The 65,412-nt window shown below is 39.3% G+C and overlaps 2 protein-coding genes across 2 annotated transcripts; one reads left to right on the forward strand and one right to left on the reverse strand.

Annotated features, from left to right (window-relative positions):
* Positions 1 to 3,040: 3,040 nt before the first annotated feature.
* Positions 3,041 to 41,213, forward strand: TK2 (thymidine kinase 2). Its single transcript, XM_074286548.1, has 10 exons — positions 3,041 to 3,536; positions 7,914 to 7,951; positions 10,541 to 10,615; positions 19,558 to 19,611; positions 24,679 to 24,768; positions 26,503 to 26,576; positions 33,236 to 33,324; positions 34,043 to 34,122; positions 37,837 to 37,917; positions 40,282 to 41,213. Exons 1-10 carry the CDS (start codon positions 3,314 to 3,316, stop codon positions 40,378 to 40,380), a joined length of 903 nt encoding a protein of 300 aa, XP_074142649.1. The 5' UTR covers positions 3,041 to 3,313; the 3' UTR covers positions 40,381 to 41,213.
* A 3,250-nt stretch (positions 41,214 to 44,463) lies between these two features.
* Positions 44,464 to 51,747, reverse strand: LOC141554550 (uncharacterized). Its single transcript, XM_074286547.1, has 2 exons — positions 51,331 to 51,747; positions 44,464 to 49,076 (listed from the first exon to the last, which is right to left on the reverse strand). The coding sequence occupies exons 1-2, from the start codon at positions 51,664 to 51,666 to the stop codon at positions 47,787 to 47,789; spliced, it is 1,626 nt and encodes a 541-aa protein (XP_074142648.1). The 5' UTR covers positions 51,667 to 51,747; the 3' UTR covers positions 44,464 to 47,786.
* Between the last annotated feature and the right edge of the window lie 13,665 nt (positions 51,748 to 65,412).

Below are 65,412 nucleotides of genomic sequence, written 5' to 3' on the forward strand. Positions count from 1 at the left end.
ATCCCATGTTTTTTGTATGCTTTGGCTAGCTTTCCTATTCCTCATATCCTGCTCTCTCAAAATGGAGGGGGAAAATAACAACACCCCACAAATCTCTTAACAAATAATAATATTCAAGCAAAATAGACTCAAATATTTGTCATGTCCAAAAATGTATGTCTTATTCTGCACCTTTGGATCACCACCCCTCTGTCAGTAGGTAGTATACTTTATCATCAAAACTTTAATGGTTGTTTATTGCATTGATTAGAGTTCTTATATTTCACGGATAATTTTCTTTTTCTCTTTTAAAGTTTATTTATATTCTAAACTTAACCAACATGCATAGTGGAAGAAAAGAAGAGGATTGGGGGGTGGGAGTCAAGATGGCAGAGAGGCAGCATTAGAGTCTGCATTTTCTTGACAAAGATCTAGAAGACTCATCAGACCTAATTCTGCTTTGAAAGATTATACAAGAAGATTGTATAAGTATGATAAGAATTTTTTTTTTGTTTCCTTTTATTTGTTTTTATTATTAATATTTATGATGGCGCTAAAGCTACTTCTCCTTTGACTTTTGGTTAATTGAAAACTTGTTTTTTTTAAATTTCACCTAACCAAAATCCCACACATGGAATAATAGTATTAGGTAAAGACTGTTATTCCTCAGATAGAAGCCAAAGGGAAGTTTGACTTTCTCACAATATATTCTTTGAAAAAGAATCTCAACTCTCCCCAATTTCTTAGTTATCTTGTTGACATGACAATTTGTTCTTCCCCCTTAATCATCCCATTGTGATCCCTCTAAATGTAGTTTAATTTCTATCCTGACTTTATTTATTTCTATAACCGACTATAGAGTCTATTTAACTATGTTTGTTTCCTTTAGGGATATATGAGATCACAACTCTGCTTAACTAAGTTTGTTCAACTTTTATATTAAAGTTTATATTAAAGGAGTATAGCATTATAAATCTATTTTTAAATACTTTTATTGCCAAAGAGAATGTATGCAATGGCAATATGTAAAAGGATACTTTCTTGCCATTCTGATGTACTATTTTCTCAAAAGCATTTTTAGAATTCTAATCTTTGTTTTCTGAATCTTGAACCTATGCTTAAGCATAATAAAACCTAATTTTTTTTTAATCTCCATAATTTCTGCATTGTGATAGATTTACTTTGGTAGCTGTAACCTACCATGTGAAATGTCATAATATATAAAACTCTCTATTATATATAACTTGCTTTTCTTTTTAAGGGCAGGGTGTGTGTGTGTGTGTGTGTGTGTGTGTGTGTGTGTGTGTGTGTATGTGTGTAAGGTGTACCTGTAGGTTGTGTACTTGTATAGTTTTGTTTAGATCTAGTTTGAATATATGAATAGATTTATTTCTGGAATCTATTTCTACATGGCAGATTGATTCCAAGTCTCTAGTGGAGTAATTTGGGGAATAAGGAAATGAGAAAAGTATTAGGTCATCTACATGTTAGATTCTTCCCAGTCTTTCTTTGTCTTTAAAGACCTTTCTGAGGAAAATATGGGCATCTTGAAACAGGAATCCAAAATCAAAAAGATCTCTATTCTCCTTAGCTTTAGACAATGTTGGCCTTAACACAGAGACAGAGCATTGAATAATCTCCACCAATGAAGAAAATTTATTAAATTCTTTAAAAATATATATAATATATTCTTTATATATATGTATAATATATAATAAATTCTTTATTAAATAATTCTTTAAAAATATAATAAATACAATAAAAAGAATACTCAAATAATTTTTCTCTCTTCCCCATCAAAAGAATAAAGCCTTTGTAACATATAAGCATCACAAAGCAAAATAGATGTCCATATTTTGCCATGTCCAAAAATATTATGTCTCATTTTGCAACTTGGGTCCATCACCTCAATGTCAGCAGGTAACTTACTTCATTATCAAATCTCTGTCCAGTCATCACATTGTTGAAATCCCTCAAGTATTTCAAAGTTGTTTTTCTTTATAATGTTGCTATTATTGAATACCTTATTCTCTAATTCTGTTGATTTCACTTTGCATCATTTCATATTTCCTAGAGTTCTACAAAACTGTCAATTTCCTCATTTCTTATAGTACAACAATATTCCATTTACATTCACATCTCACAAGTTGATCAGCTGCTTCTTAGTTGACAGGTAGGTACCTCTAGTTCTTTGCTACAAAAAGAGTTGCTATAAAATTGGGACTGTGTTCTAACTAAACTTTGGGATTCCAAATGTCTAGCACAGGACTTTGCATACAAGTGCATGCTTATTACGTGACTGTGCCAACTTGTGAAAAGTTCCTATTCGGAAATGTTTCAGGAGTGACGAATTGTATCAGATTGGTTTATTCTGAGTCAAAAGGCTGGGCTTCTGTCTTTGGAAAGAGCCCTTATTCTCTTAGGATAAAAGAATCAAAGATCGTCTAGAACGTGAACTTGGGTTTTTTTTTTTTGTTGTGGTTGTTTTTTTTTTTTTTTTTGCTGAGGCAGTTGGGGTTAAGTGACTTGCCCAGGGTCACACAGCTGGGCAGTGTTAAGCGTGTCCTGACACCTAACTGCCCGGAGCTTGCGTGGTTAAAAAAATTGATAACTATATTTCATTATACCCTCTCCCACCCAAGCCTCACCTCGGCCCCCATTATGTGAGGCAGGGACCGTTTTTTGCCTTTCCTTGTATCCCCAGGACTTACTTAGCACGTGCCTGGTTTGTATGGAAAGAGCTTAATAAATGTTTGTTGACTTGATTCTCCTACGCAATGCTCTGCATTTTATTTTATGCATTTAAAAACAGTGCTCTTCATAATCAACAAGCATTTAGTAAGAGCTTGTAAAGGAATCAATATTCTTCACAGACTGCCGAAGGGATCCGTAACGTAATTACGTTTGAAAACGTCAGATCTAGTTCAGCCCAGAAAGACGGAGGTGAGGGGCGGGGCTGTAGCGGAATTAGGGTCCTAAATGTGTTCCTTTAATTCTCCGTCTTTGGGTTTTTCTCCTGAATTTACATAACCAGGTGTTTTGAAGCTAAGCATCTCGCGTGTCTTTTAGGTGGAAAAACAAAACAAAACCAACTATAGAGCTTTGGGCGGCAGGCAAGTCCGAGCTAGATTTTTCTCCAGCTGATGAGATTGGGAGGTGCGGCTTTAAGAGCCCGCCTCTCGGCCGGCGGGCCGCTGCCATTCGAGGGCTGGGTCCTTTGCAGCATCCGCCGCCAGCCCCTCGCAGGAAGCCAAGCCGGCGTCAGGAGACTGTTGCGGAAGCACCGAAGGCCGGCGGCTCGTCTACGCGGTGCTGGCCGCACTGCCAGGGCTCCATGGTGCCAGTGCGCGCGTGGGTCCGGTTGCTGCTGAGGCCCCCCTGCCCCGGGTTGGGGCTGCAGCCCCGCGGACCCGGCCTAGCACCTGCACCGGGCGGCGGAAGGCCCCGCCCCCTGGCCTCTCCGGTCCGGCATCTGCACCTCCGCCCCCCGGGGCTGACAATGGCTTCGGGCTCCGAGGGGCAGCTGCAGCCCGCTCCGTCCAGTGGTTGGCCCATGGGTAAACCCCCTGTTTGTTTTGCTCTTTGTAACCTTCCCCCCCCCCCCCTTCTGCGCTAAGGAAGACCCCAGGCTTTCTCTGCTTTGTGGATTTGAGCTGGAAAGGGCCCTTAGAACACATTGTCAGAACATAGAATGGTACAGAGCTGAAGGAACTTGGAAATGAGCGCGCAGTGAGCAGGATTAGAGTGTCACAGATATAAGAGACGTTAAAACATAGAATATTAGAGATGTAGGAACCTGGAAACGCCATTGTTATAAGCCGTTACACCGGGAGAGTATCAGGTATAAGAGACGTCAGAATATAGAACGTTAGCGCTGGGAGAAACTGTAGAACATGCCTTGTTGGAGCTGAGAGGGCCCTTAAAACTCGGGCAGAAGGCCTCTGAAAATACAATGTTAGAACTTGGAATGTTGGAGCTGTAAAAATACTGGAAGCGAGGCTTGTTAGAGCTGAAAGGGCCTTTGGTACATTGATGTAGTACACAGATAGATGTGAAAGGACATTGGAATACACACCGGCAGAAAATCGAATGTTCGTGTTATAAGAAACGCTGAGTGGGAGCATAGAGTACCAGAGCCCTAGAATGAAAGCCCGACACGTCTAGTTTCAGACAAGTCATTTAACCTGGGCTAGTTTGTAGAAACCTACTTCAGAGCGCTTTTATTTGGACGAGAAGAAGTAATATAGAAAGGGATGTGATCTGTGATGTGGGGTTTGGCACCAGATGATGGGAGGTACCTAAAGCTGGAGTACGGTCAGGTGAAGAATTCACAATGGCCATTGTCTTTGGCGAAAAGTGGATTTTATTGGGAATAGGTTATGGACAAAAGGAAGGGATACAACGGACACCGGGAATAATAAATAGGAAATAGAGTGGAAGAGCATATGAAAGACAAGCTCCTCGGTGGAAGGTACAATTACCCAGTAGAAAGGGAGCACCCCAGGAGGGGGGGTGTATCTTTAGCTGGCAGGCTAAATCCTGAAAGGGGCTTAGCACCCTAAAAGAGCTGTAAGGGGGAAAAGTTAGGGGAGATACCGCAAAGCGGAATGGAAAAACCACTGCTAAAGTAAGACTAATTGAAGTGGGCTAAGTTCCAAAAGGATTTAGCAAAGAACCAGGAGCAAGAAGAAAAATTTATAGAAGTTATAGAGACCAGAACTTTGTTATTTATTTACTAATTTTATGGCTTACAGGTGGGTTTGAAGGGTAATCTATTCATTATTATCTCAGGTACTTGGTTATCACGGACCACCGCCTTGTTTAGCTGACTGTCAGCAATGTTTGTAGGACTATACTATAGTTTTCCTAAAGCCAGGAGATTTTAGAATCATTGACAGACAGATTATAAGAACAATAGAACTCTAAGGTCAGGGGGCCTCAGGATTATTGCTATATTTAGCCTAGAAGCGGTACCCCATCAGAAAGTGCTTCACAAATCTTAAAGCACTATGAAAATAGTATCCATTAGTATTGTGTTGAATGTAGAATGTTAGTGTTGCAAGGAACCTTAGGGACTGTGCAGTCCTCTCTTCCTGTTTTTATTGATGGTGATAGGAGGCTGAGGTTTTATGATTTGTGTATAATTACATAGATAAGAAGAAAGAAATATGCATTTATATAGTGTTTATGTGCCAGGTGCTCTGATAAGTTTACAAATATTATTTCATTTGACTCTTAGAACAATTCTGGGAAGTAGATGCATTTATAATTCCTATATTACAGTTGAAGAAACTGAGGCAAGCAGAGGTCAAGTTATTTTCCCAGAATCACACAATTAATAAGTGTCTGATGCCCAACATAGAACCCATTTCCTGTTGTATCTAGGCCAAATTATTTAGATTATAGTTGTTCCATTGATCAGGATGCACCCTTTTGAGTGTATATAGCCATCTTTCCTTGTCTTTTTATCCTCCTCAATTCTTGTCCATGCCTTCTCTAAATATTTCAGAATTTATTAGATATACTTGATGCCTTCTCCTGTTTTTGTTATCTTCTAACTGTAAAGCTGACTGTACAGATGACAAAATGTGGTTGAGTTTTCCAAAGTTCCAAGTGGTAAAGTTGGGGGCTGGAAGCCCAATTACCTGATTTTTGTCCCAGTGCCCTTTTGAATATACTCAGTAGTCACAAAGATGACTTTCCTATGTTAAACAAATTTGACTTTGGTTTAAAATGAATACTGTGTGGTACAAATAACACTATATTTTAGAGTGTGACTGCTGAGCTTGAGTCCCAGCTCTTTTATATGCTATTTGTATTATTTTGGCTAAGTTATTTTTCCTTTCTGAGCCTCGCTTTCCCCATCTATAAAATGGGGATAATAATAATAATAATAATAACTTTTATCTACTTAGTCTTTTATGATCAAATGATGTGAAGTATGTAAAGCTTTTTGTAAAAATTAAAATCACCATATAAATATAAGAATAATTACTTTTTTTTTCTATTCTCCACTCAAAAGTTCACTTATTGAATTGGGTGAAGGTGTGCCAGGCACTGTAGTAAGTAAGCACTTTCCAGATACTATCTAATTTGAAGAGAAGAGTAATATAGCTTGAATATATATATATAGTTTTGTATTTCCAGTGCCTAGAATGGATCCTTGCACACAGTAGGTACTTATTAAATGTTTATTGAATGGTAAAACTCTCTTTAGTTTGTTTATATTTTTTAAAAGCTTTTTGGATGTCTTATATTTTTTGCAGCCTAGTTATTTCCTAATACAAAGCCTCCATTGAACTCTCCTTTGTACTTTAGAAAAATAGCTAAGCAAAATTAACCTAAAAAAAGAAAATTGATAATGACATTCTATATCCATGATTCTCAGCCTCTAAGTGGGGAGAGAAGAGGGGATTTTGGTCTCATATAGTCTAACACTTTCATTTTATTTGTGAAGAAAATGAGGTTGAGGGGGATCAAATGACTTGATCAACACACAGTAAGTTAGTAGATCCAAGATTTGAGATCTGGGACTCTAAATCACGGTTATTTCCATGAAGCTGTATTTCATGGTCCAGTATTCCTGGAGCAAGATGGATTGTAATTAATCACCATTTGGCAGTCTTTTAGGATTATTTCCACGCTTCTCTTTCTTTTGAAGCATTTTTTTGTTTTTTTGCTTCAGTCACTGGTCTGTTTAAATTCTGGCTTCAAAAGTTTTCTGTGGGTCAGGGAGTCTTCAGAAGTAACCTTTCCTCCTGAGCTGTAAAGCAGTGCAAAGTGCTTGGTGGTATAGTACTTAGAATGCCAGCCTCAGACATTTCTTAGCTGTGTGACCCAGGTCAAGTCACTTTACCCTGTTTGCCTCAGTTTCCTCATCTGTAAAATGAGCTGGAAAAGGAAATGGCAAATCACTGTTATCTCTGCCCAGAAAACCTCAAATGGGGTGACAGAGTCAAACAAAAACAAGAAGGCCATGCTGGAACATGGAAGGCTATGTATAGTTTTACATATTTTTTCCAAGATTTTGATACAGGAAGTGAATTTTATTATTATTACTTTCATAATTTGTTGTTGTCATGTCCAACTCTCTGCAACCCCAAGGACCATGGCATTGTAGGCCTTCTATCCTCCACTTTCAAAGTCTAATATTTCAATAATACATGATAATAATGGTTCATGCTGACTTATGAAGATCTTTGCAACTTGCAGAGCATTTTCCTGATGGCAAATATTATACTCATTTTTCAGATTAAGAAATTGAGATCCACAAGTGTTAAAGGGCTTGCTCACAGTCACATAGGCTGATTTAGTCCCTAATCTTTTGACTTCCAGCCCAAAATTCTTTAGGATAATTCCATTGCATTTTAAAGTTTATAAAACATTCTCCTTGGCTTTAGCAATTGTTGGTTTTTGTTTTGTTTTGTTTTGTTTTGTTTGTTTTTTTTTTTTGTGAGGGAGGGCACACATTTTTACAAATTTTACTATGAGGAAACAGTGACTCTGAGAGGTTCTAAGTGATTCAATTGCATTCATAGTCTTATGACTTAAAAATTCTCATGTTCTTTTTTGTGTTGTTCAGTTATTTCAGTCTCCATTTCAATTCAGTCATTTATTAACCCATTAGGGATTTTCTTGGCAAAAGTACTAGAATGGTTTGCTATTTCCTTCTCTAACTCATTTTATAGATAAGAAAATTGAGACAAACATGGGTTAAGTGGCTTGCCCAGGGTCACACAGCCTGTAAGTGTTTGAGGCTGAATTTGAACTCAGGTTCTCCTGAATCCAGTACCAGTGCTCTATCCACTGCATCACTTAGCTATCTCATTTCTGTAGACTTCATGAAATAATAGGATAAACCCCAATATAGTGATATTTAGTCTCCTTGAAATAACTATTTCAATAATGGCCTCTTTTTTTTTTTTCTTTTTTAGATAAGCATGAGAAAAATGAAAGGGACCGAAAGTCAGTGGTAAGTACTTATTTATATGCATACCTTCTATTGTGGGTCTGTGTTTTATCTTGAGATTTTTACGACTGTAATTCAGGGTAACATACATTTATTACTCGCCTACTGTGAAGAAGAGATGTAGAGATACAAACAAGAAAGGCTTTGCCATCTAGGACTTTGTAATTGTATTGAAGGAAATACAAAGTAAACACTGAGAAGTAAATCCTAGAGAATTTAAGGAGGGGGAGAACTTTAATGAAGGCAGAGGTTGGGTAGGAATTGGGGGGGGGTCAAACTTCCCTTAGGAAGCTCAGAGGTATTCTCAAAGGTGGTGGTGAACAGAGAATACATTCCAAACGGGAGACCATGCAAGGAGAAGTGGACTGTTTGAGTCAATTTGTCTGGAGCATAATAATGTGAAATAAGCTTAGAAATGTGGATAGAAACCAGATTGTCCAAGTTTAAATGTCATACTGATGAAAATGATTATAAAATATTTGATGAAACACGAGATTTACTTTTTAAGACTTTGTGGAATTGACATCTTGTATTAGAGGAAGTTGATTAGAACAGAGTTAGATTTGAATTTAGGAAGTCCAGAGGTCAGATCTTCTCTCTAAAACTTACTAGGGAGGGAGCTAGGTGATATAATAGATAGAGTGGGGAGGACCTGAATTCAAATTCAGCCTTTTATACTTTGTAGTTGTATGACACTTGGCAGATCACAACTCTGATTTCCTCAAAAAAAAAAAAAGAGAATGAATCTTATTAACTATGTGGTTCTGGTCAAGTTAATTTGACCTAAGCCTCAATTTCCCCATTTGCCAAATGGGCATCTGCCTTACAGAATTGTGAGAATAGTGAGGTATTTGTAAAACACTTTGCTAACCTTATAGTGATACATAAATCCTAGCCAGGATTATTATTACCACTACTAATACCCTCATATTCTCACTTTTATAGCAGAGCTGCTTGGATACTTAAGAGTTATTTTTCACCTTTGTCTTTCTCAAAAGGCAGAAAGCACATAAAGGTGGGGAAGCAGTGCACTCTGGCAGTAGGCCTGGATCTACTGATAACAAACTGACATTGAGGCTTATCCAGAAAAATGAGGGGGTTGGACCAGAACTCTTTTAGCTTGAAATCTGTGATCTTCTAGGACCCTTATTCCTTTTTGAGCCCCAATTTCTTCATTTTCAAAAATGGAAGTCATAATCCTTTCATACTGTCTGCCTATCAGAGTTGTTTGAAAAAAATGTCTGTTACCTTAAGTCTTCTAGGTTGAGTCACATCAACAAGCATTTATTAAGTTCCTACTGTGTGCCAAATAATGAGATTAGCACTGGGATTGCATAGCAAGGCAAAGACAATCCTGATTTTAAGAATCTATAATTTAATGGAGGAAACAACATTCATATAACTAGATACAAACAAGAGAGAAATAGGATAAATTGGAGATAATCACAGAAGGGTAAAGAATTGCCCTCCCCCCTCTTCCCCCAAATTTGGAGACAATTAGGATTAAGTAACTTAACTAGGGTCTAAGACTTAGTGTCTGAGGCCAGATTTAAACTCGGATCCGCCTGAGGCTGGTGCTCTAGTGATTTCTCCATTTAAAAAAAAAACAACTAATTTAAATTTGAAGCAATTGGGATGATTAAGGGAGTCTGGTAAAGGTTTTTTGGTACAAGTAAGATTTTAGGAAGGACTTGTAGGAAACCAGGAGGCAGAAAGAGGGGGGGGGGGGGAAAGCATTTCTGGCCTGGGAGACAGCCAGTGAAAATGCAGTCAGGAAATGGAGTGTCTTGTGTAAAAAATGAGAAAGAGGGCAGTGTCATTCTTACTGTTACTATGGTACATGGAGGAGAGTAAAGTGGGAGAAGAAGGGAATGTGATAAAGTATGATAAAGAATGGAAGGTGATAAAGGGCTTTAAAATCTCTGGGAGTTATTAACAGTTAACATCAGCATCAGCATTATCATCCTATTTCTCTCCTAACTCTTTCCCAGGGGCATTCTGAGAATTTAAACCCATGAATAAATCAATGTAAATACAAACATCAGTTTGCTTATTATTATTAAAGTAACAGCAACTACCTCCCAGGGTTTTTGTTTGCTTATGTTTGTGAAAACAAATGCATTATTTGCTAACTAATCATTGCAATGACAGTACATTCATTGCATGATAGCTATTATTACTCCATTAAAGCCCTCGTGTAAGCCCCCCTCCCATTCTGACCCTGGGTGCAAGAAGGCTTCTCTAGCACAGCACTAGCTTGGGGCCAGCCTGCCATGTAGGAAAAGCTCCTGGATGGACTAGGTATATCTTTGATCTGAGGACCAGACTGTCTAAGTATGGGAAGGCTCATCACTAAAGGGCTGGCCACAAGTGGATGATTTTTAACATCAGCTCATAGGAATCTCCTAAGCATGAAAGGATTTCTCTCTGCTTCCATGGAAGGAATAGGAACACTGAGGAAAACAGGAATTCTTAAACTATTGAAGTTATAGTTGTTATTTATAGTAAGAGTTGACCCCATGGCTCTATTTCCCATCCATCCCCATAATGGTTTCTGGGTCTAATATCTAATAACAATTTATCTCTCATCAGATCTGTATCGAAGGTAATATCGCGAGTGGGAAAACAACATGCCTGGACTACTTTTCTAAGATGACCGACATTGAGGTATTCATACAGAAATATTGTGTAAAGTTGTATGAGAAGTATGAGATATAGCTGAGAGAGTCTAATGGGACGAGGCAATTGTGAAAGCATCATGGTTTTCCAAGGTCTAGTTAGGATCTAACATTCAAGGTCTTTCATAGAACTTTTCCAAAATAACCCTTCAAGCCCCATAAATGTGAACTGTTGTTGTCAGCATTATAATTAGTCAGTAAGCATTTATTAAGTACCCACTACCTGACAGGCACTGTGCCAAGCCTTGGGAATACAAAAAGAGACAAAAAACAACCCCTGCTTTCAAAGAGCTTTCAATCTAATGGTGGAGACAACAAGAAAACTAATGTGTACAAACCATTTATACAGGATTAAGACAAAATAATTAACAAATTAAAGGTATTAGATTCAAGAGAACTTGGGAAAGGTTTCCTGTAGAAGAAGGGATTTTAGTTGGGGCTAAATCGTGTTATTTTATCATTATTATTTTGTTGTTATTTTCTCATTTTTATTATGTTCAAAGGTTCAGATAGAAATATGTCTTGGGATAAGTCTCTGATATTTTAAAAATATTTAATGTTCTATGGACTGTTCCATAGATGGATAAAATTTCTTTTTGTAATCAACCACAAGCATTAAAACAGGAATTCATCCTCTGTAGGTTTGCTGAAATAATCTTTAGTCCAACAGCAGACAAGGCAACAGGGATGAAAGCTGCTTTGTCCCGTTCCTAGATCTTTTCTGCTAGGTCTCTGTCTTGAAGGCTTTTATTATTATTATAATCATCATTGAAATCTTGAGACATTCTGCATTCTACTCAAACTATGTTGCTTCCTGTCCCCATTCTTATCTCACTCTCTCCTGCCTCTTGGTTTTTGTTTGTACCTTTTTCTCAAAGCCTGGATTAGGCTTTCCTCCATCTCCACCTGTTGGTTTCCCTCCTTTTCTTTGAGGCTCCACTTCAGTGGCACCTGTTCTGTGAAGCCTTCCTGGATCCTTTCCCCATTCTCCACAGGTGAATGTAACTTCTCCGTCCTCAGATTTCTAATAGCACTTTGTTTAAATCAGGAGTTCTTAATTTTGGGTCCATGGATCCCCAAAGTGTTTGTGTGTAGATTTCTGTCACCTTGGAAAGAAAAACATGACATAATAATAACCAGAATTTATGTAGCATTTTAAAGTTTTGCAAAGTGCTTATTAATATTAACCTCACCAGATCCTTACAACAATCCTAGGAGGTAGGTGGTGTCATTTTAATAACAATAATTATAATAACTAATGTTTCTCTATATTTTACTGTGTAAATATAGATTATTTATAAATCATGTGGTATGTATCACTACATGGCTTACATGTTTATATAAATTATATAGGAAATATTTACTTGTGTATAGAAACTATTATAAGTATATAGTATATATAACTATATAGTATGTATAACTACTATGGTTTATATAAGTTATTTAGGACATGTTTATAGAAACTATATAGAACCACATAGTAAACTATGTAGTACATGTAACTACATAGTTTATATAAATTATATAGGAAATATTTACATGTTTATAAATATTATATAGTAAACTATATTGTATATAAAACTATATAGTATGTATAACTACTATGGTTTATATAAATTATTTAGGATGTGTTTATAGAAACTATACAGAACTATATAGTAAACTTTGAGGTACATATAACTATATAGTTTACATGTTAATATAAACTATATAGGAAATATTTACATGTTTATAGATACTATATAGTTATATATACTACATAGTTTACTATATAGTATGTATAATCACTTAATTTATATAAATTATATAGGACATTTTACATGTTTATAGAAACTATATAATAAACTATGTAGTATGTATAACTACATAGTTTATATAAATTATTTAGGACATATTTACACATTTGTAGAAACTATATAGAACTATATAGTATATATGTTTATATAAATTATATAGGCAATATTTACATGTTTATAGAAACTATATAGTAAACTGTTGAGGTGTGAGAAATGAGGGTTGAGAGGTCTCCTGACAACAATGGGGTCCCCTAGCCAGTCCGCAGACTTTGCAAAAGAATTTGCAAACCCCAGTGAATGAAGGTGTGAGATTTGTGGCAAAAAGTGGGTTTATTACACTAAGAAAACAGCCTTCTTAGTAGGCAAAATCCTGTTTGGATTATTTGCAAAGGTTTGGGCATACAACATTTGATTTTATTTGGGTTTTTTTGTCCCAGAGCTGGGGACCTTTCAATAGAAGATGGTGATTATGCCCCTCAGGAGGAGGTTACTTATCTGGGAGTTTCTCCTATAAACAGGAGGGTGGAGCCCTTCCCCAAGGCCGGGAGGGGTTTTGATTCAGAGCCTTTACAACCCTTCACCTCAAAGATCAGGGGGGACAGTTTATATCAAAACTATACACACACACACACACACACACACACACACACACATATAAATTATATAGGATGTTTACATGTTTATTGAAATTATAGTAAACTATGTAATATATATAACTAGTTTATATGTTTTACTATATGTACTATGCTGAGTGTTTTACAATTATTATCTTATTTGATCTTCACAACATTCTTGGGAGACAGGTGCTATTTATCATCCCCATTTTTACAATTGGGGAAACTAAGGCAAATGGTAGTGAAGTGACTAGCATTCTTTAAAGACTTCAGTGGCTCTGTGATTTCTTCAAAATGGATGCTTTTCTTCCCCAGCATAAAATAAATTCCCTCCACACTCTCATCTAGTGGGATTATAGAACAGTAGAGCTGGAAGAATTTTAGATATCAATTCACTAGCCCCCACACCTTTACTTTGCAAATGAGGGAAACAGACCTAGAAGAAGAAAGTTATAGCCCAGAGTTACACAGATGGTATGTAGAAGAGTTTAGATCCTGAGCTCTATCCATCCTCCTCCCTCCCAACTGGACAACATTATACCTTGTAAAACCCTGATGATGGCCTCCATAAGCCTCAAAGAAGAGGATTCTCTGGCTCTGCTTTGTGAATATAACAGTAAATGTGATTTTTTTTCTGGGGCTGTGGGCTGAGAAGCTGAAGTGTGTAGGGAATAGAGAGCCAGCTTCAGCATCAGAAAACACTGAGTTCAAGTGAGGATAGACCCCTCTGACCCACAATGCAGTTAATCCTTTAAGGCTCCAGTCTACTAGTGAATTGCTCTTTTGTGTCAGAGGAATTCTCTCTATGGATGAAATTACTGCTCCATAACTTCATCCTCTCCAAAAAAAATCCCCAAACTATTGAAAAACAAGGATGCTTAATCTCTGCTCTCACTTAACTTCTTGCTTTGCTTGAGGAGTTTGTAGGATCGCAGACGTAGAACTGGCAGGGATCTCAAAAGCCAATGAGTCAAACCTCCTCATTTTACAGATAATAGCTAACATCTCTGTGTGCTTTAAGATTTGCAGAATACTTTATAAAATTTTTCTTTTTTTTATACTCATGGACATTTCTGGGAGGCAGGGTTATCTTTTCCACATCATGACATGACCATCTTGATTTTGATATATCGTGGGTTGGCATAAGAAATTAAATGGGAAGTTTTTCGGAGTTTTGTGGAAGCCACAGATGATACTTGAAGGCCTGCTGATGACATATAAAAAATTTAAAAACTCAGAAATGCATAAAATATATGCAGAGTTTTTTATAGTATCAACATATTTTATCTTTTAATACCATAAAAAGCAGTTTCTTTTTTAAAAGTTAAAATATGACCAAATACTTAATCTGAATTTTATAATAAGATATACTGTAAACAAAAGAAAAAGAAAAAAAATTCAGATTTCTTTTCTGGTACGAAGAGAGAGTCAAAACATTTGATGCAGATTTTTCACATCACAGAGGTGCAGTGTACCTAACCCCATATTATCTTCATTTTCCAAAGGCAGAAACAGACAAAACAGGGGCTTACTTTCTCAGGATCAGATAGCTTGTAAGTGTCTGAAGCCATATTTGAACTTGGGTTTTCCTGCCTCCAGGTTCAGCATACTATCCATTTTACCTCAGTAGTATTACTACAGATAAAGAAACTGAGACCCTTGAAAGCCAAGAGTAATATGTAATAGCCTCAGGGGCTGGTATTCAAACCCATGTTCCAGTACTCATCATCTTCCTGCTCTCCCTAGTTCTTCACTTTTAGTGTGAGGGACTCCACCAATCTTTCCAGTTATCCAGAGGAATTCAAACTCCCAGAGTTTGAATCCACACTCACCCTTCCTAGCTAATTTGTTAACTCATCTCATTTTGTCTTTTTTTTTTTTTTTTTTTTAAACTTTGAAAACATCCCTGGGTATATGTTTCCTGCTCCACTTACATGGCTGCTACCATAATTCAGCTTTTTATGTGCTACATGGATTATTCATGATGGGGCTCCCGCTTCCAGTCTCCCCCATCCTTCTATTCCAAGCATTTTCTCTGGTTGTCCCCCATGCCTAGAACGCTCCCCCTTCTCCCCTCTGAGTACTGACCTCTCTGACTTCCTTCAAGTCCTCCCTAAAATCCCATCTTCTACAAGCTTTGTAGCCCTTTCGATTCCAGTACCTTTCCTCTATTAATTATTTTCTATATAGCATATAGCTTGCTTTGATCATATTTGTCTGCATGCTGAGTCCCTTGTTAAATTGTAAACTCCTTGAGGGCAGGGGCCATTTACTTCTTTTTGTACACTCCCTGGCATATAGTAAGCCTTAATGAACAGATGCTTGTAGACTTTCTTTCCTTGCTACCTCCAGGACTTTCTACTCTATTCCAACCCTATTTGATAGACATTAGATAAATAAAAAGTGCTTTATTTATTCATTGTTCCCCAGGGGAAAGGAGCTAAGAAACCTGTTGCTAAAAATTGCTGCCAGCTACAGTTCAGCTAGTCAACTCTCCTTGTGCTAACAGGCCTACACTGAGACTAGAGCACAGTGAGAGGCAGAATTCTCTTGGGAGATATATTAATGGCAAAGCCTGAGGCCATTCCCAGAAATATTCCTGAGTATGACGAGAGTAACTGGTACTTTAAAAGGCACTGTACCCTAATGGGATAAATAGTCATTGACTCACAATATTTCTGATCTCAGTAGGTGTATGTCGTGCCCAGTAAAATACTAAAGGAGGAAAGGAAGAAAAACTTGAAGATGAATTCCATCCCCTTAGGGGAGGCATAATGGCAGCCTAATCATTCCCACTGCTATCTGTTGTGCTCTGGGCACAGCAAGTTTATAGTGGGAGGAGCTTGAATTATGACTTTACCACTTATTTTAGAACTTTGAACAAGTTAATGGGCTTCAATTTTCTAATTTGTAAAATTCATTAATGCATATATGTTCCAATGGTGGGTCAGGCACTGTGCTTGGCATTGGGCATACAAGAACAAAGGTACAGCTGTCCCAACTCTCAAGGAACTTACTGGAGGGGGGTGTGGAGTACAAATAAGTACACAAATAAGTCAATACAAAACATACAAAGTAAAGAAGAGCATGGAATAGTTTATTTGTTGGATCTATGGATAAGGGAAGAATTTAGGACCAAAGAAAATATAGAGGGCATTACAAAATATAAAATAGGTAATTTTCATTATGTAAAATAAAAAGATTTTGCAAAAAATGCCCAAATTAAAAGGAAAGCACAAAACTAGAGGGGAAATTTGCAATAAATATCTTGGATAAAGGCTTCATATCAAATCAATTCCCCAATTGATAAATGGTCAAAGGATATGAACAGGAAATTATTAAGGCAAAGCTATCCATAGTCATGAAAAATTGCTTCAGCAATCTCTTGATTTGATGGCATTTTCTCAGTTGTTATACATCTCAATTTACAGATTTCATTTGTTGATATTCCTTGCTTCCTGGATATTCTCTCCTCTCTGGGTTTCTCTGACACTGGTTTCTCCTAATTTTCCTACCTGTCGGTATTCCTTCTTTATCTTCTTTGTTGGATCACATCCATATCGTGCATCCTAACTATAGGTATGTCCTATGGTTCTGAGCTGGGCCTTCTTCTCTCAGTACATCTGTTTAATGGGTTTCATATAACTCAGAGATGTAGATATATCTATGCAATAGATATAGATGATAAATATAAATATACATTATATATATGTGAATATGTGTATGTGTATCTATATTTATATCTATAGGGAGATAGAGGTTTCTATCTCCATTACCCATCTTTCTACCATCTCCCTGTCATCTATATCTATTTGTCAGTGTATATATGTATGTATCTATAATTGCAGTCTCTCTTCTGAGCTTCAGTCTTGTCTCACCAATTGTCTATAGCACACTTCAAACTGGATTACCTGTTGGACATTTCAAATCAAAACCCATTGCCTATTAGACATTTCAAAATCTTAAACTCTGTGTATCTTAAACGGAACTCATCTTTTCCCCTAAGCCAAATTTCTTCCAAACTTCATTATTTCTACTGAAGGCGCCATTAACCTTTCAGCTTCCTTAGGTTTGTAGCTTCCCCTCTATATTTGACTCCACATTCCCCCTCACCATATATGTTCAGTTAATTGTCAAGTCTTTCTGTTTCTATTTCCATGACCTCCCTTGTATGTGAGTCCTTATGCCTACTCATACACATAGCTACCAGTTCAGTTCAGGACCTCGTTACCTCTCACCTCACCTGGATTACTAAATCAGCCTCTGGATTGGTCTCCCTGTCACAGCTATCTCACCACCATATCTCTTCTATACATTGTCAGATTTATTTTCTTTAAATATACATTTAATCCACCCCCCAGGTGGTTCCCTGTTGTCTCAAGGAAAAAATTTAAACTCCTCTATTTAGCCTTCATAATGTGATGAATAAAAACCCCAAGAGGCAGAGTTCCTGTGTAATTGATAATCAATTTATTAATTAGACTAGGTAATAATCAGTAAATTGATGATCAGTTTACTCTATAACCAAGGTTGTTAAGATTCTCCTTGAAATGCCTTAAATCAAATGTGTACCTTTTAAAAGGGAAATCCTCTGACAAGAGAAACTAAGTCAGCCCTAATTGGTGAAGATTTAATAAAGATGGGCTAAAAGTCTTCAGCTCTTCCTAGAGAGAATATGGCTTGATTATGAGACTCAGCAGCCTAAAGGCTTCTAAAGGGAAAACTATTTCCATCCAGACCTTTCTGGCTAATTTTTCCATGGATTGCAAGAAACTCTATGGGAGGGGATCAAGGAGAAGGGAGGGTTCTTCCCTCAAGCAAAGGCTTATCCAGAGTGGATTCTGTTTATGCTCTAATCTGAAATTAGATTTTCTGGTTAGGTAGGGAGCATGTGATGAGGAATAAAAGGATGTATCACAATTAATAATTAATTATTATTATAATAGTATAATATGAATTTTTCTCAATAACTGGCCCAAATTTATCTTTCTAGCTTAGTTGGATGGGCATTACTTCTCATAATGAGAAGACAGAACTGATTGGAAAAGACTCTGATATAGGGAAAGATTGAAGGCAAAAGGAGAAAGGGATGGCAGAGGATAAGATGGATAGATGGGATCATGGAAACATTTAACATGAACTTGAAGTCTATAGGATCATGATGAGACATTCCTGAATAACAAAAAAAACAAACCCAAAACAATATAGTGCCATAGGAATCTATTTCCATTTATTTGATGTAACTGATTCACATATTGGATAATTTATTGAATATGGAGAGTAAGGGAGTGTGAAGGATCAAAGATTACACTGAATTGTTGGATCTGAGACAGAAAAAAATTAGAAAGGGGGGGGAACTTTGGAGAGAGAAGATAATGAGTTCTGTTTTGTAAATGTTTTAGTTTAGATGTTTATACGGAGGCTAGTGGACAGTTATTGTTTGACATTCATTCTCAAAGAGAACCAGAGATGTGCAAAATGCTCCTCTTGTGTACTAAATTCAAGAGGGAAAGAGTAGGGCTTGGTCTCATGTCCTTTCTGATTCTTCCCAGCTGCAAATCTGTGTGTCTGTTATGTAGGATGGAATCTGAATTTAGTGATATATAATTGAAGGTAGAAATACTGTAGCAGGATATACAGGGTGTTCCAAAAATCTTCATGTGGTGTTTTTTTAAGCAAAGAAATCTATTTCTCCAAGTCACTAACAAAACTAGAATGAGAGAATGTGTCCATAGGACGACATAGACCAGACAATACAGGGTGAAAGAGCTGTCCCATCGAGAGTGAAGTTAGAGTCTCTCCCTGGAAATTCCCTGAAGTCTCTAGTGTGGTCAGCTGGGACATAGTGGAGATTGCCAATTCTGCCCATCGGGAGGAAGAATTATTGTCCTCCAGGACAATATAGGCTCCTTGAGGTCAGGCACTGTTTTGTTTATATCCCAGGATTTACGATGATAGTTCTTTGAATATCTAATGCATCGGCTGGCTGCTTGGTGAATGAAATGGTGTTAACTGACTTCATGGTTGTTGTCTATTTGTGTGGGGATCAGATGAACCCCTGCTAAGGTTTTAAACTCCTTGAGACCACTCTGTCTTGATTGGCTCCTAGCAAGAACAGGGCCCTCAGGGGATCCTTCCCAAGTGGATGTCTGCTCTTGTATGGCATAGATGGACAAACTGAAGATACAGAAGCCCAGAAAGACTGAATTTGGAAGAGCCTGGATTTGGCTACTCATTCTTTCTCTTCCCTTCTCTGGGTCTCAGTTCTTCCTCTTCCAAAATGAGGGGTTGAGTCCCTAAAGTCTCTACTGGCTCTAATATTCTTTGCTCTGGGTGTGAACATTTCTTGTACTAAAACCCATAGACTTTAATCAATGCACAAGCATATAATAAGTATATGCTTAATATATATTATTACATATATATAATATACTTAATATTCTGTCATGCCTTTTCCAGATCTGTGATTTTTTTTATTTTTATTTTTTGGTGATTCTTAATTTCTGTTTTTCATTTTCCAGGTTTTGACAGAACCCGTCCCTAAATGGAGAAATGTCCGTGGCCACAATCCTCTGGTGAGTGAACTGTGGGGAGCCTGCTAGCCTGGAGGCTGGAGCATCTCCGTCATAGTCATCTTTCATGGCTGTGCCTCAGGACACTATGAGATGTTTGAATGAAAATAACAGTGGAATCAGATAGAGGCTGCTGGGCACAATTCTACCCATGATTAATTTGGGAATGTCAGGGGTGAAGGGAAGGGCAGGAAGCAAAATAAGCTGCCCATTTTGAAAAACCACAGTTTCGTGTTTGCAGTTAGATGGCAGGTCAGTTTGAACACTGCACCTAGAATCTGACATCAGAGGTTAGATCTGGCTTCAGCTAGTTGTGTGATCCTGGGCAGGTCACGTAACCTTTCTCTGCTTCAATTGCCTTCTCTGTGAAATGGCAATAATAATAGTCAGTCTCCTTTGCAGGGTTGTTGTGAGGATAAAAGAGATCATATTTATTAAAAAAAACAAACAACTCCCCCAAACCCCAACAAAAGCCAATTACTTTGCAAAACTTTTGCAGCTGTTATTAGTTGCTTATTTAGAGATAATATGAATTAAAATCCATAACTGTTTTTTTGTTTTTTTTTTTTTTTTGTGGGGCATGGGGATGACGAAATTGGGATTAAGGGACTTGTTCAGGGTCATATAGCTAGTAAGTGTCAAATGTCTGAGGTTGAATTTGAACTCAGGTCCTCCTGTCTCCAGACTGATGCTTTACCTACTACGTCATCTAACTGCTCCCCAATCCATCTTTCTTTAATAGAGAATCATGGATTTTGTGGGGGATTTCTGGCCTGGAAAAGATGAAGTTCAAAACTCTAAGGCTTAGGTTTTTATTTTTTTTAAATGAAGAAGATTTTAACCTTTTTTTGTAAAACTTTGAGCAAGTTCAGTCATCTCTATGGACCTAGCCTTATCTGCACAGCAAGATGAAAAGATGGAACTAGTTAATCACTGTGATCTGGGCTGGCACTGACATGCTATGTTCTAACATCACTTTCAGCTTTGACAGTTTTTTCTTTAAATTTTTTTCAATGACCAAAAATCTTCCTTCTTTCCCTCCTTGCCTCCCCCCTCCCCATGGAGAACAAAAGAAAAACAAAAGAAGATTCCTGTTCTGATATTGCTCATGCCATTTTATTTTCTAAAAGCCCTTTGGGCTTGAACATTCTGTGTTCTGAAGTCCCTTATAGTTCAAATGTGCCTTGGAGCCCTTAAGGCCCTTCTAACTCCAATATTCTGTTTTTAAAAGTACCTTGTGGTTCTCAGGTTTTATATAGGATCCCATATAACTCTAGTATTCTTAAATCTCTTTTAGCTTTAAAATTCTCTGATCCTGTGGTTGGCTCTGACAGTTGGAGTTTCTGAGAGGGCATATGTAGAGGGAAAATTTTTCCAAGGAAGCCAGAACCAATCCTGCCTGTGTTGCCTTGGTGACAGGGAGCTAAAGAACTGGGGAATAGAGAGAGAGACAGAGACTTGCAGACTTTCTTCCTTTGGGCTTACTACCAGAAAACCATTGGATGGTTACTGGCTGGCAATTACAAAGGGAAGATTGTCTCCTAATTGAATTCACCAAGTCTTTCTCTGACCTCTGCCCTGTCTATTCCTTTCAGCCCAGATAGGTATTTCCTAGTCACTGAATAGTCTTGGTCCTGTGGGTTTGGGGAAAGGTTATTTTCATTTTCAGATCCTTCCCCACCTTGTTTTATATAATCAAGAATCATCATAGAAAATTTTACATGATGACTGTTGCTGTGCAATTAGAATTGTAGAATCAGAAGGGTCCTCAGGGATTGTCTAGTCTGACCCTCAACCCATTACAGAAATGTATTACTGCTTTCTAGCTGAGTGACCTGGGCTAGTCAATAAATTTGACTTTTGCCATCTGAAAATGGGAGTAACAAACATACTTTCTACTACTAGGTTCCTGAGTTGTCTTGGGAAAAATCTATTTTAAAACATAATAGAAATGTGGGCCTTTATTATTATTAAGTTAGGGCTTGAATAGTAATAGATACATGGATAGGTCTTGAGAGATCATTTGAAGTGAGATGTTCTTCACCTTGCTTGTATCCTAGACCCCTTTAGCAATATCTGAGAAAACCCACTGGCCCTTTCTCCATTTTAAAATGTATTAAAAGTATATTAAAGTATACTTGATAGAATGTACAAAGGAGACATTCAGATAACTTTTCCAGTTACCCCTTTTAGCTGGAGGGAATCAGGAAAGGCTTGATGAAGGAGGTGACTTGGTTTGAGCAAGAAGTTGAAGGAAAAGAAGGATTTCAATAGACAGAGATGAGAAAGGAGTATGTATCAGGCATGGAGGATAACAAGTGCAAATGCTTGAAGGTAGGACACAGTAAATTTATATAATAATAAATAGTCCAGTTTGGCAGGAATGGAGAGTGTGTGTGTATGTATGAATGTATGTTAGGGATAGATACATGAGGTAAAGTTGGAAAGATAGTTTAGAGTCATATTGTGCAAGGTTTTAAATTGTGTAGTTTGTATTTTATTCTAAAGGCAACAGAGAACTATAGATTTTTGAGCTAGGTTGTGTTATGGCTGAATGAACTCACATATTTGTCACACATTTGACTCCTTGAGCTTATAATTCCTGGAACCCTCTGTTTTTTTTTTTTTTTTTTTAATGTGAACCCACAGCTAGGTGGTATAGGGCTGGAGTTGGAATCCAAAAATCCTGAGTTCATATTCTGCCTCAGAGACTAGTTGTGTGAACCCGAGTAAATCAATTAACTCCTGTCATTTTCAGTTTCCTCATCCATAAAATGGAAATAATAGCACCCCCCTCACAAGACCATTATGAGGAGATCAAATAGGGTAAAACAGGTAACACACTTTGTAGAGTGTTTGCTATATAAATGTTGGCTATTATTGTCTATATAAGGCAACTTGCAAATCTTAAAGGATTATGTAAATATTAACTATTATTATTATTGTTGTTATTGTTAATAGCTATCCAACCCTAGCTCTCCCACCTTGTTTGTATGCAATTGGTTTAAAAAATTCTCTTTAATCAAAATGTATTCATTATATACAAGTACCTCAGGTAAAAGCAGTTCCCAAGATGATTAAACCTCCAGACAAAAAAAAATTAAAACAGTACTCCAGGAAGTTTCCATAGAAGTCAAGAGTTCACTGCTAGGGGCTTACAGTTGATTTTATACATCAGTCTTGTGCAGTTGATTTTAAAGGGGTATATGTAGGGAGAGAGGGAGTATACTTATGAACATCAGATCTAGGCGCACTGTACAGAATCTGGACCAAGAGTCAGGAAAATTCATTTTCCTCAATTCAAATCCAGCCTTAGACACTTCCTAGCTTTGTAACCCCGGGCTTATCACTTCCCCATTTGCCTCAGTTTCTTCATCTATAAAATGAGCTGGAGAAGGAAATGGTAAACCACTGTAGTATCTTTGCCAAGAAAACCCCAAATGGGGTTATGAAGTGACAGGACTGAACAATAACAGGAAGAGGATTCAAGTCTATTCCAGTATTTGGATCTGTTTGTTATAGATCTCCCCCAAAGAAGATCTTATCTTTTCTTTCACATGTGACAGTATGCCTATGTCTTCTGCTGCAGAATTCTCTGGATCTGGCTCTTCTCTTCCTATCACAGGAGTTCTCAAAGCATAGTCTACAGACCCCTGGAAATCCTTGGGATCCTTTTGGGGGCTTCTAGTTCAAAAATTATCATCATGCTATTACTAAGACATTAATTGTCTATTAAAATATTCCTTTGCCTGATTGCTTGTCTGTGTGAGGCTAGATTTTCTTTGCATGTTCCGACCAAAACAGCATATCACAACAGATTGAATGCAGAAGCAGTTTGAGGATCCAGCTGTCTTCCGTTAAAATAGATTGCAAGTAAATTTACAAAAATATGTAAAAAGAATATCAGTCTTCTCACCAAAGTTTTTGTTTTGGGAAGTATACTTGTTTTTCATTAAATAGCTAATTATATTAACATATATTGAGTTTATTATAATTTTTGATGAATACATTTTTATCAGTTTTAATTTCTTATATTAAGTATCAGTAGATTGTTGTTCAGTTACGTCCAACTCTTTATGATCCTAATGAGGGAAAGGAAAGGGGGAATCCTATTTCTCGGTGCATAGATAGTAAGATAATCCCATGAGGTGCAGTGTCCCCTGTAAATGAATTTACAGGCCCGAAAACCTAGATTGAAAAAGGTTTATTGTAGGAATTTGGAAGTAAAGCTCAGTTAGAAAGACACCAGGACCAGAGGTGGCTGCTGGGTGTGCAGGAACCCCTACATGGCTGGAAGGATACCATGTGTTGGCGGGGAGGGCTCCTGCAAAGAGAGCGCTCTGGCTCACCTCTTTTATACCTAGAAGATGATGGGTGGTACCCCCAAGTTCTTGGTGGGATTTTCAGTTAGCTCAGATCAGGTGAGGGCTGGGGAAGCTGAGCTGATAGTGGGGCTGGGCCTGGGTATTCAAAAGGGTGCTTTTGACCAGGATTTGTGAATCAAGGTCAGCCATGGGCAGTCAGAGAGGAATCTTAAAGGGACCTCAACCCCCATCAATCCTACTTGGAAAAGATACTAGAGTGGTTTGCTATTTTCTTCTCCAGTTTGTTTTATAGATGAGGAAATTGAGGCAAACAGTGTTAAGTGACTTGACCAGGATCACACAGCTAATAATTGTCTAAGGGTAGATTTGAACTCATGAACAAGAACTTCCTGATGCTCTCTCCGTATCACTTACACATACAACAGTTATTTAGGTGGATAGAAGGTAAAAGGGTAGGAGACCAAAAAGTTGGAGAACCACAGTTATTTTTGCCTCTCTCAGAAGAGGAAAGACTCATCTAAAGCCATGGGATGAGCTTTGGATTTGGAGTCAGGATATGGCTTTATTTTCCAGCTGTCTTCCTTGCTGGCTGTACGACTTTGGTGGACACATTTCTCCTATTTTAGTTTCCTTCTTTGTAAAATCTCAAGTGTGATTCTGTTCTGCCCTAAATTCTGGGGACTTGTCATTTTTTTTTTTTAAATCTGTAATATAATTGAAATCTTTGTCTCCCTTTCTATACTAGGGCTTGATGTATCAGGATGCCTCAAGATGGGGAATAACCTTTCAGACTTATGTGCAGCTTACTATGCTGGACCAGCACACCAAGCCTCAGGTGGGTTTCACATGCTTAATTTTCCCTCCGTCCCTCCTTTTTCTTTCTCTCCGTCCGTCCCTTCTCTTTCTTTGTTTCTTTTTTTTATTTTTTTCCCTGTAAATTTAAGTAGAACTCTTTAAGAATAAGCTATTTTAGGGAACTTTTATTTTCATTTTTTTTAAGCAGGAAGAAATTCTTACATATAGTTTATTGGGTTACACCAAAGTATAGTAGAAAATCTGCCCATTAGACTGGAAAGAAGATCTTAGTTCTAGTTCTGGCCCTATTAGCTATATGAAGCCAGGTCCTATCTTTTTTTGGGGGGGCCTCAGTTTCCTCATCTGAAAAATGAGAAAGTGGAGGAGGTGATTTCCTTTCCTACTTCTAGCTTTTCCCCTTATCTTAGAGTCCTTTCTATCTCTTCTACTGCTCAGCTCTGACATTTTCTGATCAAAGGAACTTTCCAGCTTTGACATTCTGTATTCTAAGATCCCCTTCAGCTCTGACTTTGTCTGTCTTTTGACCCTGTCCAAGAACATTATCCATGCTAAAGAATGAATGTGAATGATTCTTCCCATGGTTGGGTTAACTGCTCCTTTATAATAATTAATAGTTAGAGTAAGGTACAGGCTCATATATGTGTTCTTGGAAAATAAATCCTTTATTTGTTTTTGCAAATCTGAATTTAACTTTTCTCAAGTAATATTTTTAAAGTTCCAGGAAAGAGGAAGAGAAACTCAAGATAGTCCTTAGAGAAAGTAGAAGGAGGTGATTTCTCTGTCTTTCACATTCATTAATTAATATAGATAATGTTTTTGGAAGGGAAACGAGAAAGCTAGAAGTAGGAAAGGAAATCACCTCCTCCACTCTCTCTATGGAGTATGAATGGTGGTTTCCATTGAAGTCAATTCCTTCAACCATGAAAATGGAAATCCTTGGGAAATTCATTACCTCATTAACCACCATCTTGGGGAAATCTGACGATGAAGAGAAAATTACCACCTGGAGCCATGAGGGTGGAGACAGTCAGGGTCTTCCTCAGAGGTGTGAAAAGATCAAAGTTGATATTATCTCAAATTTCTACTATATTGTTTGTACAGTTTGTACACAGTAACAAACAATACTGTGACTGGTTTTATGATGTATTAATTTTATGATTGAATCTGCATCTGCATAAAGCTACTTTTCTATGTCTTTCAATTGAGTTCAGGAATTCAACTTTCCCTCTGAGTTAATTTAAAATTACAAGTTAACTTGTTACCATCCCCAAAAGATGTCTGTCCTTGCCTAACCTTGTGCAATTAGGGCAATTTTTATCTCTTCCAAGGAGACGAGTCTGGTAGTTCTGATTTCTTAGCACATATTACAAGAGGCAGGCAGATGTATCCCATAAAATAGTGAACATTTCTTAATTATTGGTGAGCCCTATGTGGGTGCTAGCCGGCTGATGCTGTCTACCCTATAGCCAATTTTATTGTCTTTCTCTTTCTATTCCTCCAAATAGTGTGAAGGCTAGTAAACACTTTGAGTTTGAGGTATTTGATCATTGTGAGGCCCTATTTATTAATTATTGCTAGTTTAATAAATTGATCGTGCTAGGATGATTGTCTCTCATTTTACATTAACTTTCAAATATAACAGTGGGACATACAGAATAGAGAATGAAGAGAAGTGGTTTCTATGTGTTTCATACTATTTGTCCACATCAAGTACAAACTAGCGAGCCACTTTTTTTTTTTTTTTTTCCTGTAGATTTCACCAGTGCGGATGATGGAGCGGTCAATTCACAGTGCCAAATATATTTTTGTAGAAAATTTGTATAAAAGGTATAGTTCTTGGTTTTCTGATTTTTAAAAATAACCATTGAATAATTTTTGTTAAAGTGTTTTCCCCCTTCATTCATTCAACAGATTTATTGAGTATCTATGGGATGTGTGGTGCTGACTATAATTTTCATCTAAAACAATTATTTGTCTTAGATACATTGGAAAGAGAACTGTTTTTATTATCAGAAGACCTGGGTTCAAACCCTAGCTGGGCTGTTTATTTGCTTGGGAGACTGTGGTCAAGTCAAAACCTGTATTTAAGTCAGAAGTGCTATGTTCCAACCCTTGTTCTGCTACTTTCTCACTCTGTCAACATAGAAACCCACTTCCTGACTCTGACCTTCACAGTCTTCATATGTAGAATTAAGGGTGATCTCTAACGCAAAGTTAATATGCTTTGGAAAGTCTGGTGGAACTTCTTTAACCTCAAAACCTAAGACAAGAGATGACAACGTTAAAGCCCTAGTGTTTTAACCCCAATACTTCCATGATAAAGAACTTTGACTGTAGAATCCTAAAACTTAGGTCCAAATCCCAGATTTTTCCACCTATCAAACCGGGGTGATCCTGGTTCAACAACATCTAGCTCCTGGACTTCTTTCCTTCTATGAAGCAAGAGGTTGAACTAGATAAGGGGTTCTTTACTTTTTTGGGGTCATGGATCAAAATTGGCAGTCTGGTAAAGCCTGTGGGCTTCTCAGATTCTATTTTAAATAATTGAAGGATTTGTTGAATTTAGTTAGAGGCCAGTATAAAGAAATATGGTATGAGTTTTGTTTTGTTTTGTTTTTTAAACCCATACAGTTTCATGGACTCCATGAAATCTTTCTATCCTTGGAAGGTCAGTCTCTGGTCCCCAAGTTAAGAACTCTTGAACTAGGTCACCTGTCAGAATCCTTCCAACTCTGAAATACTAGGATCCTATGAACTTTGAAAATACTTCCCTCATTTGGACCCATGGTTCCTCCTTTTTAAGATGAAACATTGAACTCGATAATCTTAAAGGTCCTCCTAATTATAATCCTCCATACTCGGAATCCTCTCCCTTCTCATCTCTGCTTCCTGGCTTTCTTGGTGCCTCGGCCAAGATTCCACCTTCTCCAGGAAATCTTTCCCATCGCCTCTTAATGCTAGTCATTGCCCTCTGAGATTCATTGCCCTGCATCTCTCTTACTAGTATCCATGATGTGTATATTCTCTCTCCCATTTGAATTGGAGCTCCTGGAAAGTAGTTATTTTGTTTCCATCTTTTTTGTATCCCCAGAACTTGGCATTTCTACCTGGCATGTAGTAAGTGCTTAATAAATAAATCCTTGTTGCCTGATTATAACCTGTTTTCATGGACCATGTGATTCCCTAAAATTGCTAATCAATTCTTGATGAAGAAAAGAGAGCCGGTGTTCAACTTAGATCATAGATTCTTTGATTTGTAGTCCCACCAAAGTCATTGAGACCCGCCCCAACCTGGAGCAAGAGCCCTTCAATGCCATCTATGATGGGCAGCTGCTTCCTTCCTACCTGAAGTTCTTACTGAAATCGGGGATCTTCATCTTCTTCCTCAGGAAGTTCATTCTACTGCTGAATAACTCTAGTGGATAGAAACTTCCTCCTTGGATCAAACCTCTTGAAGAGGAGACAGAGGAACAGAAAAGGACTTTAAAAGCAGGAACAAAGAGGAGGATTTACTTGTCTTGGTCTGTTTGACTTCAGAAGTTAGGATTAGGAGGAAATTTTAGTCCAGAAAATTTTGGCTGGATGTCAGGATGAACTTTCTAAGGTCTGGCTCCAAATGAGAACTTCTTGGCGGGATGGTGAGGGCCATCTTACTTTAGGCAAAGGCAAGTTAACCAATTTATCAGTTACCTCCTGGAGGATTGGATGAGGCTTGGGGGTGCGGGGAAGTCGGGAATGGGGTGGTGGGGTATGGTCTTCTCCAGGAAGCTCCTCCAAGCTTTCTTTCAACTCAGAATTTTTGATTTTCTGAAACAGTCTGTCACCCTGTAACTTCTAGTCACAGGGCCACTGTTTGGGGCCAAATAGAAGCAGTCCTATCTTTCTTCCCCATAAGCCTTTGTCACCTTTATTAAGTTACAGCTCAAACCTTCTCTGTCTTCTATCACATGAAATCCTAGTGGATAGATCCTTAGACAACAGAACTGGATTCATATCCCACCTCAGATGGTTTTATTAAGCATCTTTATGAATGTGGGCAAATTCCTTACTGTCTCAGAGGCTTAGTTCCTTCCGCTATAAAATGGTAATGATAGAAATCTACTTCATAGGATTTATCATGAGGAGAGTGTGTTGTTTCTTAAAAATGGCATTGAAATGTCAATTGTTATTATCATTAGAAACAATCTTCATTGTTTGTTCTTGTTCACTTAGAGTGTCTAGCTGTAGGATATATAAGACTTTACATTTAGAATCATAGAATTGTAGACTTCTGGGCTTAGAAGAGATCCTTAATGCGTCAGCTCTTGTTGGAGTTGGAGGAGATGTTGTAAATCATCTTATTTTAGAGAGGAGGAAGCTGAGACCCAACGTGGGAGAGTGCTTTACCTACTGTCACCAGCTTATTGTCAGTCAGAATGAGAGCTCACTTCTCCTAATTCTCATTCTGCTTTTCTTCCCAGCAGCTTGCTGGCTGTCTTTTGATTGTCTCATTCTTTTTCATGACATAGAAAAGAGAAGACCTAAAATGTCAACTAATGCATTTTGCTATTCACTCACCGCTCTGGTTTGAGTTTTGCTTGATTGGGAGGCTGAACCTATTGACTGCAGTCACATTTTTGGATTATTGATTAATTCCTTTGATTCAGGCTCTCCATGGCTGCCATTCAGTGACAACTAAAAATAATCTTTTAACCCAAGATAAATGATCATTTTCTTGAAGCTTTTGGTATTTTGGGTGTCAGTCCAGGGTGTTTGAAAATGACACCTTATCCAATGCAGTTTTTTGGATTGTAGCATACCAAGGTTGGACAGTTAAGTGGCGCTAGTGGGCCTGGAGTTGGGAAGATTCATTTTCCTGAATTCAAATTCAGACTCGGACACTTCTAGCTGTGTGACCCTGGGGTTCACCCTGTTTGCCTCAGTTTCTTCATCTGTAAAATGAGCTATAGAAGGAAATGGCAAACCATTCCAGTGTCTTTGCCCAGGAAACCTCTAAAAGAGTCACTGAGAGTCAGATATGACTGAAAATAACAAAAATACTGGTTACCTTTTTTTTCCTTCTGATTTTGGGGACCTTCTGTTTACTTTTTTGAGTCCATGCAACAGGATTTGATAGTGGTTAGGATTTATAATCTACGAAAATGTGAACAATAATCCACACATGCTACTTATAGTAATTGTTTTTTTTTTTTTTTCTTTTTGATGAACCTGATTATTAAATGGCAGCTCAATCTGGAAGAGGGAATTAATTACATTTATTGAAGACTTTGGTTCTGTTCCAAGACTGGTTATGGATGCTGCTCAATGAAAAGAAAATTGGATTTTGAGATTCGGAGGATTTGAGTTTTAATCTGGACTCTGCAATTTAGGATCCATGTGATTATGAGCAAGTCAGTTCCTCCTTTCTGGACTATAGTTTACTTATTTGCAAAATATGGGGATTAGATTAGATGATCTCTATGGTTCTTTGCCACTCTGTTGTCTGTGTAACCTTGAACCAGCAACTTACTCTACTTAGGCGTCATAGAACCTGTAGAACAAAGGGTTTGGATGAAAGGTTTCTTCTAGCTCTAAATCTATTGTCCTAAATCTTTGTTCTTATGATCTATAAGACCTCTTCATAGGATACTAAGGCTTTACTCAGGTATTCCCTCCTTCATGAAATCTTCTTGGATTCCTCCCTGCTCAGATTTTCCTTTGTCTGCATTCTCCTTTGTCTGCTTCATATTCTACCTTGTCTTATCCTTTCGTTCAATCCAGATCCCCTCACTAGATTATAAATTCCTTAAATCTATAAGGGACTATGTTGTACATCATTTTTCTGTTTCTGTGTTCTGCCTAGAACAAGCATTTAAGGAATATCTGTAGAATGACAGAGGCTTTTGGCTAATCCATGTCTGATAGACCTATTGGTCTATCAATAGAATCAGTATCTATCGATAGAAATTTATTGGAACATGGATGCTTTTGAGTCAGTTGTAACTTAATTGTAATCATAATAATATTGAAAATGTTGGTTCAGTTGTTCAGTTCTCTTAATAAATGTATCTTTTTTGATGAATGAGGAATAAGACCTAAGAAAATAAGAGCTTAAGAAAATAGTTTCTCTAGCTCAGAATGGTTTTATATCTTCTGGGAATTTTTTTCTTGGCGGAGGAGAATGAAGTGTTGAGGGCAAACCAATGTGACAGAAATTTAGTTTGATTTAAATCTTTTTTTTCTCATCATTAGATTATTATTATTTTTTTAGTTAACATCTATTCTGGAAAACAGTGACTTGTTGGTAACCACAAGATGGCATATGTGGTACATCAGTGATTTTTGTGTTTTCCCCTCCATTTCTGTCCTTGCTTTGGGGAAAAGCATTCTCAGATAAAATGATTAGGAAAACTCTTTTAAGATGCCAAGTGCTGACTTTCTGCTAATCACCATAGAATTGACCTTTGATTTCTAGGAGCCGGGACCATTTCAAAGCTCTGCAACCACGGGGAAGTCACTCCTCTCTTGGGCCATATTTTTTCTTCTGTAAAATGAAGGGGGGATAGGTTACATAACCTCTAAGGTTCTCTCTAGCTCTGACATTCTATGGTTCCATGTTTCAACATTTTTTGTTGTAAGGCTTGTCTACCTCTGACATGCTATGTTTTACTGTACATCTGACATTCTGTCTTCTATGATTCCTTCCTGCTCCCACATTTGTTTTCTGAGGTCTCTTTTGGTTTTGACATTTTGTGATTTTGTGTTCTGATATTTTCTGTTCTAAGGCTCTTTTCTAAAAACTCTGACATTTTAGGTTCAAAGGTCCCTTTTACTTTTGTCATCTTATAGTTCAAGTTTCTAATAATCTGTCATTCAAACACTTATTAAGCATTGGCTATGTGCCAGGCACTGTGCTAAGCTGTTGGGGATACAAGGAAAGGCAAAAATTGCCTCTGTTCTTAGGGAACTCACCATCTAAATGGGGAGATAACATAAATAAAAGCATACCTTCAAGAATGTACATAGTAGATAGAGGGGTAATCTTAAATGGGAAGGAAGTAGCAGCAGCAGGGCCAGAGTAGAGGGAAGGAGATATAGCATTCTAGGGCTGAGGATCAGTCATTACAAAGGCATAAATATGGAAGATAAGAGTGTTTTATATAAGGAATAATAATTAGACCAGTGTCTCGGATTGGTAGAGTTCATGGAGAGGAAAAAGGGATAAGATTATGAAGCTAGAATAGGTCCAGATTGTAAAGAGCCTTACATACCAAACAAGGGGGTTAATTTTTATTTATTTATTTTTCTTATAATCAATCCAAGAGATAATAGTGAGCCATCTAAGCTCCTTGAGCAGGAGAATGAGCAGGGAAATAATCACTGCCAATTTTGTGGTGAATGGAGTTGAATGGGCAGAGAATTGAGGCAAAGAGACCTGATAGGAGGCTATTAGAGTAGTGTAAAGAGAAGTGATAAGGATGTGGACCAGTATCCAGTTGTATGAGGAAGGGATAGAAATGACAAACTCACCAGTTATGTCACTAGTTATGTGGGGTGGATGGGAGTGGGGTATTAAGGATGGCAACAAGGCTGTGAGCTTGGTGACTGGGGATACCAGGATAGTGCTATCCTTGGTCATACTAGGGGAAGTTGGGAAGAGGGGAGGGTTGGAAGGAAAGATATGAGTTCCATTTTGCTCATGTTGGGTTTATGATGCTTGCAGGGCATGACCAAAAGTATGTAGTTGATGATAAAAGCCTATAATTCAGGAAAGAGACCAAATTTGGGTCTTTAGATCTGGGAATCATTATAGAGATAATTGAACTTGTGGAAGCCAGTGGAATCACCAAGTAAAATAGTATAGAGAAAAGGGTTCAGGACCGAGTGTTGGGGAACATTCACTGATGGAGGATATGACCTCTTATAGATATTGCAAAAATGATGATTCACAGGATCAAAGACTGCAGAGAAGAGAGAGAACAAGGAGACAGAGGTACATAGGAGCAGAGAAACAAAAGTTGTCCCAGAGAAATGGTGGATAGTGCCATTTCGTCACCATAGGAACCTCTGAGGGGATACCCAAGGCATGTACGTGTGTTCTGTGTGTGTGTGTGTGTGTGTGTGTGTGTGTGTGTGTCAACCAAGAAACATCCATTAAGCACCTATTATATGTCAGACCATAGTTCTTCCTCAGGAGCTTTTATTCTGACTAGAGACAACATGTAAATAGAGGAAGTATATATGGAACATATACAAATTAAAATTGCAGGGGAGGCAGCAACTGGGAGGGGAATTGGGGAAGTTCATCATGTAGGCCATGGTGTTTGAATTGAGTCTTGAAGGAGACAAAAGATTGCTAGATGAAGAGGCAGGTGAGAGAGGTCAACTGATGCAAAGGCAAAGAGCTGGCGTGGACTGGTCAGCCCCAATGGTTTTTGATACTTGGGGTATTATGGGGCACCTTATGGCATGGAGGAGAGTGGTGACGATTGCTTTTCTCCTTTCAGTGGCAAGATGCCTGAAGTGGATTATGTGGTCTTATCTGAATGGTTTGACTGGATTGTGAAGAACATCGATGTTTCAGTTGATTTGATAGGTAAGCAGTATAAATCTTTATTGCTTTGAAGTTTCTTTTTCCATGCTGAAGCTCTTGGACAAAGGAGGTGGTTAGAGGTAGTTAGCATTTATTATTCTCCTCCTGGATGCCTGACACTGTGGGAATAGAAAAAAAGGCAAAAGACATCCCTCTCCCCTCGAGAAGCTCATGATCTAATGGAAGAGCTTAGAGTTAGTAGAGTAGAAAAAACACTGAATTTGCTAGAAGTTAATAGGAGAAAGATAAAAGAATAGCTATGAAGCAATAAGAGCTGGAACCAGAGACCATATTTTATATAATTTTAACTTCAAATAGTTGAATTTGAATACATACAATTGAATATATACTTCGGAGGATTCATTATTTACACTGATTAGGACCTAATTGTAAAAGCAAATATTTACATTTATCTATACCCTGGGCAAGTAATTGAAAGTTCTCTCTGCCTTAGTTTCCTCATCTTGAGAAGATCAAATTTAGATCATATTTTGCAAAGCACTTTGCAAACCTTAAGTGCAACTTCTTATTAAGCTTGTGGAAGAAGCCAGCCCCATGATGTAGGAGTTTTTAGTGATGATTATTCTAGTTCCCATTTCTTTAGTTTTTTGCCATTCACTAATCGGCTTTTGCATACAGAAGTCAAAGGCAGTTTTTCAATAACTGTGTTGTAAAACTCTTCCCAGTGATTGCACATTCAAATATTGTTTCCTAATGGCAGTTTATCTCCGGACCTCTCCTGAGACTTGTTATGAAAGATTGAAGATGAGATGCAGAGAGGAGGAAAAAATCATTCCACTGGTAAGGAAACCCTTTCTGTATTCAGAGTCAAACCCCTTCTTTCCTCCAGCCTTATTATTTGTGCCTTTGCTGCTTCTCCTTCCTCTCTCCCTTTACTGTAATAATTCAAGGATCGGAGAGTTTGTTGTGCAGATTACTATCCATTGAAGGAGATTCCTGTCCCTGCTTGCCTTCATAGATAGTCTTCAGCACTATGTCTCTTTGCTGTGACTAGAAAAAAAATTAATCACTGAGCATCTCCAGACTTACTAAGGCTGGTCCCCTAACCATAGTTATCCAGTCTGTTAGTGGACGTACAAAAGCCTTTCTTCTTCCTGGTATTTAAGACATTCCACAGTCCGATGTGCCAACCTGCCTTTCTAGTCTTTTCTCTCATTCCTTCTGTGTCTTACCTAAATTTTGTGCCTCTCCCTGCCTAACTCCCAATATGCATACGTGCCTGAGAGAGATGTTTGTTGTTGGTCCTTCTAGAACTTCCTCTCTCCTTACGTCACTTTTGAGAACTCTCATCATGATGAGACATGGGAAGAAAGCTGTGCTTTTCTTCTCTGTTCTTATTTCCTTTTTATAGCCTGTTTTGCGCTATAATGATTGCAAAATTAATGTATTGCATATTTATGCAATTCCTTCCTCCAGGCCTTTCCCTAGATTCCAACCCCCCCGAGGGCAGGAATCATGTCTGACAAAGCACCATTTCTTCCCCAGTGCTAGCATGGTGCTCTGCACACAGTAAGTGCTCAATAATTATGAAATTAATTTGTTTTCTCTTTACTATCCCTACTAATTATGAAGTGGGAACTTTACATATAAGGACATCGGTTTTGCTAAACCAGTGTCACTGCTGCTGTCAGCCCTTAATTTCTCCTGGGTCTGCAGAACTCAGTAAGGAAAGGTCACTTCTTGAAGGAGAAACTATCACTATTGGAGCCCAACCCAGCAGCAAATGTTTATTAGACTTCTGCTGTATGCAGGGATCCCTGCTCTGTACTAGGGAAGAGTTAAAGGGTTACTAAGATGGATTCTGCCTTTATGGCGCTCCATGGTTTACAAGAAGAATAAGGCCCTAACACAGATACACTGTACAGGAATACAGTTAAGTGCAATTACCATGAATGATGATCATAGTGGTAATCATATTATAAAGTAGAGCTGCGCCAGCAAAGTCCAACTCTCTTATAGGCTTATAGCGGGCATTTTCTTAGCTGTTCATCTTTCTGAAAACCCAAGATCTGTCAGCTCCCTCTGGAAGATCTGTTAACATTTCTGAAAGCTGGTTTGAGAAGGAAGCCCATCACTGTGGAATGAATGAATAGAGCCCTGGACTTGGGGTCCGAGCCCTCATTCTGCCTCAGGGTGATCTTGGCCGAGGCACGTCATCTCTCTGCCTGGGGATGATAACAGCACTTACATCACAGGGTTGTTATAAGAATCAAATGACATGATAGAACGTAAAGCATTCTGCAGCTTTAAGCACTACATAAAAACTAGCTATTGCTATTAAGAGTGAATGAAAAGGCATTTTTATTATGTCATCTAGTGATTAAAAATCAAGGTTTTATGGTTTCTCAACATATTCCTTATTACAACTATGAGGGAACAGAGTGGTGTTTGTCCTTTTGGATGTTCAGAAAAGAAAGGGATGGCTAGGCTGGTGATTGATGCCTCAAGCAGACAATTAGATTAGATCCCAAGTTTTACCTAGTTCTAAGGCTTGATGATTCTTCTACACTGAAATAAAAATTTCAGCTAATATCCTAATAAAGAGACTTTAGCAATACGGCCCCCAAATTATTTGCTGTGACCCAGTTGGATTCATTCCAGGGATAAAAGGCTGGTTCAACATTAGGAAAATAATTAGTCGTGCGAACAACAGAAACAGCGATCGCATGGGCTCTTCCAGTGGTACCGTTCCAAGATTCTGGTTAGGAAATTGCCGTGGCTGCCAAACATTCAGAGGCCTAATGGAATGTGGGAGAGTTTCCTTCTCTGCCTCTTGTGAGAGTCGCTGTGAAGGTGACTGGTTTGTTGGCAGGAAGGACTGAAGGGTTGGGGTGAGCTGCCCGTAGAGAGGCAGTGGTCTTCTGGGAGAGGGGAGAGGCCAGGCAGGAGACCAGCTGCTGCTGGAGAGGTAAGAGTCAAAGCTGCAAGACAGATGGGAGTCTCATGCCTTGCTGGCTTGAAACTGAATTGCGACAGCTAGGAAGGCAGAAGTTTGCACTAATGAGATGAGAGCAAGATGTTTGGTGGAAAAATATCTAACTTGATGTATCAGATGGTTGTAATTTAATGCAATGCATAATAAATGTAGCCCACATTTATATAGTGCTTTATGTTTGCAGAGAAATTTGCCTATGTGGTCCTGCCTGATCCTTTCATATATTCTCGCTTCAGCCAGACTTCATCTCCCACCTCCATGTTCTTGCACAAGCTGCCTCCAAGTACAAAATGTTCTTCCTTCCTGCCTTTGCCTCTTAGAATTCCAAACTTCCTTCCAGACTTAGCTCATAAATCAGTTACCTGATCCATTGAGTTGTCAGTGAGCCTTCTATCTCCTCAAATGGTCAGTTGCATACTTCTCTGTCTACATGTTATATCCTTGCAAAAGGATCTTTGAGAATTTATTTCCCAAATTGTCTCTGCATCCCCAACACCAAGCATAATTCCTTGAAAACAGCATATGTTAATAAATGCTTACTGGATTAGATTGAATTAATCTTCAGAAGGTGGGTGAGGAAGGAGGTCGGGACTTCAAGGAGCAGCATCAGCATCTCCTGTGGAGAGGAGCATTAAACACCAGGATGTGATGTCTGTGATGCCCCTCTATGATCTTTGGGTCTCAGTCTCCATATCTGTAAAATGAGGGAGTCAGAATACATTTCCTCTGAGATCCTATTCGCCTACAAAATCTCTGATCAGAGGAATATCCAGAGGCTCAGAGAGGGAAGCCGCCCTCAGTTTCAGAGAATGAAATCCAAGGTCACACAGCTACTAAGTAAATAGTGGGGCTGCCATCCATTGTTCTGACTCCAAGTTCAGTGTTCTTTTTTTTTTTTTAATCATTCATTCAATCATTAATCAACCTTGTTAAAGCAGCTATTGTGTTTAGAGAATTAGGTTAGGTTAGGTATATTAGAGGTGCAAAGTTGAGCTCTAACAGCCCCTTCCCTGTGCACATTAAAGATTTAAAGATGAAGACACCTTAAGAACCATCTAATTGAATCCCTCACAGTTTACAGATAAGTAAACTGAGACCCAGAGGAATTAACTGATTTTTTTGAAAGTCACAGGCACTGAGTGACAGATCTGAGATTGGAGACATGGGTTTTCTGACTCCCATTCCAATTTCTGTTATACCAAGTCTTGGCCCATGGAGATTCAATGCATGTAACTAATTTACAATAACACGTGATAAATGCATCAGAGAGTTGCACAACCAAGTGCTTAGGTGAAGGTATAGATGGTCTGAGGATCTGGGAGAGCTTCCAGCTGCCCAAAATACAGAGACTTCTGTATGTTGTTCTGCCGGCCAAACTTCTCAATTGCATCTGCTATCAAAAGTTGAATGGTATTTGCCACTTTTTGTTACAAGTCTTAGTTCCAAGCCTGGTAGCTATATTTGACCGTCACCTTTGATGGCCAAAGTTGGAGTGCTGAGGGAGATTTTGTTGAAGTAGAGATTTCACCATAGCTTTGTGTGTTTGAATGGCTTTACAGGAATATTTGGAAGCCATCCACCAGCTGTATGAGGAGTGGCTCATTAAGCAAACCCTCTTCAAAGTGCCCTCTCCTGTTCTGGTAAGTATGTTTACCCCAGTTCTCACAAGAACAGCAGGCTGTCTTGGGGCTTTCCAGAAAGACACTCATCATGCTATGAGCTGGAATGAGGCACTAGCCATCTGTCAGGGGCTGGGAAGTCGCAGAACCTCAAGAGTTCATTTACAAGAGGAGCCAACATCATCTGGTTCTAAATAGGATGCCTCAACTTTCTTTTCAGGGGGACATGGTTAGATTATTCTGGGAGGGTAATAGTAGCAGTAGCTCACATTTCTAACGTACTTAAAAGTACCCACTGGGTGCTTGTCTCTTGATGTAAATGGTACAGGTGTGACCATCCACATTTTACGGATAAGGAGAAAGATGGTGACAGCTGGCACTTTTGTAGTGCTTCATGGAGTTACAAAACACTTCAGAACACTGGATTTGGAATTAGAAAATCTGTGTTTAAATCTCAGCATCGTTGTGTGTTCTTGGGAAAATCACATAACCTCTCTGGGGCTCAACTTCCTTGTCTGTAAAAATTATGATATTGTATTTCATAACTTTTAAGGTACCTTCCAGCCTTACATCCATGATAGTAAATATGTCTGATTCTCACAACAGCCTCTTAGGGAAGTAGGACAAATGCTATGTTTTTTCTCAAGTTAAGGAAACGAAGGCCTGTTTCCTCCACAGTAAGTGGAGGTAAATGTCAGAGCTGGGATTTGAACCCAGATTCTCTTTCTTCAGATCTAGCTGCAGCACTCATCCTGCCAAAGTGAATTGTCCAGATAACAAAAACACTTTTTATTTTAACCCTGAGAATGGCAGGCTTCCTGGAAAACCTAGAGTACACAAAACAAAATTCATACTTTTTTGGAAGATTCCTGTCATCATAAGGGGCTGTTCTGGGCCATGTCCAGTGATGGTCATCAAGCTGTGTGTGTCCCCCTTCACATCTCAGCTTTTAATATGCTGAGAATAACATGAATGGCAACTGTTCCTGGTCATTTTTGGCCGCTCTGTTTCTTCCAGTTGTCTTCCTCACAAGTGTGAGGAAACTGCCATCCCCTGTGACTGAAGATGCTAGTTTTATCCTAACTTGTTAGAGTCCTTTCTAAAACAAGCCAGTAGATTGGACACGGGCCAAAAGAGTTCTTCTGTGAATTGCATGAACTTAATTTATATTCTTGGAGACATTTGATTAGATGCCTCAGGAGGCCCTTTTTGTTATGGCTATATATTTCATGGACCACAATGGGGTGCCATTGTGCACAGAGTGCTGGGGAAAAACGAGGAGAACTCATCTTCATGAGTTCTAACTCGCCTCAGATACTTCCTCGCTGTGTGACCCTGAGCAAGTCACTTCACCCTGTTTGCCTTATTTTCCTCATCTGTAAAATGGGCTGGAAAAGGAAATGGCAAACAATTCCAGTATCTTTGCCAAGAAGACTCCAATGGAGTCATGGAGTATCAGATATGACTGAAATGACTGAAAAAGTAATACATTCTATGTAGATGAAATTGCTAAATTAAATTACTTCCAGATAAGTGAAATATTATATTTGACTCTAGAGCAAGGATTCTTAACTATATATATATATATATATATATATATATATATATATATATTCTTAACTATATATATATATATATATATTCTTAACCATATATATATATATATATATATATATATATATAAATATAAAATTTAAAGTTCATGGGCTTCCAATATGTGTGTGTATATATATATATATATATATATACACACACACATATATAAATATATGTGTATATTTAAATAATAAATAATACATAAACACATACTCTTTAATAACCATTCCAATATAATTGTTCTCTTTTGTAATCTTATATAGTTTTCTTATGCATTTAAAAACACTATTCTAGGAGTGGGTCCACAGGTTTCACTGGATTGTTACACGGTTAGGTACAGAGTCTACTTGGAAAAAAATTTAGAGCCGCTATTCTAGGATTAGTGAGCAGGACCTAAGAGAGGGTAGAGAATGGACCCAAGTTTGGGAACCAATCTGTCAGTTGTTCATTCAGTCTGTAACCATTTATTAAGCACTACTATGTCAGGCATTGAGCAGAATGCTGGGGATACAAATAAACACAAAGACAATCCCTGCTCTTGAGGAGCTCAATCTAATGTTATAACATTATCTGTAAAATATAAGGATTGGCTGAGATAGTCTCAGAAGTCCCTTCTAGCTTTGTCCTGTGATCCATAGAATTTGCATGCTGGGATGGGTTTGACCACTTCCTTTATTTGAATCTCATTGGTAAAGCAACAATTAACCTCTTCCTCTTTCAGAGAGGGGTCCTCTGGATAATTATAGAAATGAATTTCATCAGCTACCTTCTTTTTTGCTTCTTTTTTAGGTAATTGAGGCCAACCAGGACACGCAGACGATGCTGGAACTCTATGAGAAAAACCGGGACCAAATATTAACTGCAGGCGATATGAAACATCACTTGTAGAACCAGGAAAACCTATGTGATTGTAGTAGCAGCCTGTCAGGGTCTGTCATTTTAGTCATGAGGAAGAACTTTTTGAGGTACACTCAAGTGAATTTTCTATCATAAATTAATAAAAGTAAATGTGTATACATACACATGCAACATGCTATAACATGAAATGCATGTACGTGTATATGTATATATGTCTACTTCAGTATACTAACTATTGAAGTATACATGGATATACAGGTTTGTGTATACATGTATGTCTTCAGTACATTTCATGGGTGTTCTTCTATTACTTAAGTCTCTACCATGAAGTCTATTGGTGCGATCCACCTGATTTGAGGATGTGACCTGCCTGAGATTTTTAGCCAAAAAAAAAAAAAAAATCACTTAGCATAACTATGTGGCAGGCCATTTAACTGACTGCTGACGAGTGCTGCGCTAGCAAATTTGGACCAATTAATCCTAATTGAAGTTGAATGTCATTCATCATCTAATTAAGTTCATCAGCCTCCATAAGCATACATGGTCATTGCCATTATTGAAGACTTGGAATGATTTTTTCTGCTGTGTAGCTCAATTGTAGGAGGTAGAATAGTTGACTTCCAATCCTTTATTGTCCAAATCCAAACTTTTGATGACCTAGGAATAGCTGCAGTGGTAGAGTCAGATCCTCCTGACAACTGGATAGTCCAGCCTTTTGTTGTGAGCATGGGAATGGGAGCTTGTATTTATAGAAAGAAAGTCGGGGGACTGAATGGAGCCAAGTGTCATTGTTGTCTGGTAATTTTGTTTGCCAAGTTATTGAAGGGAATAAACAATTGTTGGATTTTTTGTTTTTGCAAACCAATGTTGTATTTGGTCTCATCAAATATTAACGGTGTTACATCCTGGTTTGAACTCCATCAAGGGTCTGGGTCTGAAATGCAGCTTACTTGTATTGGCATGAAATCATGTAACTTTTATGAGCACAAAGGCTTTATTTTCTGAATGACACCCTTTCTTACAGTCCTGTTCAAGGAGAGAAGAGATGACAATCTGGGGTGCCCTAACGCAGGGATCTCAGATCCACAGGCCTGCCCTTTGGGCTGCTTGTACCCCATTATACTTGGAGGCATGCCATTTGGCTTTTTGGCTCAAATAAATGCAATTGGAAGTGGTTTTAGGATCCTCAGTGAAGAGAAAAAGACTTAGAATGTCAGCAATAGAAGTGGATATATACTTCAAATAGACATTTGATCTGAAGTCACTGTTTTTAACTGGCAGACAGGAAATTAGACCAGTTGATTTCTGAGGGTCTTTCTCTCTGATGCCATTGCAAGTTTTCTGTGATATTCAAATATATTATTTTTTCATTTTGAGAGAAATTACTCTTTTCATTTGGGCATATTAAATGTTGAGGAAAGAACAGGATAGCTGGGGACCTCATTCCCCTCTTATTGACTACCTCCTTTTATCCTTTTAGGACTTACCTCAAGCCTAAAGTTGAGGGCAATATCACAAGACTCCATGGCCTCTAAGGAACTCCTTGCTCCATTGCTTATATTTTAAAAAATATATTTTTATTAATATCTTTTTTTTACATTATTGTAATTTCTAGGAGCCCTCCCCTAGTTCCTCCCACCCCAGAGTCTTCCCACAAAATAGCATTTCTTCAAAGAAACAAATAGGAAAAATTTCAGCATAATTGAGCAGTATAATGAAAAAAAAAATCACAAAATATGTGCAGTGTACAATATGGTAGATCTCTTTGCAAATAACTTGAGTTGAAGGTGTCTTGGGTTGTTTATTTTTTGTAATTTTACAACTTTCACTTTTGTGAAAGTTATTTTTATTTATATTGTAAGCATTTTTGTATATTGGTTTTTTTTTTTTTTTGGCTCTGCTTATTTCACCCTGCAGCCATTACTTCATTTAGATTTTTTCACGCTTCTCTGTATTCATTACATTCATCATTTCTCAGAGAAAAGTCATATTTCATAACATTAGTGTGCCACAATTTCTTTTCCCCAGTTATTGAGCATCTACTTTGTTTCCAATTCTTACAAAAAGTGCTGCTGTAAATATTTTGTGGGAACTTCTTTCTTATTTATATCTTCCTTGAAGAATAAACTTAGTAAGAGAATGTCTAGATCAGGGGTTCTCAAACTACAGCCCACAGGCCAGATGCGGCTGCTGAGGACGTTTATGTGGCCCAAAGGGTTATGACAAGTGGGCTGAGAGGCGGAGACGGAGTGTGAGTTTTTGTTTTTAACTATAGTCCGGCCCTCCCACAGTCTGAGGGACAGTGAACTGGCCCCCTATTTAAAAACTTTGAGGACCACTGGTCAATCATTTTCTAAAATGATTGTATTGATTTACAACTTCACCAACAAAGTATTAACCTTCCTATCTTCCCACCTTTTGTCATCTTTACCAATTTGCAAGGTGTGAAATGAAACCTCAGGCTTGTTTCAACTTACATTCCTCCACTGCTTTTAAATGGTTTTGAGCTTGTTCAAATGATTTGTTCTTTTCTTTATTCTAGAGGGATGACTTTGAAAGGAACATTGGGACAGGAATCAGGAGCTTTGACCCTATCACTAACTCACTTTCTGACTTTAGGAAAGTAATTTTCCCTCTCCAGGTCGCAGTTTCTTATCTGTAAAAACCAAAAGTTTGGGCTACAAATTGAGAATTATAGAATTTCAGAGTTGGAAAGGATCTCAGAGGCCCATGTAGTCTAGTCTACATCTGAAAAAACATTCCTTCTGTAACACACTCAGCAAGTTTTTTTGTCCCTTTCAAGTGAAGGGGAACCCACTACCTCCCAGGCAACTGACTCCACTTTTGGATGGCTCTCCTCATTAGGGATTTTTCCTGAGCTCAGGTTCAGAAGTTTGCTTCTCTGAAATGTCCACCTCTTGCTTCTGCTTCTGTCTCTGGGGCCAAACAGCAAGTTGAATCTCTCTTCCCCATGACAGGATCTCAAATGCTTGAAGGCACTTCCCATGCCTCTTGAGTTTTCCCTTCTCCAGGCTGTCTTGTACTGCACTAATCTTCTGTAGCTGGACCACAGGAAGTAAATCATAATAAAACACTTAAGACTTCATCTCCATGTGAAAGTCAGTGGGGTCATAGTTGTAATAGCATTGGATCGGGCACCTCGAGAGACCTGGCACATCTCAGTTGGAATGTGGGATGAAAGTTACTTTTTATGTCAGCCTTAAATACCCCTTTATCTTTAAAGGGGTGAATAAGAATTATCCTACTGTGTACCTGACAAGGTTGGGAGGACCAAAGGACTTGAGGGATGTAATGCTATGCAAATGCCAGCTGTTATTATGATGCCTTTTTTCTTTTCTTTCTTTCTTTCTTTTCTTTTTTTTTCCAATGTAAATGGCAAAGAAAGAAGCTGTTTTGGAAAGCATAATGAGCCCACATGTTTTTAAAAATCCTATTGGAGAGTACATGTTTTCTCTTAACATGTAACAACAGTCTTGTCCTAAGGACCCTTATAGTCAGGATAGTTCTGGACTTAAGTGCACCAAGGTCACCGGTGGGACCTTGCCCTCCATGGGGCTGTTTTCTTGTTAGGAGAATGAAGTAGTTGGACATGCTGACTTTCTAACTTACAGATCTTTGATCCTAGAAGCTCATATACTTATAGCAGCACAAGGTTCTTAAAGTCCTCTACATATACTCTCATTTGACATATGTGAGATATAATAACCAATTACAACTATTGCCTCCATTTTATAGACAAAGGAATAAAGCTGAGAGGAACTGACTTTCTTTGCCACGATCACACAAGTGGCGAGTGTTCTAAGGTGGAGAACACTTAGCGCATTAAGAGATCTGGAATCTAAATATTTTCTCTAGTCCCAGGTCTTTTCCCAACTCATGGAGCTGTTTCCCATGACATTCTGGGACTCTAACTTGTGCTTTGGAATGAAAAAAATACTTTGTTAGTTCATGTAATAGTTTATCTTTGCCCAACTGTTATAATCTTTTTTTTTTTTTTTCAAACTTGCTTTAAAAATGAAAAAAAAAAATCAATTCTTGTTAGTAAGAAAGGCAGAGTAAGCAGGTGGAGGTTTACAGACAAAATCAGTTGTAGCATTCATGATTCTTTTAATTGGATCACAATGTCCTCAAGGATTCAGGGAGATGAAAGCACTATTAGAATGTCAGCTATTATGAGTGGCAGCGTGGCAGAAGAGAAGGCTCGGACTGTCTAAGGTGGTGGTATTGCAGAGCAGTTATTAGTCCGTACTCATAGGAAGAGATTCCTTACCAAGAGTTCCCTACACTAATGAAATCACAGGTCTAGGAGTCCCTCGCCTCCCAAAAAAAAATTGTTATTGGGAAACTTCTAGCCTGAACTAAAGATCCTTCTCATCAGCTAAGGTGCTGGACCTGTAGTCAAGAAGACCTGAGTGTTTCACACAATTATCAGCCCTGCGATAACCTCTGCCTCAGTTTCTTCATCTGTAAAATGGGGATAATAACACCTCCCAAACTTGGGAACATCAAATGATGACACATTTGAAAAGTGCTCTGTATACCTTAAAGGGATAGAAAAGTGCTATTGTTACTGTTACACTGATTATTCTTACTTTCCCATTCTGTGGATAGCCCCACCAAGGACAAGGAAGTAGGTGTCCAGCCCTGAATTCAGAAGGACCCGAGTTCAAATGTGGTCTCAGACACTTAACACTTCCTGGCTGTGTGACCCTGGGCAAGTCACTTAGCCCCAATTACCTCAGCAAAAACAAAACCAGATATTTCTGTTTGAATTGAAAGCTGCTTATAATTCTGATTTAACCCTCTCATTTTACAAAAGAGGAAATGGGCCCAGGAAGGGGGGGATGAGACTTCTTTAAGAGCACAGAATGTTGTGAATGAATGCATGAAAAAGCATGTGTGTGCTAATGATGTGCAAAGCACTAAGTTAAATGCTGGGAATGCAAATGGAGAAAAACCAAACCAGTACCTTCCCTCAAGCAGCTTATATTCTAAAGGGAAAACAACACAGAAGGGACAATATAACACAGATTTTCAGATGGAAAGCTGCAAAGAAAATACCGATACATCTATGGTGTCATTTCCATTGATAAAACCATTTCCATTTTTGATTGGAAACTTTGACAATACCAAGGACTTTGGTGCCATGAATTTTCCTTTTTAGATCAGAGGATTTGATTGAGGAGAAGGGTGGGGCGAGGCTAGGTCATATTTCCAAAAGGGTGAATTTCCTGCATGGTGGCTTCAGGGATGGAGCTGGGATTGGTGATCCTTGGGGGAGGAGAGATACATTGTTGGTAGCAGGGCTTTGGGGCCCAGGATCCTGGACTGACTCCACTGGGATGTGATGGGATATGGGTGTGGTGATCATGGTGGTTTGGCTTGTCTGGCACTTGCCACCTCTCCTCTATCTTTTGTGGTCCCTTGCTGCATCAGCTAGTGCCAAAAAGAACTATCCAAACTCCCTCTCCAGTGTTCTTTGTACCACCAGGGCCCCTGTTCTCTTCTTATTAGAAAAGGATATTTATTGCCAAAAGTAGACCCCAGGGATGGATTGAGCTGGACTGGGGAAGACCAGAATTGAGCATCCAGAAAGATATGTGGAGTCTGGTAGCGCTTGGAGAGCTGGCTGCAGATTTCATGAAACAGCAGCTCTCAATCTAGAGATGGCCACATAATAAAGTGAGTTTAGAAAGCAGATTCAAGACCAAGAAGGTAGAAATCAGAAGATTTTGAACTGGAAGAAAAGTTAGGAAACTGTAATTTGACCTGCTTATCAGTTTGCAGGCAGAAGAACAGAGCACTAATCCTGAATCCTGAAGTTGGAGCAGAATCTGGGATCTGGGATGCCAATATGTTCAGAGGCAGGGATTGGGGTGGAGGTGGGGAAGGATTGAGGCTATGGACAAAGCCCGGCAATAACCAGGTGATGAGATCATGCTGATTGCATAGATGTCAGGAGGTCTAGACCTGCAGCATGAAGGTAAAAAGGGCAGGCACTAGGAGAAAAATAAGGGCTTAAAGACAGGCATTCCAGTCATTGGGAAACTGAGTCATAGGGGGACCAGCAATAAGAGTAGTGGCTCTGAGCTCAAACCCCAGTAATTCTGGGCTAACCAAGACCAAGATTAGTCTCAGACTATGCAGTAGAATTCATCAAAGACTATTAGAACCAGAAGGAACTATAATCATTATCTACTACAAGTCTCATTAAATTTGAGAAAACTGAGGCACCACAGGTAAAGTGTTATCCATAATAATAGCTGGCTAAGAAACCAGGCTCCCAAGTTAGCTGTTTGACTTCAAAGCACCAGGGTTCCTTGGTGCTGACAGGTGGTAGAATTGCTCTGCTATCTGTAGGAGAATGGAGGAGCAGAAAGTAAGCAAGAGTTAGGAAGCAGCAGCTACCACAGAAGGATCCACAAATAATGTCAGCTTCCCAATGTTTATCTAGTCCTTTTTATATATTATTTCACATCCCTCCTAAGAGGGAGGAGGCACAAGGATTACCATCTACTTTTAGCAGATGAGAAAACCAAGGCACCAGGAAATATCAAGATCTTTTCATGTTTACTTGGCTAGTTCAAGTTTTCCATGATTTTTCTAAGTAACATTTTTCAGGTAACACTCTTAGGTCTTTCTGTGATAACCCACCATCTTTGTGCTTGTGGTAGTGAAACTTCTCTGGCTTGTCTTTGGAAAATCTCTAATCTGTCTAACTCTCCTTCCTATCCAACTAGAAAGGACTTTGGAATATAGAATGTCCTAACTTGAATGGGCCTTAGAACATAGAAAATCAGAACTAGGAGAGATCTTAGAACATAGAATGACAACATAGAATCTCAGCTGGAAGAGATCTTAGAACACAGAACGTTAATATAGAATGTCAGCTGGAAGAGGTCTTAGAACATAGATTGTCAGCTGAAAGCGCTCTTAGAGCATAGAATGTCAACTTAGATCTTAGAACACAGAATATTAAAATATAAAAGCATTGGAATTGAAATGGGCCTTAGTCTAACATACTTATTTCACGTGTTGCTGAGGAACATGGTTCAGAGATGGGATGTGCTTGTCTCAGATCACAGTGGATGGTAGGGCTGGATTAGAACTTAGGTATTTTGAGTCCAAATTCCACATCCTTTGTACTTATCCAGATTGCTGCTCTCTTGTCTCCTGAGATGATGGAGTCCTTCATACTATTGCAGGAATAAGATTGGATGGCCTTGTGACAGAACCTGAAGGGAAGAGGGAGGACGTGTTGTTTCTATGTTCCTTACTTCTGTTTTCCTTGACGTTGCCTATATTCACAAAATCAAGCAGGAAATAGAAATGCCTTGCCTAGCCCTCGTTTCTGAGAATGTTCATTTCCCTTCCTGACAGACACAAAGTCTTGTTACCTAGAGGGTTTAAGCCAGTCATCGACAGTCATCCTGATGGTGTGTGCAGATGGTGGTATCTGGTGGAAATACCTCTAGACTTCTGGGAGGAATGTAGGTAATGTTTGGAGGCTCCTGGACTTGGCGGAAGGATGGTGTAGCTCTCTGAAGCTGCTGCCTTCTGCTCTCAGAACAGCTGCTTTTCTGCAGTCCACACACTAATTCTGAGGCTGGCTGAATGGTGGGATGTATATCAAGGCACTTGTGCTGTCCCTCAGAATGGTTGGGGCTTCCAGTAGCCTGGTTGTTAGTGACCTTCAAGTTCTCTTCAATAGAATATTCAAGACTTTCAGTACTGTGAGCTTTAATTTGGAGCCTGCTAAAGGAGGAGGAAAGGTCATCCAGATCATCCTCACTGGACCAGTCATCTCCCCAGGGAGCATTGTTATGAAGGGTAATGTTGGTAGGGTGGGGCTCTGGACTTGTATCTGGAAGAGTGGGCCTAGTGGCAATGCCAAAGTTTGCCCCCTCTGCTGGCTTAGGCCTTACCTGTGGGCCAGGGACCTTACTGCTGTCATCGGATGTTGGAGCTGTAAAAACTGTTAGGGCGGGGGGACCACTGGATGCCACGGGAGGCAGAATGGAGGTGATTCTGGACACAGCAGCCTTGCTGGAGACCAAGATGCCTTGGTCAGCACAGCCCCCTTGGGCCTGGGGCTTCCTCTGGCTGCCCAGAGGGAGGTCCTTGGGGAAAATGGGCGTCTGGCCAATGAAGATGTCCCTGTAGCAGTTCAAGAACTCATCACTCTCTGAACACTTGCTAATATCTTGGACTACTTCCTGGTCATGGGGGAGGACATCTGCAGGAGATAGGCCCGTGGGCAGACTTAGATCTGATTTCAAATGACAACCATCCTCTGTTACCTCACTCAAATGCCTTTCAGATTTGTCTTTGTCTACTGGATTCTGTGCATTCCTCAGGTTGGAAAGCAAGTTGTCTTTCTCCCTGTTGCTTGGGAAGACCTGGTTGGGATGATTCTCCATGTCTTTCCTGCATTTTGGAAGCCCCAATGGCTGGGCACTTTGTAGAAGGGTCCCCTCTTCCTCCCTATAAGCTGACTCAGAAGACATTTCAAGGATGGTTTCACATTCAACTCTGGTGAGGAAGATTTCAAATGCTGTCTGCATTGCTTCCTCCTCGTTTATTTTTCTGACAAGTGAAAATTCTGTGGCTGTTAAGGCAACATAACCTATTTTCTTCAGGATCATTTCCACAATGTTTTCTGGAAGCACAGACCGAACTGTGTAGACAAAATTACCTGTAAATGTCTGAAACAAAACAAGGCATTAGGAATGAGGCAAACCTTTGAGGAAAATCAAACAATGAAGGGAGAAAGATTCTGCTTACTATTTGAGAACTAGGGATCCCCAGGGTCTAATGGATAGATATGGAATTATGGGACTGCGGAGCTCAAAATCACAGAAACTTAATAGAATTGAGAAGGACATTAAAACAATAAAAAGTTAGAGTGAGAAGGGATTTAAGGACATAGGAAGTTAGAGTATGGTGCATAGCAATGGTAGAATAAACACTATGAAATGTTAAAGCTGAAAGAGATGTGAAAAGAGACAGGCATTTGTTAGAACACAGAATAGAATGTCACTGCCAAGAGGTACCTCACAGTATAGAATGTAAGAACCAGAAAGAACCTTTGAGCGCAGGATATTAGGATATAGAGTGTAAGACTTGGCAGGAAATGTAAAGATCATCTATCAAACTTCTCTATTTTATATGTAGAGAAACTGAGGTCTATCCAGAGACAGAAAGTAATTTTCTCAGCTTGGTAAATAGAATAAATCTCAGAGCAAGGGATTTCAACTTAATCCTCACTTTCAGAACAACACTCTTAAAAATAACTTTAATTGATTTTTTTGTTTTTGTATTACTTTGATTTCCAAATACATTCTCTCTCTTTTCCACCCCATGCAGAGAACTATGCTTTGTAACAAAAAGTAAAGAAAGAAGATGAGAGAGGGAAACAAGTTAGCAAAACTAACCACCCCATCAATGGAATCTAGCATGGATACAGTGTTCCACATTGTTAGTTCCCCCAGCTTGGCAAAGAAGGGAGGGGGGTGCATTGTCTCACTTCTTCTCAGGGGTCAGTCTTGGTTATTATAATTTCAGACTGATGTACACCACTAAGCTGGGGTGGCCTTTGTGGGGATGGGATAGGTGTCCAGGCCAGATAGCCTAGGGACTTTCTGTTATAGGTGAATACAGTTAGAAGATAAGAGAGTAATATGTCAGTAAGGAGAACTTGGAGGAAATGTAGATTGCTGAGTTGTGGGGTGGGAAGCTGCTGTTTCCCCCTAACAATCCTGTGTGATTTGTAGTATCCCATCAGCCCCATGCCAAATAGCATGTCAAAGAAAGATGTATGCTCCCCCAAATTCAACATTCTGGAGAGGAGAGAAGTGTCATCCATCATGCATGTTTGTGCTCGATGGAAAACCTCTGCTGGTCCCCTGCTGGTTATGGCTCTGCTCTGGAAATCAGCTAGGTGCTGTGTTTGATAGTGTTAGGAGATCTCAGTTCAAATCCGGCCTCCGACTCTTATTAGCTGTGTCATGCCAGACAAGACACTTAACCTCCCTCACCTCAGTATCCTCATCTGCAAAATGATTGGGAATGGGGGGAAGAGAGAACAAGGTTTGATGGTCTCTTCCAGGTCTAAATCTATAATTCTCTCTGAGAAATAGCAGGCACTTTGATTCTTCCTCCCAATACCAAGGATATATTGTTATCTTTGTTTTATTGTACTTTTATTGATTTTATTAAATATTTCCCAATTATATTTTAATCCGGTTGTGGATTGTGGGGCATTATCTTTGACACCTTTGCTCGCTAATGCTGAGAATAGGATTTTGAAAATATTAGGTATTTGATATATATATTTGCTGTCACTATTGTGGTTAAAAGACTTCCCATCATATAACCACTGCAATAGTAAGAATCTACATAGTACTTTGCATATTTACATGTTCCCCCTAAAGAAGGAAGTGCCCTATATCTACAAAGTGCTTTATAATCAATCTTGTTGGATGCCCATGACACTCCTGTGAGGTAGGCTGGGCAAGTTTTATTGACCTCATTTTACAAATAAGGAAACTGAGGCACAGAACCAAAAAGTGACTTGCTCAAATCCACAGGTGGTGGAACCAAGGATTTGATTCCAGACCTCCTGATTTCCTTCTTCTTCATCTTTGGGGAAGAGGGCTTTCTAAAAGCCATTTCCCTGCTGAAGTCAGAAATGGGGAGGGGAGGGGAAGGGAAAGGAGGGTAGGGTAGGGTGGACTTCCACCCTTTAATGCTGGACTTCCAGCATTAAATCTTAAGATTGTATGATTCCTAAGGAGCAGAAAGATCCCACGTTTACCCTCCTAATCTTTCTTCTTTCCCTTCCCTTCCTATCTTTTCCTCTTCTCTCTTCTGACACTCCCCTCCCCTCCTGCCTCAGAGCTGATAACCAAGTTAAATGCCTTGATGGTCAGTCCCTTACCTTCTGGGATCAGTACCTACCTTCAGGGACTTTATTTCTCTCCTCCAGGGGAGGAGAAAGAGGTTGACACAAACGAGCTCCAGGAATTCCAGTGCTGGCACCAGCCTTGGACATACATCCTCTCCCTGCCCCAGAAGCCCCTGGGAAGAGCCACCAGTGACTGCCTCCTCATATAAGCTGAGTCCTCGGGGTTGCCTGGTCCCTGAGGCCAGGAGCTGTCTGGCTTTCTGGGTGACAGCTGGCTGCCTGCAGGCCCACAGCCGTCCATCCCGGCCTCCTGCCCGGTAGTAAGTGATGTAGTCTTGGAAGAGCTCCAATGCCTCCTGCTCGGGGGCTCCTGGGTCTGTCTCTTTCATGGCTTTGGGAGCCAGAGGCCAGGTACCAGCGGAGAGAGGGAGAGAGAGCTCCCCTCTGTCTGGGGCACCCCGGGGCCTGGAGGAGGAAGTCCTTGGCAAGGGTTCCCATTGCCCTGTGATTGGCCAGCGAGGGCTCCTCCACTGGGAGACCCAGGTGGTTGGCTGTCAGAGAGGGCTCAGATTGGGAGGAGTCTGTCGAAGGAGGAAGTACAGAAAGACAGCAGGAAGCAAAAAGAGAAAATGGTTTGGAAGTCTGGCTCACCCCATACTGCTGTTTCTGGTAGAACAGAGAATGAGGTGAGACTCCTCTGTCAAGTCCGAAACTCAGAACTGGCAAGGCTCGTCCTGGCCTTCCTCCACTCTGGTCCGAAGCCAAGCAGCTGCTGGAATCTAGCCCTCAACTGAAAAGTTTTTAGGGATGTTTAACCCAGGGAAGAGACAATCAGTCAGTCAGTCAGTCAGTCAGTCAGTCAGTCAGTCAGACAGTCAGACCGTCAGTAAACAAACATCATGTGCCAGGCACCATGTTAAGTGTTGGGATACCCTTGCTTTCAAGGAACCCACAGTCAAATGGAGAAGACAGCATGTAAGACACTATGTACAAATAAGGTGTGGTTAAAGTCATGGATGACTCTTCATTATCTTATTTGGGGTTTTCTTGGCAAAGATCCTGGCTATTTTATAGCTCATTTTACAAATAAGGAAACTGAGGCAAATGAGGTTAAATGGCTTGCCCAGGTTCACACAACTAGTAAGTGTCTGATGCTGACTTTGAATTCAGGTCCTCCTGACTCTAGGACCAGTGCTCTGGCCACTGATTTCACAACTGGGAAAATCCCATAATATTTTGGTGCCCTTTAAGACTTCAAGTTGTAAAAGAGTCACTGATCTGTATTGGTGAAGGGTTTTTCTCCCTGGGAATTTCCAACATCTACAAAATCATATATCTTGACCTGCACACCTTGCATCTCTCTCCAAAAGAATGGCCAGGGCATCTCAGTTTTGTCTCTGTTTTATTATCACCCAGCTCCGTGGTCTAACAAATAAAATGAAATAAAAAATAATTATGAAAATGCATGCTATAAGAGTAAACTACCTAAGAGGTAGCGATATTTACAAGTCAAATAGGCAGTCTCAGGATGTCATGAGTCCCTCTCAGAACGCCTTTGAGCAGGGGCTGTATAACCACTTGTCAGGGATTTAGTAGAGAGGACTTCTGTTCAGTATGATTGAACTAGATGGTCTTTAGGGCTCTTGCCATCTCTGACATTCTATGATTCTATTGATAATTCATGTCTGGATTCAATTTGGAGGACTTCTCTATAATATGTATAATTGATGTTTTCACTCAAGGATGTGATTGTATGAAAACACCAGAATCTGGTTCATGTCTCTGACAGCCCTCAGCTCTTAGAATAGAGCCTGACACATACTAGGTACTAAATGAATGTTTGTTAACTAGCAGCAAGCATTAGGATAACAAGTACAAAAGTGTAGAACAGATTACTTAAGAGTAAAAGAACACAAGAAGGATTTGTATCTAGGTCTTTAGCGAAGCTAAGATCAGAGAGAACCCCTCCTGATGAGCTCCTTTTTCCAATCAACAAGTTTGACTCACACAGGCTTTGCAGACTCAGTACCAGCTGGTGAAATCTTTGCCTCATGGGGTTCCACTTTAGATTTAATGGAGGACCAGAATCCCTGAGGCAGATCAAAGTTCTCAGTGCCACCATCTGCCAGGAAACTCCCGCCACTACTCCAGCTAGCCACTGGTTGGTCTTTGTTATGGCTCCCCACTCTATCACTTAGTATGTCTCCAAAATTTCTCTGCATTTATCTGGCTTAGCTTTTGATTCACAGTGTTGATGATTGCATTATAGGTTGGAAGTGACGCCAAGTCTGGCTCACTCTCCATGTGGTTCTTCAAACTGGAAACCTAGGATGTGCTTCCCCGTACAAATGTCGCCAGACACTTGAGTACTATGTGACGAGGGACAAGTCTTTTCACTTGGGACAACATCAATTTCCTTTTCTCTAAAATGGGAGTAATAATTCTTGTACTGTTTCCTGAGCTCTATTCTCATGTCACCACCTACATTTTGGATGTCTCAAACTGGATGTCTTTTGGTACATCTAAAACATCATCTTTTCCCTCAACCCCATCCCCCCAACTTCACAACTTTCCTATTACTGTTCGGGGTACCTCTAGGCAGTGAACAAACCTTAGACTAATGGTCTGTATCTCAGTTTTGTCTCTGTTTTATTATCACCTAACAAATAAAATGAAATAAAAGTGACTAGTGGGAACACTGGCATCATTTGGAAAACCTACCACCATCAAAACAGGGCTGCCCCTCTCCTGATAAACCTTTATGGGGGAGTAAAATGCCCAGGACCCAACAGCATAGGGTTGCTCTGCACCTGGAGACAGCCTAACACTGATGTTACTTGGGAAGAAGGCTCCTAGTGATGCACTGGGAGGTGAGCATTTCCCTCTTTTCCCCATATGTACCATCCCTCCTTTTTCTCTTTCATGATCACTGATGTATGTATATGTGAGAGTATCCCACTGTGCTGCTGGTTTGGATTGCCCAGTAATTTTAGATCCTATAATTCCCTTGCAAGGCAAATAAATCACCATAGTAGTCAACACTTCCAGATGTCTTTCCTAGTTTAGCCAGCCCAATCACTATCCTCCCATCCAGGCTCTTCTCCTTGGTGTGTCATCCTGGACTTACTTTCACCAGCACAAATCCAATCGATAGCTATTTTATACTTCCCTTCCCATTCCCCATAACCACCAACCAGATACAAAAAACAATACAACAACAAAAAACAGGCCAATGGGAGGAGCCAAATGGCAACCCAGCTGAACCCAGATTGTTCTCACCCACTCATTCCACTAGGGAAAGTCTTCACATGTTTGGGGCAGGAACACTCCAACTCACTGAAGGGTTTGAGACCTCAACCTGGTTTAGCCTGTCCGCTGACAGTTTTACCAGGGTGTGGCTGCTGTGCCTGCTACACCTTCCTGAAACTACAAGTGAGACTTAAGTCTCACTAAACACTGCTGTTTTATTGTGTGTCCTTTCTTGAAGAGAATTAGGACCTCAGGAAGGGGGTGCCATGATGTGCAAGTGATTTAAGTAGGGAAAGGCTGTACAAAACCATGAGCCTCACTCTCTCTTCTGGAACCATCCAGAGCCAGTGTCAAAATGTGGCTCAGGATGACTGGAGATGGCCCTGGATGCAGTAGGAGATCTTGGCCTTTTTAAGCTAAGATCTTTCCCGGGTCTCACTTTGACTGAAGCAACACCCAATCAGTGACGAAGTAAAGCTAGGTAAGAAATGAGGCAAAGAATGGTCTCTTTCACCTCATTAAAAACTAAAGATAAACACCTCTGGTGTGAGGGCTTGCTGAGCATTCCCCCTTTAAATAAATATGTGTTAAAACAATTTTTTAAACATTAAAAAAAATGTTGAGTTCCAACTTTTCTCCTTCCCTTCCTTCTCCCCTCCCTGAGGTGGTAAGCTATCAGATATAGGTTATAAATGTGCAATCATGTGAAATATTTCCATATTAGTCATTTTGTACAAGAAGACAAGTAAAAGAAAAAAGGTGAAAAATATCATGTTTACTCTGTATTCAAACAATATTATTCTTTCTTTGGAGGCAGGTATGCTTTTTCATTAATCCTAGGGGATTTCCTTGAATCATTGTAATGTTGAGAATAGTTAAGTTATTCACAGTTCTTCATTGAACAAGATTGCTGGAACTGTGTTTTCCTGGTGCTGCTCACTTCACTTTGCATCAGTTTTTGTAAAATTATCCTTCTTGTAATTTCTTATAGGACAATGATATTCCATTATAATCATTTATAACAGTTTGTTTAGCCGTTCCCCAATTGAAGGGCATCCCTTTGATTTCTGATTCTCAGCCACCATAAAAAAGAGCTGGTATAAATATTTTTTGTACAAATAGGTTCTCCCCCCCCTCCTTTTTTTTTTTTTTTTTTTTTTTTGTTGTTGTTGATGTCTTTGGATATAGACCTAGCAATTAAAGGTATGTATGAAATATCACAGTTCCAAATTGCTCTACAGAATGGTTGGATCAGTTTGCAACTCCACCAACAATGCATTAGCATTTCCTCCAATATTCATCATTTCCTCCCCTTCCCTTTTTTGTCATATTAGCCAATCTGATAAGTATGAGGTGGTACCCCAGAGTTATCTTAATTTTTTGCTGGGCCCTTTTCAAGGCTCTTCTTCCATCTTTCATGGACTATAAGAGAGGAAGGAAAATTTTCTGCCTTCTTTTCCCTTTCCACCTCTCTCATCTAGGCTGGCATGAAGCAGCTAAGGGGCACTTAGTCAGTGCCCTAGAAGTCAGAGACTTCTTAGCTGTAAGTTATTATAACTCTGTCTATCTCAGTTTTATCATGAGGACCAAATGAAATTATATTAGTAAAGTTCTTGGTACAGTGTCTGGTATACAGTGAGAGGATATTATATAAGTGCTAGCTATTATCATTATTTTAATAATAATAATAATATTTCTCCCCAGCCCTGCTTTCAGCTGTTTTTCTTGCAATCAGGTTACCAATCCCTCCCTGCCCTCTTTTCCTCTTTTTCCGCTGGGATCACTGTCTCAGCTTGATTGTTGATCAGTAGGAGGTGGAGCTTGCAAAGAGTCTTTTCTTAGTATCTTGTTTCCCAGAAATAGATTGAGCAGGTTCATCTGATATCCAGAGTGTCCCTTGGAAACTACTGCAGCTTCAAGAAGTCTCTACCTGGATTTCTTATTAGATTCTGGTATGTTCTGGGCATTAGGTTCAAATCAAACAACTGCATCTATCCTTTTCTCTCCACTCAGCAATCTCTACCCCAGAGATTTTATCACCTTTGCCACCTTTCTTCTGAATTATTGGAATAGTCTTCTAATTTACCTTTCCACTTCTGATCTCTCTCTTCTTCAATTCAGCTTCTAAACGGATATTCCAGCCATCAAACTGATATGATCTAACCATATCACACCTCCAAAAAAAAAATCTTCCATGACTCTCTTAGAGAGCTCAGGGAAAAATACAAATACCTCCTAAGTTTAAAGTTATTATTAATTATCCCCTTTGAAATGATTTTTTAAAATTATAGTGCAACATAATAAAACAACACAATACAAAACAATTTATCTCTCCTTTGAATTATTGCAATATTTGATCTTTTTGCTTCCAGTCTTTCCCATTCTAATCCACCCTCCATGCAATTGCTAAAATGATTTTCCTGAAGTCTAGATTTGACCACATCCCTTCCTTGCAATACAATAAACATTTATTAAGCACCTACTAGATGCCAGGTATTATGCTAAGTACTGAGGATACCCCAAAAATTGCTTTTCAAGGAACTTACAGTTTAGAGGGGAGGAGAGGAAGCACCATCAGGGGTTAGCTAGAAGAGAGACATTATGCTGCTTGGAGTTCAAATCAAGGCAGGCTGCAGGCAGGAAGTGCAGATTTAGTTAATTCAGATTCAGACTTCTAGTCTATACAGCAGCTTGGCTGCTCAGTGGTTAGATTACTGGCCTGAAATCATGAAGAGTCATTTTCTCTTTTTCTCTTTTCTCTTTTCTGGTTTTTTTTTTTTTTTTTTTTTGGTTCCTTCTTTTTCTGAGGCTGGGGTTAAGTGACTTGCCCAGGGTCACACAGCTAGGAAGTATTAAGTGTCTGAGATCACATTTGAACTCGGGTCCTCCTGAATTCAAGGCTGGTGTTCTATCCATTGCGCCACCTAACTGCCCCTAAGAGTCATTTTCTCAAGTTCAAATATAGCCTTTGCTAGGTATGTGACATCCCAAATGAGGTCATGAATAGTTGGAAAGGACTGAACAACAAATACTTGTTTAATATATTAATTATGTATGTTATTAATTATATACCACCTAACTATTATAAATGAATATCATTGTCTCATTAATTACACAATATATGCTATTGAATATTAATATGTTATGTGCCATATAAACACATTAATATGTAATAATTAATGATGTAATTAATAATATAATAATGTGTAATCATTGTAGCTTACATATATTATATATAATTGTAAATGCAATTAGATGGCACAGCAATAAAGCAATGAGTTTGGGATTAAGAATATTCATCTTCATTAATTCAAATCCAGCCTTACTAGTCATGTAACCCTGGGCAAGTAACTTAATCCGGTTTACCTCAGTTTCCTCATAAGTAAATCAAACTGGAGAAGGAAATGGCAAACCACTTCAATGTCTCTGCCAAGAAAACCCCAAAATGGGTCATGGAGAGTCAGAAATGAATGAAATGCTTGAACAAGAGCAACAACAAAAGAATCATAATGTTATTTATGTCATAATATGTAATGTTCTTGAATTGTGAGGGACCGGTCGTCTGCTCAATTATAGCATGATAGCAAATAATTCATTCTGTTGAGTAGACTGAAAAGGAATCCTGACTACTCTCTTTATGGTTAAATCATGAGAGTATATAGCGCAAATATTTTCTTTGGAGGCATCTGTAAAGATCGTTGGTCTTTTAAGAGGAACCTTAGAAACCTTTTCTTCAAAAATCCATTGCCAATTATGTAGTAGCCGGGTTATCTTTAATGGAGATCCATATGCAAAATTTGGAGCGGTGGCCAATAAAATTTGCCATTCTGGGATGGTCTCACAGCATACATTAATTTGTGTGTTAGTATAGAATGTGTATATTTTTTCAGGACTTATTCCAGATAATTGTATTACTTTCTTAATAGCCTTTAATAAAATTCTAGCCACAAGCCCTGGGTAAGGAGTAAGGCTTTGTTCTGGTTGTGCTGGGAGGTTCACCCACTCAATCACTCTGTCTCCTTGATGAAGGACTGCTGTGGGTGCCTCTTTTGTAGCAAAAACTGATATTTCCAAGGGCTTTTGAGTGACTCTTTCAACCACATTGGATAAAGCCAGTTCAACTTCTTTCAAAGCCTCTTGTGCTTCTTTTGTAAGCTGGCGTGGTGAATTTAAAGCACTGTCTCCCCTTAAAATGTCATACAGAGGTTGCAGTTGATTGGTAGTCAAGCCTAACACTGGACGCATCCATTGGATATCTCCTATTAATTTTTGGAAATCATTTAAGGTGTTCAACTTCTCTGCTCTTAAAGAAAGCTTTTGTACTGTGAGTGTCTTAGGATATACTTCATATCCTAAATATTGTAAAGGAGTATGTCTTTGAATTTTTTCTGTAGATATATGCAGTTTGTAGTACTTTAGTGTTTCCATGGTCTTTTGTAGACATGCTTCTAACATTTGTTCCTCAGGTGCACATCCCAATATATCATCCATATAATGTAACAATATTACTTTTGGAAATGCTTTTCTTACTGGAGCAAGAGCAGCAGCAACATACATTTGGCACATAGTAGGGCTGTTTTTCATTCCCTGTGGCAAAACTGTACATTCATATCTTTTATAAGGCTCAGCCAAATTAACACTAGGTACTGAAAAAGCAAATCTTTTCATATCTTCCTTATCTAGAGGGATAGAGTAGAAATAATCCTTAATGTCTATAACCCATAGAGGCCATACTCTTGGCAACTGAGTAGGAGATGGAAGTCCATGCTGAAGAGTTCCCATACTTTCCATCTGTTCATTTACTCTTCTTAGATCAGTTAACATCCTCCATTTTCCAGATTTCTTTTTCACCACAAATACTGGGGAATTCCAAGGACTTAGAGAAGGCCGCAAGTGTCCTTGGTCAAGTTGTTCGTTCACTATGTCTAATAAGGCCTGAATTTTATCACTTCTTAAGGGCCACTGTTTACCCACACTGGTGAATCAGTCTTCCACTGGATAGGAACCGGTGAAAGTGCAGGTAGGCCTTCAACAGCAGCCCTGTCTAAAAAGCCGAAGTGCTTATTTGTAATCCTATCTGCTGTAAAATGTCTCTTCCCCACAGATTGATGGGGATTTTTTCAACCACAAAAGGAGTAAAAACTCCTGTTTCATCTTCAAATATCCATCTCAAAGGCTTAGCACTAACTTCTGCTGCTATTGATCCTCCTACCCCAGACATATAGGTGTCTGCCTTAATCTTTGGCCAATGACTGGGCCAATTGGCACCTCTAATAACTGTACGATCTGCACCCATGTCTACCAATCCTTCAAATGGTATTCCATTTATATAAATAGTAAGCATAGGTCGGTCAGCTGTCACAGCTGCTATCCAATATATTCCTGGATTTTGTTTATTGGAGTCAAAATCTAGGCGACTATCACCAGGTTGCTTATTAGGGGTACGTAACAATAAGCCTGATGCTACTACTTCTTCTGGTTGATAAATCACACGTTGTCTACCTGTGTTAGTGACTGGGACATTAGCTTCACGTTCTCCAGTTTCCCACATCAGTGTATGGATGGACACTGTTTTGTAGGCACTCTCAGAAGGTGAGATGGTCAAGCCTACTGTGCCTGGAGGCAAAAGATCAATAGGCTCAACAGGAACAGATTTCACTTCTCCAGGGAGTAACTCAGTAGTCTCTACTGCACACAACTCTATTTTTCCTAATTTCAATCCCTTTCTTCCATCTGATTGCCTTTTGGCTGATTGATCATGTCTTAAAATTCTCTGGATGTAACCTCAGCTGCCATCATGCCCCATGTTGGGCGCCAATATGTAATGTTCTTGAATTGTGAGGGACCGGTCATCTGCTCAATTATAATCCTTCTCTGAGAGGAGATCTGTAAAATCTTTTCCTCTGTGCGCAGGTTTCTTGGGAGCTCTGAATCTCCTCCAACTCTTGTCCTTCCTCAAATCAGACTGGTGTCCTTTCAGCCTGCCTGGCATCAAAACTCTATCCCAGAGTCGATTCTTTCAGACCAATGCTACCCTTCTTTTATCCTCCCAGAGAATAGGCACATGAGAACTCAATGGGGCGTGGGGAAATACTTCCACCAATGAACTTGCTCCTCTTAGAATTCCTAAGGTGTAAACTCCCTTTAAAGGCCCAAACCAAAGGTCTGAGCCAGAGAACTGTCAAATCAACCTGAGTTCTCACCTTGTAATTGTCCAGACAACCTGAATTCTTACCTTGTCACTGTCCAGACAACCTGAGTTCTCACCTTGTCACTGTCCAGACAACCTGAGTTCTCACCTTGTAATCCTAACAATAATATGTCTTGTTTTGTAATTCTTAAAGTGTTATGTAGATGCTGCTATTCTTTTTATTACCGATTCTGTCACTTTGTATCCTTGTGACCGGGGACAACTGACATAATGTTCCTGAGTTTTGCTATGCTTATTCATATAAAATGAAGCAATAATGTATGCTATGCTTAACCTGGTAGGAGTTAGGGAAAATTACTTTATAAGCTTTGAAGTTCCATGAAGATGGTCACCATATCTTTGTTGGGCAGTTTCTAAGGTCTTCCTCCACTATTTCATCTTGAGGTGGCTTCTAGCTTCTTGAAGGCCCTGCCAGCATACCAAGAGCTTTGGCCAGCTTCAGTAACCTAGAAAGGATTTAAGTCCCCATGATTGGGGTTCCACTCTCCCTCTGTGGTCTATAAACCTGGGTTCAAGTCTTGCCTTTGCTGCTTACTAGCTGTGTGACCATGGCCAAGTCATTTAAATTTTCCCATCTGTAAAACAAGGATTGATGACTTTAAAGGTCTCTTCCAACTAAATTTGTAGCTTCTTTGTCTCAATTGATACCTAGCCTTAATCACTGAATGGGTATAGCCTTAGTCAAATTGGGACCTGTGGAAAACCTTGGCTTAAAAAGACCAAGGTCTCCCATTTCATCCTGAGTTATCTTCAATCTTCTTGATCTATATCTGGCCACTGGACCCAGATGGCTCTGGAGGGCAAAGTAAGGCAGGTGACCTTGCAGAGCCTCCCTCACTAAAATCCAATTCACTTGCAAGTCATGGCATCACCTCCATGAGCCTCTTCGAGAACGAAGGACAAATGTTTGGCCAGATTCAGAGAGACCAGATTCACTACCAATTTCATTGAATACAGGGTGATAAAATTTTAGGCCCTAGCATATATCATTTATTAACTGAGGTTGTCATTCATTGGTGAGAAGACCCTCAGAACTAGAAGTGGTGATCTTTGAAATACAAAAAGTATTAATCAACCAGCTGGAACAGCTGACAGATAGACCCAGATCTGACACCTCCTTTCTATGGATGCCCATTCACCTTAAACCCCCTGCCAGAAGTCTCCAGAGTCTGGACCAGAGCCCATCCTTAACAGAGAAGGAAGACTGGGTAGGATTCAGGGTAGGCTATACCTTGAGAGGGACCATGCAGCATCACTCAAATGGCCTGTTTGGATTGGTCCTTTGTCGCCCTGCATGGACCACACAGGGACTGGGAGCCTCCTGTCATAAGAAAGGACTTGTCAGGAAGTCAGGATTGAGCTCCAGAGCCCAATGAGGTGTTAATTACGTTATTCACACTTTCCCAGGCTTCAGAATGATTCACTTCAGTGTGAAAATATTTTAGCTGGCTGCTCATGTGACAGCTGGCTTCCTTCACTGGTGGGGGGAGGGAGTGAGAGGAGGGGGATGGGAAAAATTGGGGCTGTCTGAAGGGAGGTGCTCAGGAGTCTCAGTGCATGTGGGTGTCTGTGAGGAATTATTTGGGACTGCCTGGGAGGAAGTATTGTAGTAGAAGGTACAATTGTCTGATTGTTACCTGAGGATTAAGGAATCCTGGAGTGACCAGGATCAGCTCAAGGGCCACTTCCCTATGAAGTCTCTTTTTTATCTTCCCAACTGTTGGTTAGGAAGGTATTAATTCACAACCATTCAAATTGGGAATGACATAACTGAGATTTGAACTCAGATGCATTGTCTTCCAATCTAGAGCTCTTTCCCAAGAACTATGATGAGAAAAACACTTTGTATCTTAAAATGCAATAGGAATAGGACCTATTATTATCATTGGAGGATATTTCTATTCAGGTATGGAGGAGCATTCTATCCTTCAGCCTTCACTCACCACCTCCCAATTTGGAGTTAGTCCTTTGGGTTCTGGCCCTGGATCTTTGAGCATTTCTCCTGTGTTCCCAACCCCAGATAGCTGAAAGCTTTGTCTAAAGGAGAAATAGATATGGATCTTCTTCTCTTCACCTTTCTCTCCCCATTCCCTTTTAGTGTAATGTAATGAGAGTAATGAGGTAGAAACAGTGATTTGTATCAAGGTCTTGATCCTATTCCTTGCTCTCTTATTAAGAGATAGATCTGTAGTGGGTTACTTTATCCCCCTTTCCCACGCCTCAGTTTCCTCATCTGTCAAATGGGCATAATAAGATATTTTAGAATTGTCACTTTACAATCATTTATTAAGCATGTATTTATTATATGATGGGAACTGGTAAAGACCTAGCATTTATACCACATTTTAAAGTTTGCTTGAGGTCATATGGCTGCTAAATCTCAGAGCTGAGATTCAAATTCAGATCTCCTGATCCCAAGGACTTTAGCAGATAATTTCCAAGAATCACTGTGGCCCAAATCCATAACCCTAGTGCCAGCTTTCAGTTTTTGAGTTGCCCATACTTGGAATGGTCCCTGAACAATAGAAGTTAAAGGAAGGCCTGTGGTCAGAGATTTTCCTGGCTTGGTAGTGTTTGCTAGAACTGGTGCTTCCCTGGCCCAGGCTCTAGGAAAATCAGGATCTCCATATCATGACAGAGATGTATGTGGGTAGAACAAGCATTTATTAAACACCTAGATGCCTCTATATGCTAAGTTTTTTTTAATCTTATTTGATCTTCCCAAGAACACTGGAAGCAGATACTATCTATTATTGTTCCCATTTCACAGATTAAGAAACTAAAGTAGACAGATTAAATGACTGCCTCAGGGTTACGTAATTAGGAAATATATAAAGCTAGATTTAAACTAAAATCTTCTTGAATTTAGGCCCAGTGGTCTATCCACCGAGTCACCTTGCTGTCTGAAGTTCAATTTCACAAAACACTTCCAGAGTAAGACTTTTGTTTTGAGGCAATCAGGTTAAATGACTTGTCCAGAGTCACACAGCTAATAAGCATCTGAGGTGGTCTTTGAACCCAAATCCTCCTGACTCCAGGGTTGGTGCTCTATTTATACACTGTGACACTTAGCTATCTAATATATTTTTATAAAACGCTTCCAGAATAGGAAAGCTATGAACCATTATTGCTGCAGGACCTCCTGGAGATGGGACATCTCTTGGCTTAGCTTTCTAGAAAGTCCAATCTTTTCATTTTAAATCTCTCAAAGATGGACTTAAAAAAGGAACTGCTGCTGTTGAGTCTTTTTAGTCATATCTGACTCTTTACAATACTATTTGGGATTTTCTTGGATAAGACATTGGAGGGGTTTGCCATTTCCTTCTCCAACTCATTTTACAGATGAGGAAATTGAGGCAAACAGAGTTAAGTGAGTTGTCCAGGGTCACATGGCTGATAAGTGTCTGAGGCCAGATCTGAACTCACAGAGTTGTCTTTGTGATTTCAAACCTAGTGCTCTATTCACTGTGTCACCTAACTGTCCTAGGTGCATGATAGAAAACGAGGCAGGGAAGAATCCCTTTGCATTGATTGGATTACATTTGTAGTACCATGGCCAGTGTTTTAGGAAGGACGGAGTGAAAACGTCACTCAGGACAATTTTAGATGGAGGAAAAAAAGACCTGGGGATTGAGAGTCTCATGGTTGTTGTCTGCAAGTGTTTGAAGGGCTATCATATGGAAAAAGAATTAGCTTTCTCCTGCTCGGCATAAGCAAATTTTGACTCCAGCCATTAAAAATCTTCCCAAATTTTGGATTACCCCCAAATAAAATGGGCATCATGGGAAGGTGATGGGTTCCCCTTAAACTTCCTGTTTGGCCACTTGATAACACTGCATATTTCTGGCCCAGGATTGGCCTTCGGTTCCCTCTCCAACTCAGATTCTATGGTTCTGTGAAAATGAGGATCCAGCATGAAAATGACCATTCTGCTCCACAAGTGGACATAAGGCTTCCTTATTTGACAAGGAGCTGAGTCTTAGAAAGGAGACAGGCAGAGAGCTATTCTTTTCAGAGGTGATGACAATGTGTTTCTTAAACAGTGACTGAGGCATTCCCAACAGCTCTATAAGAAGTGTGCTAAGGTAGGCAGATGTTCAACACAGGCACTAGCATGTTGTCTAGAGCCTGGCTTAAGGGCATTCAGGGTCTGGGTTCTAGCTTCAGGAAGTTGGATCATGGTAAGTCTGACATTGCTGTCATTGCCCTTGGATCAGCTGATATGGGGAGTGATGAATTACACTGGTATTTTATTAGGGTTTTTAGAAGTGCCAGTAAGGATGTATCTGGTGTACAGAAAGACTTGGGGGAAGAAAAGATTGGCTATTATTTGGAGGGTATAGCAAGTGTGCAAGGGACACTTATTTGGTGTGCAAAGAAGAATGAATGCCTGGCACATAGTAAACAAAAAATGTTTACTTACATTTTGAACTTACAGAATTTGGGAGACACAGGAAGCGAAAGTCAGTCAGTAAGTCAACAATAATTTATTAAGGACTTACTATGTGCCAGGCATATAGGGCAGCTGGATGTCAAAGTGGATAGAGTATCAGGCCCAGAATCAGGAAGATCTGAGTTCAAATTCAGCCTCAGATACTGACTAGTAATGTGACCCTGGGTAAATTGCTTCACTCTGCTTGCCTCAGTTTCCTCATCTATAAAATAGGAGAAATAA

This window comes from Sminthopsis crassicaudata, chromosome 2 (genome assembly GCF_048593235.1).
Source record: "Sminthopsis crassicaudata isolate SCR6 chromosome 2, ASM4859323v1, whole genome shotgun sequence".
Taxonomy (NCBI): Eukaryota; Metazoa; Chordata; class Mammalia; order Dasyuromorphia; family Dasyuridae; genus Sminthopsis; species Sminthopsis crassicaudata.

Bases quoted from the DNA above. Each gene is read 5' to 3' on its own strand.
- TK2 (XM_074286548.1), top strand. From the start codon at position 3,314: ATGGTGCCAGTGCGCGCGTGGGTCCGGTTGCTGCTGAGGCCCCCCTGC. The intron at 24,769-26,502 runs GTGGGTTTCACA...TTTTTCCTGTAG, and splicing joins ACCAGCACACCAAGCCTCAG to ATTTCACCAGTGCGGATGAT. The intron at 33,325-34,042 runs GTAAGCAGTATA...TCCTAATGGCAG, and splicing joins TGTTTCAGTTGATTTGATAG to TTTATCTCCGGACCTCTCCT.
- LOC141554550 (XM_074286547.1), bottom strand. From the start codon at position 51,666: ATGAAAGAGACAGACCCAGGAGCCCCCGAGCAGGAGGCATTGGAGCTC. The intron at 49,077-51,330 runs GTAGGTACTGAT...GTTTTGTTTCAG, and splicing joins GAGAAATAAAGTCCCTGAAG to ACATTTACAGGTAATTTTGT.